The sequence below is a fragment of the Sphaeramia orbicularis genome, chromosome 16 (assembly GCF_902148855.1).
Source record: "Sphaeramia orbicularis chromosome 16, fSphaOr1.1, whole genome shotgun sequence".
Taxonomy (NCBI): Eukaryota; Metazoa; Chordata; class Actinopteri; order Kurtiformes; family Apogonidae; genus Sphaeramia; species Sphaeramia orbicularis.
The window spans coordinates 13,332,668-13,404,756 of NC_043972.1; the positions used below are offsets into that span (position 1 = coordinate 13,332,668).

At 41.6% G+C, this 72,089-nt stretch overlaps 2 protein-coding genes across 3 annotated transcripts; one reads left to right on the plus strand and one right to left on the minus strand.

Moving 5' to 3' along the window:
- Window positions 1–401: 401 nt before the first annotated feature.
- Window positions 402–6,672, minus strand: LOC115435179 (prostaglandin reductase 3). Its single transcript, XM_030157424.1, has 2 exons — window positions 6,142–6,672; window positions 402–2,482 (listed from the first exon to the last, which is right to left on the minus strand). The coding sequence occupies exons 1-2, from the start codon at window positions 6,423–6,425 to the stop codon at window positions 1,552–1,554; spliced, it is 1,215 nt and encodes a 404-aa protein (XP_030013284.1). The 5' UTR covers window positions 6,426–6,672; the 3' UTR covers window positions 402–1,551.
- Window positions 5,495–58,580, plus strand: LOC115435176 (teashirt homolog 1). Of its 2 annotated transcripts, none has more exons than XM_030157418.1 (3): window positions 5,495–5,980; window positions 7,793–8,354; window positions 53,763–58,580. In XM_030157418.1, exons 2-3 carry the CDS (start codon window positions 8,315–8,317, stop codon window positions 57,287–57,289), a joined length of 3,567 nt encoding a protein of 1,188 aa, XP_030013278.1. In that variant the 5' UTR covers window positions 5,495–5,980; window positions 7,793–8,314; the 3' UTR covers window positions 57,290–58,580. The 2 variants fall into 2 exon arrangements, with proteins under 2 accessions (XP_030013278.1, XP_030013277.1); XM_030157417.1 differs by lacking the exon at window positions 5,495–5,980 and adding an exon at window positions 7,202–7,598.
- Window positions 58,581–72,089: the final 13,509 nt, after the last annotated feature.

The window sequence follows — 72,089 nt, forward strand, 5'->3', positions numbered from 1 at the left end:
CCAGGGCATGTGAATGAAAAGATTGATTGTGTGAATGCAGTTTCTGTCAGCCACAAACAGGCAATGAAATCCCAAGCACACCTGCAGCAGAATTCACTTTTGACAAGCACATACCAATGTAAGCCCCTATTAGAAAAACAATGAAGTATATCATCAAATATTTATGGGAGATAAAGTGCTGGAGAGCGCTAAAAGGCAGCACGCCGCGGCACCGGGTCGGAATTATTTCACGTGTGTAGGTGGACTGGAAATGTTTCCGAAGTAGAAGAGCTACTGTTTTGGACCGTTTCATCTAAATATATGTGTGGTTTGGTTTCAGAAGGTTCAAGGTGTGTATGCGTTAATAATGACCACGCTCATTCTGGACCAGTTCATCCACAGAATTAATGTAAACAGCAGCATACGGATGGAAATATACTTTTATTTATTAACTTAAATCAGTCACAAAAATAAAGAACTTCATCTGATTACATTTACAGATTTATTTTCTACAACAGCGCATTAGGATCATGGAAGAAAATAAGAACACCTGTCACTATGAGAACAAAGTCGGAAAATATTGAGATAAAACCCCAAATTTTATGAGAATGAAGTCGTACTTTTATGAAACCTCATAATTTAACGAAAATAACGCTGTACTTTTATGAGATTAAAGTTGCAATATTTTGAAAATAAATTCTCAATAGTGCAATTTAAAAGTCATCATTTATAAATCTTCAGCCTGAATCCTTGTTGTTGACAGAGTTTCCAGTTACAGCGAACGCAACAAACGAAGCATCAACTTTCACTTCTGTTGGAGCGGACGACTAATGCTAATGTGTTGATGGTGGGCGGGGCTAATAGACTCAGTATTTGGCCCATGTGCATAAACCCCAAAAGAAAGTTGAACCTCACAAATTGTTCCAAGTTCTACATTATCAGACCAGCGGGTACGACGTTTTTCTGGTAAAATTATGGCTTTATTCTGGAAATATTACAACTTTAATCTCATAAAAGTAAGACATTATTTTCATAAAAATTCAGATTTTTTTTTTTTTAAATTACGACTTATTTCTCATAAAATGACCAGTTTTATCTCTATATTTTACGACTTTATTCTCATAAAAATCGCCGGTTTTATCTCTATATTTTACGACTTTATTCGCATAAAAATTACCAGTTTTATCTCTATGTTTTACGACTTTAGTCTCATAAAAATTGTCGGTTTTACCTCTGTATTTTACAACTTTATTCTCATAAAATTGCCGGTTTTATCTCTATATTTTACGACTTTATTTTCATAAAATTACCGGTTTTATCTCTATATCTTAGGACTTTATTCTCATAAAAAATTGCCGGTTTTATCTCTATATTTTACGACTTTATTTTCATAAAATTAGCGGTTTTATCTCTGTATTTTACAACTTTATTCTCATAAAAATTGCCAGTTTTATCTCTATATTTTACTACTATATTCTCGTAGTGACAGTGTTTTTATTTTCTTACTTGTTCCTAAAACGCCATCGTAGTTTTCCATTTTTTTCATTTACAATCTGTTAAAGTCGAGTTTGATCACAGTTTGCTGCCGCTGACAGGGGGCGGGGCCACCTCCACCACCACCTTCCCCAGGTTCTTCCCAGCGTACATGTAGTCTACGGCCCGGAACACCGCCTCCAGGCCTTGGAACCGCCCCCCCTCAGCCAAATCCCCACAGTCCACCTCACACGCCAGTGTCCCCTTGGCCAACATCTGCATCATGGCGCCCAGAGCCTCCCTGTAGTCGCTGACGAAGTGTGGCAGGAAGAAGCCCCTGACGCTGGCTGACTTCTGCAGCAGCTTCACTGGCAGAGTCCCGCCTCTGAAGGGCGGGATCCCCGACTCGCTCTGGTACCCGGAGATGAAGCCGATGACAATCAGCCTGCCCTTATTGGCCAGACAGTTCAGCGCCAGCTCCAGGATGCCGCCTCCCACCGACTCGTAGACCACGTCAACGCCCTTTGGGTACTCCGCCCTCAGGGTCCGGCCCAGGTCTTCGGTCTTGTAGTTGATTGGTCTGTCGCACCCAATGGACTTGAGGAAGCCTGCCTTCTCGTCGGACGAGCAGGTTCCGATCACGTGACACCCCGCCATTTTGGCGAACTGCACAGCGAACTGTCCGGTTCCTCCCGCGGCCGCCGTGACCAGGACGTTCTCACCCTGGGTCAGGTCTCCCAGGCGTTTGAGGGCGATGTAGGCCGTGGCGCCACTGACCAGCAGGGTGAGGAACTCGGGCTTCACCGACGGGACACGCACCGCCACTTTCGTTGGCACCACCGTGTACTCTGCAAAGGCGCCGCTGCCGAAGTAGGCCACCGTGTCCCCGACGGTGAAACGGGCGCTGGCACTGAGGCCGACGCCCACCACTTCGCCGATGCCCTCGAAGCCGGCATCGAACGGCGGCTTCACCGTGGGGTCATAACGTCCCGCAGCGTAATTAATGTCAGACGCGTTGATTCCCACGAAACTGGAAAACAGAAGACATGAGCATGAGAACGGAAGGAGGCGATTCGACACAACTTTATTTATAAAACACTTTAAGAACAAAGAGCGGGAACTGATGCTGCCTTCAGGTGCACTCGGGAAAATGAACCTTTCCACTTGTGAATTTGAAATGTTCAAGTGCTTTTGTTGTAGTAGTGAAATGAAAAATGTCTCAAACATAATTTATGGTGACGTGATACTTTGGTAAAACAGTCTTGGATGCATTCATTCATCTGATGCTGTATTTGTTGGTATTTTATTTTATTTTTATTTTTTTAAATTGTGTGCACTCTAAATGTACAAAATCATCAGCTAATGGCAGCAGAATGGTAATAAAAGCATTGTTTATCATTAACGATCAATCCCTTGTTGCTCTCTGCCATGTTGAAGAGGTCAAAGGTCAAATTCATCTCAGCAGCTCGAATATCAACATTTTTTCCCAGTTCTCCAGTGGAAAATACAATGTGAGGGGGCATTCGTGTGCAGTTTTCAAGTTTGTAACTAGTATTTATCATAATTCCCGTAGCACGTGAAGGCAGCATAAGTGCAGTCCATCAGTAAATAAAAACAGAACTATAAATCAAACTATACGAGACAATAAAAACAGTCAAACTAGAGCAGAAACTACATCCATAAAACACATAAATGTACGATATCCAAGGCGTTAGCGTAAAACACAGGTTTCCAAAAAGTGGCGTCTGAAGGTCAGGACGTGGTCTTCCTCCTGCAGACGCGTCTACATGGGCACGAACGCTTGGGTTTGTTTTGGCAATGATTCCCTTTTCAGTTGAAGAGAACAGTCGTGCTCTGACAGGAAAGGCTTGTATCGCAAAACACACTGCATGATGTCATGATTCATGGTCTTCAGAGACACACACACACAACCAACCGCACTTTTACAGTCGGAGGTAGTTCCTCCTCAACGCGCTCGTTTCCTTACTTTGGTAACAGAAACAAATATGTGACAAAGGGCCGTCTAAATAAATCATTTCCCGTCTTTTGGAGCGCCACACATGCTGCGCCTCATTACTGCAGATGACACACGTGGACTTTGTGCTTGAAGATAATGCTTGTGTGATTTACACACAGGAAATGATCATATAACAAAACAGTTTGATGGCAGTAATTTACACGTATGCAATCACTTTCCACTGGCAGAGAAACGTTATCATCAAAGGGTCCAAGTATTCTAACGCAGGTGAAAAATGAACCGTGTGTTGAAATAGCAACGGTCTGAAATAGAAAATAAAAAATAAGAAATATCAGTTTATCATCAGGTCCAAACATATACATGTCAGAGTAGATTAAATGTGTATGTATGTGTGTGTGTGTGTGTGTGTGCGTGTGTGTGTGTGATGGACAAACTGGATTATTAAAAATACGACATTAAATATTTATGGTCTAAAGTAGGAGTCAAACATACGGCCCGGGGCCCAAAACCAGCCCGCTAAAATGTTCCAATCCGACCCACAGGATGAATTTTAAAAATGGAAAAATGACACTGAAGGTTTTAACAGTGAAGGATGTCAAAGTGGATTATAAAAATATTTACATTTACAAACTATTCTCACAATAAAATGGGAAAAACCACAACAAATACAAACAACAGGAAATGTTTTAAGAAAAAAAAAGTTTAATTTTAACAAAATAATAGATTGACAATGAACTGTGAGTCGTGTTAATAATAAACTGAGACATAATATTCTTTAAATTGTACTTAATTTTCTTCACTCATGTCAGGTTTACGTTGGTTGTTGATGTTATTCATATTTTCAAAATGCAATCTGACTTTTTTCACATTAAAACAAAGTGAATATTTGGATTATTAGGTATGTAGAAGTTATTACACCTATTATTGGACTGGTCTGGCCCACTTTAGACCACATTATACTGTATGTGGAACCTCAACTAGACTGAGTTTGACCCCCCAGGACTAAAGCCATTTAAATTAAGCTAATTATGACATTTGAGATTTTCATCTTTGGTAACTCTACATGTCCAGTTTGTAATCTGATTACCTCTGTTTATTTGGTTATTTAGATTTTTACTTTGACAGACTCTCAATACCAGACAAGGGGGGGGGGGCAGAGGGGTGTGTTCTGTGTGTAATGTAGGTGTAGTGTACAAGTTTGGTTGTAAAATGTTGACTTTGTTTAGTTGTTGCAAATTGAAAATCAATAAAAGTTGATTAGAAAAAATTAAATGAAGCAAATTAATGTATTTAGATTTTTAAAAAATATATAGAAATGAAAAGGAAATAGTTTACTTTCTAATCGTACAATGACTGAATGAATGACTGTGTGTTTTTGTGTATTTATTACTGTGGTGTTTGTGTCTGTTGTTTTTTTACTGTGCACTGACTGACACTTTTTTTAATTTCGTTGTACGTGTTGCAATTACAGTAAAAGACTATTCTCTTCTCTTCTAATGCAGGTGTGAGTGTTTCCAGTCCAAACCTTCTTTTCTGTTTCAGTGGAACGTGAACAGGTATTAACTGTAACACACAGCTCGTATTTCTAATATTCAGGCTGAAGGAAAACAGATTAAATGATGGAAGGAGTAAAAAAAACCTGCCCGTGGAGCTGAACGCAGCTTCGTCACTGCAGTCATGATGCTTTGAGTTATCTGTGTGACGCTCACATCCCATTTGCACTTGTATATTTCAGCAGGATTGCACTGATACGGTGCAACACGGCACTGGCAATTCTCAATTTGTACCAGAATCACACAAAGCGAACGTGTGTTTTACTGGGAGGTGGATCAGAGAGGTGGGATGGTCCAGGTTATTCAGAGGTCAAAGGTCTGGGGTCATGAGCACTGAGCACACACATATACATATATACACACATATACACACATGCCTGTAGGAGGTTTTACACAAGTTGGAATACAAACTGGATTTTATTGCTGGTAAATATTGTGTTGGTCCCTGAGGTGAGTTGATATGAGCTAATTTAACATTTTACAACAGATCAGAGCTGAGAAGGATGTGTTTAACTAGAAAAATGAGGATTAAACCGACACCTCCAGATGGAAACGACCACACAAAGAAAAGATAAAAGAGAAGGTGGAAGATGATGAGTTAGTAACTAGTGCTCAGGTTCATATTTGTCCGTTTGTGTCCCATCAGCTGCAGTGGTCTGAGCCCAGGTGGGTTTAAAGGAGCTTTGACTGGAGCTCTGACTGTGGATCTGCTGCTGATGTGATTTACACAAATTATGCAGCAGTTTCCATCCTCCTTCATCTGCTTCTCCATCATCTCCAGCTCTGGATGCCAGGCTGAGCGCGTGCTGTTTGCAGGTTGGTGACGTAGGACACGAGAGAGAGAGAGGGAGAGAGAGAGAGGGGGAGATGCTGAGATGGATTGATAGACAAATGCAGTGAGGGCGGAACTTGGAATTACAGCCCCGCGCGCATTCCTCATCTTTTCCGTCTCGTGATGCTGCCGCTGATCGCAGGTGCCGGACATGGGTAAACCGAGGTAAGCCGAGCCCTTTTTTCAACTTCTACACATTATTGTGACACATCTCCGTCATGTGCGGCTCCACAGACAGACCAGAACCCGCTCTGGGTCATCTGTCGTAAATTCCGAACGCGCACGGACCGAACCGGACCAGTTCCAGCTCAAACACAACTACTTACCGATTTCTGACGAGCAGCTCCGCGTCTCCCGGCGTCGGAACCGCGACGGTTTGCACAGAAACGGCCTCTCGGAACCTGGGGCTGAGCCTGGTCACGACCAGCTTCCTGGTCGAGCTCGGTATGGAGGATCCGGTGAAATCCATGAAGTGCGCGGAGTAGGACGTGTCTATGATGAGGCGCCGCGGAACCAGCGCAACTCCACAAAGTGCGTCGGTGGCCGCGCGCGCCCCCCGGACGAACCGGACCGCCCCCCGTTCGAGTCCCAGCAACAGCCGAGCGGACATGGGCCCGGACCGAGCCAAAGTTCACGGACAAGTTACGGTGCGTTCACGGCCGCGGGAGCCCGTCCGCCGTTTTTAGCCTGCGCGAGAGGCTCCTGTGCGAAGCAGGCCGAGCCGAGCCGAGCGCAGCCGGACCACACGCGCTCCCCCGATCCAAAACAAAGGCCGGTCGGTTCGGTGGTGTAAAGGCCGGTTCGCGGGCAGAGCTCGTGGGCCAGGAGCGGCGGTGGGTCTGCGCGCGGCGCTGTGGCGGATCCGCAGCTCCACATGGTCCCTCCCCTTCCCGGACACACACTCACTTCCTCCTAAGGTGAAACAAATCAATCCTCCTCTCCCACACGACCCTCCCACCGAACGGCACCGAGCCCGGGTCCGCGCACACGAACCCGACACGACCCCAGGAGCGTGTCCCGGATCCCGGTCCGGTTCCGTTCGACCCGCATGTTCACCTGCACGCGCCGGTGTCAGGGTTCACCCCCCCTCCGGTTCACACTGAACTGGTTTCACCCACTGTCACCTGACCCACAGCCGCTGGTTCTGGTCTAAACGTGGTCCAGAACCTGCGGAACCGGGTCAGGGGGGCGGTTTTACGGTAGAGGATGAAATCCAAGTTTCCCAGAAGCCTCAGCTGATCCGGAACAGCTGAGCGCGTTCCGTGTTTGTGTGAGTTGGCTTTAGTTGAGCTAAGTTCCGAAAGGATCCGATCCTTTGTCGGAGGTTTGGGATTTTTCGCGCAGAGGCAGAAGGAGAGAGAGAGAGAGGGAGAGAGAGAGAGAGAGGGGGAAAACAAGACAATTAAAAAGATTGACAGGTAGCTCCTCTGTCAGGGGTGACGCTCGTGGAGAGGGGAGGAGTAAAAATGTAGCAGGAAAAGCCACTCGATGCGTCTGTCTATCAGTTGAGACTGTCTGAAACAGCTCCTGGATCCACCGCCTGGACAGTTTTTTCTGTTTGGAACACCAAGGATCAGTCCCTGGAGTCCCCCCCCCTCCTCCATTTTTTGCGTTTTAAAGAGACAAATATTTGAGTCCATGTCGATGTGATCTGTTGTTGGCGAACCCTGGATGCGCCTGCGTCTGTTTGTGACCCTCTGCTTCCACCGCATCAACAGCCCGACTGGGACCGACGCACAATGAGATGAGCCAAGCCGGGAAGCCGTTCCCCGACTCCTAACGCGTAAGTATCGGAGGAAAGCGGGGCCGAGGTGCGTGTGTGTGTGTGTCCCCGGTGGGTCCCCCCCCTCCCCCCCGGTGGCGGGTCTCCGGCGGACCGTGGACGCAGATCCGGGCTGAGGCGGCGCTGGTGACGGGACTGACATGAACCATCTAACGCCTGTGTGTGTCTGTGTCTGTCTGCTTTCTCTGTTTCAGGTCTGTGGCTCCAGAGCAGAAGGAAATACCAGGATACGGTACTTGTCAGAAGTGTGCGCTGCGCTCACACGGGACTTATTTTTGTGTTTTCCACCGCAGTTGATTTATTTTTGAGTTTTGTTGTGCGTAAAAAGCGCAGCACGCCGCCGCCGCCGACCCCTGCGAACAGCTCTGGAGATTAGGAGGCTTTTTTTTTCTTCCAGGGGGGAGTGAAGTGAAAAACTTGGGTTTCGAGGTGCTTCTTCTTCTTCTTCTTCCTTTTTTTCTATCCGGCCATGACACAGACCCGGGAAGATGATCCGTGATGGACGGGAAGGTGTCCGGATCCGGCTGAATCCGTCCGTCATTTCGCAGCTTTTTGAGTCCGATCCAGCCATTAAGTGTAAAAACCACGAGCCGCTTTGAAGAGCAGACTGACACCAGAGCCTCTGTCCCCGAACTACGGGATGCTTTTTCCAAACTGATAGACTTGATTTGTTCGTAATTCCTGCATGAGAAGCTCCGTGGAAAGTGACGGTCACTATGCCGAGGAGAAAGCAGCAAGAGCCGCGGCGATCCGCAGGTATACCCGCCCTCAGCCGACCCTCCATCCACGAGCCTCCGCGCTTTTACCCCTCACACACATACACACACATTCACGCACACATCACACACACACACACACACACACACACACACACACACACTCTTCTTCTCTTCTTCTGCATGTTTTCATTTCTTTTCCAACTCGATCTAAATTTAATTTGTTGTTGCGCGCATTTCACCCTGACCCACAATTGTTTTACAAGTGGTGCGTAATTAACCCAAATGACGCACATATCTGCGCTAAATGCAACTTTCAGGATTTTTTTCCCCTCACTTTGTCAGTAAAGTTCTCCCATGTTATGGTGAGATACAAAGTAAATGGCGTGTTTTAGGGATAAAAGGAGCTTTTGAGGTTCAGGAGTGAGTAATGATGAATAATTGACTGAGAGAGAAAGGGGGAGAAAAAGCACCAGAGCCGGTTTTTTCCTTCCTCTGTATTTTATTAGAGCTTTGCCATTGTTGATTTGATGCGTGATTGATCGTCTGTCATGTGGCAGACTTTGATCTATTCATCCCTGATAAACGTCAATAAATCCCTCCATGAAGACAGGAGCCATGCCGGTGGTAGATTCACACCACTGCTGCTGTCGAAGAACCAGCTCAGAAAAGTTGGGAATTCTGGAAAATCCCAGTGTTTTATTTAAAGGAGGGTAGAGTGTGTGTGTGAAAAAGAAAAAAAAAGGACAAATCCAACCAAAGTGTGGTGTTAAAACCAGGTGTGTGAGTCCACTTTTACTCTTTATTCTTAGAAGTACATGTTGTTTTTTTTCCTCTAAATTCTCACCCAGTAATGGAATCAATGTCCACAGCTGGAGGGTCCTGGATATTTACTGGAGGGTCCTGGATATTTACTCAGATCCACTGATAAAACCAGGTGTTGGCAGAGGACAGACAACTTTGAGTGGTAGTGGTTTGGATCTGGACCCCCACCCCTCACCCCCCCACTCCCTCACCCCCCCCTTCTTTCCCCTCTCGTCTCCCTGCAGCCTTTAAACAAATGTAAATGAGTGACAGGGGTTTCTACCTCTGTGCTAATGAGGCCGAGGCTTTGAAGTCAGGCATTAACAACTGGAGTGAACAAAAGACAGTAACAGAATTTTAAAGAGATTCTGAAATATGAGGTGCAAAGCGGGTCGAACAGGAGGGCCAGCCGACGAACACTTTGAACTCAGCAGGTTTTATCATCTTCAGCAGGAGCTGCTGAAGATGATGGTGATGATGATGATGATGAGGGTGGAGGAGGATGAAGGAGAGTAGGATGGAGAGCATTCAACCGGTAGCAAAAAAAAAAAAAAAAAAAAAAAAAACAGAATCAGAGGTTTTACGCTGAGGCCTGAGTATGTGTGTGGGGTTTGGAGTGTGTGTTGTTGTGTGTGTATGTCCCCTTAGGTTTGTGCATGAAAACATGACATCTCTGTGACCCCTCCCTCCCTCCTCTCTTGTCCCACACACACACTTTTCTCTCTCTCTCTCTCTTTCTCACAAAAACACACACATTGATCCTCAGTCCTCCACGGGGCTGATGGTCAATCACCGTTTGGCACATGGGACGATTTCTATGTTTGTCTGATCATGATAGTTGGTTAGAAACACCCCCCCCACTCTGTGTTAGTAACCACACACACACACACACACACACACACACACACACACACACACTGGTGGTCGCTGTGGGGAGGCCTGGAGCTCCGCTGGGAGCTGCTGCTGACCTGTGGAGTGTCCATGAGCTGCTGCTGCTGCTCCAGGTTCCACTCGTCACTGAAATCCCAGTTAATTCAGATCCACACTCACCTCTGAACATCCGCTGGACTCACACCCTTTGATTTCAGCTCCACTTTCTGTATGTTTAGGCTGAAGGTTGGATAAAAAAAAAAAACACAGAGAAATGATTTTATTTCTGTTACAACTGCAGGATTTTTTTATGATTGTTGTTTTATAAAATTATCCACAAAATTAGAAGACATTTTATTTGTTTTTTTTCCCTCCAAATGTAATATTTAGTCCAGTTTAATTTTAGTATTTTGATTTCTAAAATAATTTTCCATCACGTATTTTATGCGTTTCGGAGTGTTTTGGAGCTTGTGTGAAAAATCCATTTTTCTAAAAACTACAAACTTTCACTAAACTTAGTATTATTTTTTGTAATTTAGGAATTTGTGTGAAGGAATGTAAATGTAAAAAATAAATCAGCTGAGCAGGGACTTATATTCTACGTCAGGGTGTGTGTAAAACTGTAAAACTATTTGAGCTTCGTCTTTAAACGACTGCATTAAAATGTGTCGAGGTCAAGAGGAAACGCAGCCACGACCAACACATGAGACGCTGGTTCGGTGTTTCATCCACCGCAGCTTTGCCACAGATAAGATAGTCGCTCTTATTTCAGTTGAGCACCAGTGTTAATTATGAGGAAGACGACGTGTGTGTGTATGTGTGTGTGTGTGTTGGTGCATATGGGTGGGTGGGGGGTGGGGGGGGGTAAGGTTGCTTCCCGTTGGCTTCATTAGAGAGAGCCCTAATTATCTGTAGAGCTGATGGATTTGTGACAGGCCCTAACGATTAATGCTGACAAATTCAGTAAGGTGTCAAGTCCGCAGCTGCCTTGATGTAATCAAGTTGATATTATACAGTCCCCATCGCCCCCAGTGCACTACCAACTCAATTTGCCTGTGCAGGTGACAAATGGACTTTGCTACCTGACTAATCACGTCAGGAGACAATGCCAGTTAATGACCTCAGTGAGCCCCCGCTGCCCCCACCCCTACCACTCTTATAACCTTGTATTAAGCACTAAGCTGCACTGCAACACACACACACACACACACACACACGCTTTCCTCTGTGAATTTTTCTACATTTGCATTCCTTTGTTTTTCTTGACGTCATTTTAATCCAACTCTTCGTCCCATTTTCTTCAACTTTTTCTCTGGTTTTCAGGGTTCGTACGGTGCTTGAAATCCTTGAAAATGCTCAGATTTCAATGTTGTGTTTTTAAGGTCTGGAAAGTGCTTGAATTATAACTGTGATGCGAAATATTTATTTATATATTTATTTTTCATATTAGCTCTGTCAGATCAGATGTCCAGCCAAAGCTACTTACACAGAGGTGACACATTTAGAAAAATAAACCTTTGCTATAAAGTAAATTCCAGGTGTTCTCAGGTTGACTCCAGGTACAGATTTATCTTGAGTACTTAGAAAATCGCTATATAAAACTGATGCATTATTATTATTATTATTATTATTATTATTATTAATTATAATAATAATGATAATTTTTGTGTCTTTGGTGCCAGTTTGAAGAACACCAAGTGGTTTCTGTTTCTTTTTTTTTTTGGATAAAACTTCATGTTTTCCTTTAACTTTTTGCTATAATGAAACATAATTTTAGGTGTTTATACATAATACAATGTACAACATTGTGATAAAAAGTAAAAAAAAACCCAACAACAGGTAATTCATATTATCTGTATTCCTGTAGATATAGATTTGACTCCAGTGTTAAGGGGCTGAGGGTTGAAAAATGTGAAAATGACCCTTAAAAGTGCTTGAATTTGACCTTGAAAAATGTGTACGAACCCTGTATGTTCAAACTGGAAATATTTTGACTGTTCTCAAAGGTCAGTTTTTTGTATTTGTTTGTTGTTAATGACTCAGGCGGCTCAGGCCTGTTTTGAACCACTCCGCATTAATCCTGTGAACCGTTTCTTCTAAAATGTGACGTTCTGTTGAAGTTCGGATGCTTTTGCATGCGTTCGTACCCTGGTTGTAAATCAGCTCCACATCATAACATGGTCCACATATAGTCTGGCTCAACATGGTCCCAGCTCAGGGCTGAAGGCCTCGGCTTTATTCCGAGCTGGAGAATCACAGTGCCCAGGGATTAATGATGGTGCATGCCCGGGGAGGCTTCGATTACACAGCGACCTTTGTGCTCTTACTTGACGATGCTGTTATGTGATATTCTGCCTCCAAATAATCACTATGCTCAGATTTATGTGGCCCCCCCACCCTTATGTCTGCACCAGCGTCCTGAGTAGGAAAGCGCTAAATTGCCTGAAGGTGTGTGTTTCACTTTGAATGTTGCCGAATTGGAATAACACCCCCCCACACACACACACCCCCCTGTCCTGAAAATTAAAACAGTCTTGTATTGATTAAAAGTTGATTTTCTGCAGCAGAACCAGTGTCTGGGCTCCAGAGGCTCAGAGACACCACAGCCTCCAGAAGTTTATGTTTGAATGAGGTGAAGTGTGTGTTCAGTTCGGGGGAGGGGTGGGGGTGGGGGGCGCACCGGGGGCAGTAACAGAATGTGAGTGTGTTTGTAGCTTAGTCGTGACCGGTGTTAGTTTTCCTGGAGTGAATAACTTGCATGGGTGTACGGGTACGACGCCGCGTGAGTCCTCCTCTGTAGGCCTGGGTCCGTTCTGCACCTATTGATCCGCTTGTATTCCACCCCCACCCCACCCCTTCCACCCCCCCACCTCAGTCGTACTGTACATTTCCTGGGTGTTACCTCAGCGTGTGCGTTTCGCGGTCGGACTCCACTGGAGGTTACGCTAATTGGATCGTGGCCGTCGTCGTTAGCAGGTGGCATCGATCGGCCTCATCGATGGCCACTCGTGCTGTGGCGTCGCCCGCTCACACTAACGCTTCCATTTCCAAGTGGGATTTGTGGAGGTCAAAGGTCAAAGGTGCCTGTTTGTGTGTCTGCGTCGAATACTTACACGCATTAGCTGCGTTTATTATCGTTGTAAAACGCACTCATTACACAAAGACAATCCTCCCCGTGAACAAAACAGTCACAAGATCTGCCTTAAAGGGCTTTTTGTGCTGATGTGAATATGTGACGCTGTATGAAATGGGTAATATTCTAAGGTTTTAGCGGCGTTTGATGAGCGTTTCCTGTTCACACAGATACGGTTCTATTTGACATCAGAGCCGCCATGCCCCTCCTCGTTTCCTTCTCTTCCTTTGTGATTCTTTCCGGGGCATTCTCCACTAAAGCTGCCCTTGGGGCATTTGTGCTGCCATCACTAGCAGAGTGTTGCCCTTTCTGCACTTTCGACGCACACGCAGCACAAACACAGACAGACAGACTGACAGACAGACAGACAAACACACACCTACACCTAATGCTTAAATGCAGCCAGCGTGTCTCTGTGGGAGGTCATAATGGAGGTGGCTTAGTATGATGGGAAATCATATCATTAAAGCAGCCAGATGTGCTTTGTTGCCTGCCTCGCAGCACATAAAAACAGCAGCAAGTCATGGGATCCAAAAAAAGAGAAAATCCAAGTCTGAGAAAATCAAGTCTGAAACAGATAGAAAGCAGCCCTCTGGGACTGGGCTGACAGGCAGTCTTACTCCTGACTGCCATAGAAAAACAATTTCCCCCCAAATAAAGAATTTTTGTTCTCATTTTTCAATGTTGCTGCAGCATAACAAACAGTTTTTTTTTTTAACTTATGTGAAATTCTGATTGGACTCTGTGCTTTGATAACGGGCGTGCTGATGCCGTTATCAGCTCTTTGTTAAGTGTGTTTAATTACTATGTAATATTTGTGTTGTGCTGAGTAATTACATTTGGTTAAGGCTCCACACTGGGGATGTACGGCATAAAAGCTCATTAATGGAAATTTGTTGATACGTTCTGTTTTTATTTTTTATTTTTTCTCTCTGGCACGTAATTTGAGATATGAGGAAGATAAGAGGGGAAGCGTTCAAGAGAAGTAGTCGTGAAACATTTAGGGGAAAAAAATGACATCTCAAATTTTCTTAAGTAAAGTATTCCATTTACCCAGGGTAAATTTGCTCTCTTGATCAGTGCCGTTCCTCCTCGAGAGGCTATGAGAAAGTCTGTTAGAACCAAATTTAACATGTTACTTCTATCAATAAAAGATGAGCAATTACAGAATATTTTGTCTAATAAGTATTTGAATTCCTCAGCGCAGGAGTGGAAGCATGTAGCTTACCCACTCATTACATCAGTTAGCAGGGGGAGTGAGAGGCAGCGCTTTGATGCTAACAAACAAACAAGACAAACGAGATGGGCCCACTACAGAAGAGCACAAGCCCCATCCAGGGACACCCAACCCTGCCCCCCCCCCCTCGTCTCCTCCTCATCCCTGTCTCTTTTTCTACCTCTCATCTCTCTTTTCATTTCTCGACACTCCCTCTGCCTTTATTTCTTGCTTATTTCTTGCTCTCTAGCATGTTGCTCATCTTACGTCCCCCTTTCTTCTGAATAAATACTCGTTTTTTGCCACTCAAAAGCAAAGAGAAAAGAGAACGACATGCTGCTGCTGCTGCTGCTGCTGCTGGGGGGTGGGGGGGGGGTAAATGAAAAACGGGGATGAAAAATGTTTTTCTTTCTTTTCTAAGCTGAGAATCTTTTTTTTCTTTCTGTCGGTTGTAACTCATCAGACAAAGTTGGGTGGAGATCGTCAGGGAAATGAAAAGCTGAAAGGGGAACAAATGAGCAGAGGAGTCAAAGAGTTTGCTGTGCATTCTGGGTAGTTTTTCACTAAATCACGGCTCATTTTACTCCAGGTTCTGACGTATTTTCACTGTCCTTCTCACAATCGATTGAACTTGGAGGTGAGAAGTACAAGTGGAGGATGTTTAACACCCACATTTGGTCCAAAAACAGCATCAGAGAAAGTGGGGGTAGGGGCGGGGGTGGTGCAGGGAGGGGTTGTAGGATGTGCAGGGGTGGGGGGGCGGCGTTTAGGATGGGTATTAGAGCTGACAGATGAACAGGACGATGGACAAATTCTCCTGCAACAGCTGTGACTGTCGCCATTATCCTGACAGGTGTCAATTAAGAATTACTGCCCGGCCGGCCGCTTCCCCCCACCCGATACGCACACACATGCCCCCCACCCCCCACCCCTTACCACCCCATCCCTGGTCCAGCTGTCGGTGTGTGAGAGAAATAACACTTTACCCTTGTCGGTCTTCAGCCCCAGTTGGTTCTCACTGATCAATAACTCGGTGTATTGGTGATCGAAGTGATGGGTCTGTTGGGGTGGGGAGGTGTCGGTAGGCATCCTCTGTCCATTTAAAACTGTACAAACTGGGGTGTTCTATCCCAGCATCAACTAAAGCAATACCCTGTTGATTTAACCAGAGAATAAGACAATGTCACATTGAACTCAAAACCCTTCAGTTCATCCATGAGTGTGTGTTTCATAATAATTATAAAAATAATATAAGATTATATATACTCTATTGATGTACAACAGCACAGACAATACGCATTTAATACAAAAGAAAAATAAAAAAGATAAAAAATATATTAACAATTAGAAGGACGTCTTTACAGCAAAGTTTGTCAAAATGTCGGAGTTTCTGCGAACTCATACTGTAACGGCCTGAAATAGATTTAAGAAGGACTTTTCAGATAATTTTGGATTTACTATTTATTTTATACAACCTTGTATGGACTGTGCTGGACTGTATAATTTTGAAAATACTCAATAGAAAGAATATTAAAAAAAAGATTTAAAAAATTCTAAAAATGACAAAAAATAGCAATAATAATGATAAATAAAGTAAGTGATGTTTACAGATATACAAAGTCTGTTCAGAGCAGGATGTAATTCAAGCCAAGCCTCTGCTGTACAATCTAATAATAATAATAATAATATATATATAATAATAATGATAATGGCTTAGTTTTCTCCAGTCCAAGCGCTTCCATTGGGTCCGTGCATTCACCTTCCGTCTGCAGGTCCGTGTTCAGCCTTTGGCTAAAATAAGGCCTGTTTTATTCACATTGTAAAGTGGGGAGTTGAGGTCATTGAGTGAGAAAATGAACAGTTGCCATTGCCCATCTCCAAGGCTGGCTTCCAGGAAACCCGCTGGCTGACAAACACATTTAGGGGTCGGCTGCTTTTACAGCTCAGAAGAAAAAAAACCCCACAAAAAAACAAGAAAAAAACGTAATTAAGCTGCGTTTTTTAACATTTGCCATATTCGGTTCATTTTCAGGGGTTTAGTGGCATGTAGTGTAATTCTACCAGAGTTAAATAATAGCAGATTGTGTGTGTGTGTGTGTGTGTGTGTGTGTGTGTGAGAGATCCACTGTGGCTTTCACCAATAGAGAGGTCGACTTCTCTTCTCCCTTTTATTTTAACTTTATTCCATATAATTTACCGTTGTGTGCATTTTAAACTTTTTACATTCTCACGTGCCATGCTGTTGACACTGTCGTTATTACTCGGCTTCTGTAAAAAAAAAAAAAAAAAATGCAGTTTCCATCGCTGGCGCAGAATAAACATGAGAAGCTTCAATGGGTGGAAGGAGGAAGCGAAAAAAAAAAACAGCAACGAAAACCAAAACGCAACATGAGAGCGAGTGCACGAGGCTCCCCAGGAATACACAGATGGATTTGCATGTTCACTTGGGAGTTACACTTTTGGATTTCCTCCCTAGAAATCATTTGCCACAGAAAATAACCGGGGAAGATAATATCAGTGTTATTTCGCTACTCCTGCTCTATTTGCATATCTCTTGTTTTAAATAAGGCAACCCCTCGGAGTACAATTCGGTTTGTTTTTCAGAGCTTCGTACTGCATCGTTTCTTTTTTTTTTTTTTTCCCTCATAACAAACGTAACCTCTGTCCTCTTCCTCCTCCTCCTCCTCCTCTTTTCTCCTCCATTCTTTCTGCAGGCCTACCTCCTCTTTCTGCTCTGAGCCATTATCAAACCTGAGAATATTTTCCATCCTCATGCAAATCACCCACCGTGCTTCTCTTATCATTCGTGCTTTTGCCCCCCTCCACCCCCCCACCCCAAACGGTTGTGTGTAATCAAAGTAAACGGCAGCTAAAGCTAAAAGGGAAACGCTCTTTGTGGAGATGGATGGAGGGATTAAATATTAACCGGATGCAGCTGACTTAAGGCGAGTGTTTTACATAGCTGCTCTCGCCGCCGATGCCGCGCATTGATCCCTTCGCCCCGGCGCCTTTTTACTTGTTTGGCTGCCTGCCGTTAATTTTTCACCATCATCTCACCAGCCAGACCTTTAGAAGGAAGAGGCAGACCAGTGAACGCCTCACACACATCCCCCCCTCACCCCCACCCACCCACCCCCGCCCTAACGGGCAGGTGAGATGGATGATAGCAATTTGAAATTTTGTTTGTGCGTGTGATCATGGAGATTGTTTTTGGTATTACCATGCTGTAACAATCCCAGTGATTAATTGCGAGGAATGCTTTTCTGGGACTGGAAGGAACGGGGTGAAACGGGCGGTTGCAGGTTCTCCACCTCCCTCCACCTCCCTCCTGGTGAATGTGGTGTTTATCAGCTGACCTTGGAGTCCAACACTGACGCCTTCACACACATCCAGCACGACAACAACACACTCCCAGGATCTGCCTCCACACACTGCCCCTCTTGTCATATCATTTCCTTCATTTCCTCATGCCTCTTTCTTCCTCCCTCCAGCTGTGATTAAAAGAGAAAATCAAACCCGCTCAAACCAACTTTGGGCTAAAACGGAGACTAAACAAAAACAAAATGTCTACAGTGGCTTCAGTATGTTTGCAGATGGACATTAGTGCTGTGAATGTGTGTTTTCAATGTGTTTGTTGTCTACATGTGTATAGCAATATCCTGTGGGTCACAGTGGCAGCTTGTTAACAGGGGGGGCTCATACCAGCACTGCCCCCCCCCGTGCTCTAACCACACACAGACATGCACAGTTGTTGCACCAGCGCCGTTGCCTGCATTGTGAGGCCTTCTGGCATTTCTGCAGCCGTGCAGGTCTGCAGACATGGCCGCCACTCATCACTCAACCCTAATGATGCCTTGTTTTCCTGCCCCCCCCCCCCCCCCATGTGCATACTCCCCACCCTGGCCTGAGTGCACATCTGACGGGGTCGTAGGCAGGTCATGACCCCCAGGTGGCTGCAGCGTGGACCGTGGCTGCTCCTCTGCTTGTTTCTGTTCCTTCTGTGAACATTTGGCAGATTGAATATTTATTTGTGCATAAGTCGATGATATTTCTATTTCTAATGCTAATGATAATCTATAACGCCCCGCAGAAATCTGTCAGCGTGAACTGAGAGTAACACAGAAGATAATAACAATAATAATAATAATAAAAGTATTTGGTTAAATCCACTTAAAAACTGCATTGCGATTAAATGCCATGTTAAAGTTCACAACAAACATGTAATGAATATTTATCAGACAGTCTGAGAATAAATTAGACATTTCAGTAAATACCTTTTTTGTATGTGATTTAGTTTTTTTATCGAAGAGTTTTTACAACACTAACACAAGAAAAACGTGAAGAATACAAACCACCATTTAATTAAAAACTGAAGTCAAAACCAAGGAAAATAGGCACATACCACGATTGACAGATTGACTGTGAAATAAAACAGCGTAGAAAAAATTCGTAGTCCACCCCTTGTTTTCTTCAGTTTCTTGTTCATTTTAATGCCTGGTCCAACTAAAGGTCCATTTGTTTGGACAAATATAATGATACCAACAAAAATAGCTCATAGTTTAATTTCAATGCTGACATCTATCCATTTAACATGTTTAATAACCAAAATCACTTCAGTTCTTCCATCAGTATCCATGTCATTGTACTGACAAAAACAGGACTTTTATTCATTCCATGTTTTCTTTTCTGTCTGTTTTAGTCACATGACACACACAGGAGTTAGGACTGGATTGCATAACCACTGTTTTTTATGACTTTGGATGGAATAATAATTTTTTCCGTGACTGTATCTCAGATGGTGACGATCAACTGGTGACACGATGCATGATATATTTATTTTATTTATTTAACCTGTCCTGTTCAGGTGCTTGTCCTCCAGTATCAGTGTTCTGGTGCCATGATCTGCCTGACAGTTTGGAGCCTTAGAGCCATTCATCCTATTGGTTGAATTGAATTCTTTTATTACTGTTCAGACGTTACTGATGGAAGAACAGGACAAGGATAATACACAAAAAACAAGTTTTTCCATGAGTGTTTGCTCCTCCTTATAATCGTTCTAGAATGGGTCTGATCTTTAGTCCAAACTGTACTTTGTGTTCTAACTGTTCTGTGGGAACAGTCCTTCATATGTTCTGGGAATGTTCTAGAATACGGACCTTATGGACTCATGTTTACAGTGTTAGGAGTCAAATATTGATGTTTACAGTGTTAGGAGTCAAATACTTATGTTTACAGTGTTCAGAGTCAAATACTCATGTTTACAGTAATCTCAGATCCACATCTGTGTCTTTAAAGTGATGATACTGATTTGAACTTTAAATGAATTTATCGGAGAATTGTTTTTTGTGGATTTAAAACTATGAAAAAATAACAACCTTAGAGTTATGGTTTAATGAAGACATTAACTCTATTAAACATTGGTTATTGAATGTACAGCACATGCTAATTCAGAGTCCAACAGTCAGACTGAACCAACTGTCACTGAACGGTCACATTTTATGGTAAATATTAATGAAATGTTGAAAAAACAGTTATGTATTTTTCCTTTGCGTTTTATTTCAGTAAATACATGTATTTTCTGTTTTTCCCCTTCTCACCAACATTCTCAGGTTTTAGGCTTTTTTTTCTGCTCTGTGTGTCTTTCTGCCTCTCGCTCTTTGCTCTCCTTTAGTCAAAGTAGCCCTGGTCCCCATAGCAACACTAGTGAACTCTTACTCATTAGTGTGTGTGTGTGTGTGTGTGTGTGTGCAGCTCAGTGAACGGCCCCAGTCCTGCTCCTCATTCCTCTGATTGTAAACCAACATATTGGTCTCTCCTCATCCTCATTTCACCGACGAAGCGGCCGTCAACATATTGGCTCATTTGCTTTATTAAATAAGTGTTTGTCCTGTCGTGGAGGCTGGGTTTGTAAACGTGTGTGTGGATTGAGAGGCGACACTGGGAAAGGTCCCTCCGTCACGCCTGACTCACGCTCGCCTTTTTTCTCCCCCTTTTTTTTTTTTTTTTTTTTTTTTTTTTGGCCGTTAAATCTCCAGAGCGCTGATAACAGGTCAGCCGTTGAGAGAGAGAAATGAGAGGGAGGAGGGCTGTAAAGAGACACAGAGAGAGAGGGAGAGTTTGGAAAGGCCGGCGATCGAGCGAGGAAGCAAAAGAACAAGGATATGATTCTGGAGTAAGAAAGTGTGTGTGCAGGAGGGAGGGAAAGGGAAAGGCAGATTGGGCTTCTTTATGCTGGCTCACCCGTTGCGTGGGCGGTGCGTGTAGTGGAAGGGTCAGTGGGATGCTGTGATAGGCTAATCTGCCAGGAAGGGAGGGTTAGGGCAGGCCTCGAGGGAGCTGCTCATTGGCTGGACTAATTTGGCCTCTGAAATAAAATCTCATTGCGTCTTTGTTTTCATTTTTTTTTTCTCCATGGTGAAGATTGATAGTGCGGGTATTTGCTTTGAAATCTCTTTTGGAGTGTGAATATTTATCTGCCTGCATCTATACAGTATGTGTGTGTGTGTGTGTGTGTGTGTGTGTGTGTGGCATACTTTTCTTAGTTCATCCCAGTTCCTGTGGGAGTGTGTGTGTGTATGCACAATGTTTCCAGAGCTGTGTGTACTTGTCCTCCAGTCAGACACATGGATGACAGATGACCCAGTGGGAGACACCAGCCATCCTGCCCAACCGGAATCTCACCCCCCCTCTCCCTTTTCACCTGCCCCCCCCCCCCCCCCCCTTCTTGCCTACTAAAAAGTGCGTACTTTGTTTACTTCCTCGGCTTTTAGCCATAAATCTTGAATCCAGCTCCGATGTGGCGTCGGCCCTTTTTTTTTCCCCTCAGGTTACGGCGTCGTACACGATCAGAACGGCTGCGTCACCGCGTGCATGTGCAGAACGAACCGGCCCATTGCATGGACAGCGGAGGGGGGTGGAGGTGGGAACTTACAGGACCAGAAGAAACCTAAATCCTCATATAAAAAGGCCGTGCACTCAGGCCCAGGAAGGAGGGAGGGAGGGAGGACGAGAGAGGAAAACACAGAGAGAGAGAGAGAGGAGGGAAAAAAGTTGATTTCCTTTTTCAGCAGAGCCATACATCACAGGGCCTCCCAGCTGCAGTGTCACAAGCTGACAGAATGACATGTGTCATTTATCAAAGGGGCCAGGCGGGGGCCTTGGGAAACGTGCACCACAAAGCCTGAGAGAGTTCATTCCAACGCTCACCCCTCCCTCCCTCCCTCCCTCCCTCCGTGCCCCCCCCCCCCCCCTCCCTCATTTCCACTCCTTTAGCCCGCCCCCGCCGTTCACTCTCCTCCTCGTTTTCTCTCCTCACCCCCCCACTCCGCCCCCCCCCCTCCTCCTCCACCACCTCCACCCTCCCTACTCATTTTGCCTGGTGCCAAAAAAAGAGCCCTGTAATGTTTTCTGTCTTCCTGTGCTCACACTGAGCTGCCGTGTGCGTACCTGGGATTGTGTATGGGGGGGTCAGAGGGGGGGGGTGCGGTTCCACCAGACACTGTCACTGGTTAAACCTTAAAGTCACCCCATAAAGGCCCAAACATCCACTGACGATTAAAACCATCTAAACTGTTTAATACCTGTTGATCCACTTATCCTATCAATCCATGTCAACAATTGGCGTAAAATACTATTCTTCATCTTTTCATGGTCATCAGATATGACCATATTTGGACGTTCAGAGGCTCTGTAGTTACCTTCGAAACACCGTCATCTTCTACAACACTGATTCACCAGTAAAACCCATGGAGTTGGATCAGTGACAGTGGATAAAATGAACAAAATTGACCAAAAAAAAGCCTTCAAAATAATAAATACTGTGGAATAATAAGCAAAAAAAAAAAGACTAAAATAAAGGAAAACAAAAAAAGCAACAAAATGAACAAAAAGAGCCAAAGTAATTTATAAAATGAACAAAAATTAATAATCATTGAAATAATAAGTAACTTTAACAAAATAAGCCACAAACTGAACAAAATTGATGAAAAAAAATAATAAAATTGGAAACAAAATGTCATCTTCTACAACACTGATTCACCAGTAAAACCCATGGAGTTGGATCAATGACAGTGGAAAAAAATGAACAAAAATGAATTTAAAAAAAACCCAAAACAACCCTACAAAATAATAAATAATGTGGAAAAAATAAGCAATAAATGTGCTAAAATTAAATAAAAATGAACAAAGAAAGTTACAAAATGAACAAAAACAAAAATGAATTTAAAAAAATTAAAAATAAATCAACAAAATAATACTTAACATTAACAAAATAAGCCACAAACTGAACAAAATTGAAGAAAAAAAGAATCAAATAGGGAACAAAATGTCATCTTCTCCAACATTGATTCCCCAGTAAAACCACTGGAGTTGGATCAATGCCAGTGGATGGACACACTGGGTTTATGTTCAGTTAATGACAGATTGGACCGAAAAAGACACTGTTTATTCAGTTTTCTCTGTTTTTAATATAATAAGCCTGAACTTTAATTCAGAGGATAACATTATTTTATCATAATAAATGATGATAAATTACTTAAGAAATGTTAAATAAAGAGAAATATTCATTTTGGAACTGGCACAATAGTGGATCTGGGTCTTTAAGGGTTAAACTTAGTCTGATGTCGAACTAAAATAACACTTTAAGTCCAAACATTTCATAGTTATTAGTCACAAACAAACTCAAAACAAAATTATTCCAACTTTATTGACAACAGTGTATGAACAACATGAACTGTCTTAATATAAATCAGTGTAGTTTTAATAATATTCTGTCCTTTGTTAAACGTTTAGTGTATTTGTAGATCCACTGTATCTGTACGTACATGTTTAGTGATCAACAGGCAGAATATTATTAAAATTGCTTTTATTTTCTTATTATTTCAGTTTGTTCATGTTATACATATTTTTCCATCAGATTCTGTCACTGATTAAACCTTAAAGTTAAACTTAAACTCGATCTAAACCTTTCATACAGGAAATAAGTTCAGTTATTAGTCCTAAACAAACCGTTGGTCCACATCAGAGGTTTGTTAAATCCTAATCGAAGCCTTTTTTCTTCTTCCTGACTCTTCTGCTTTTCCCGTCACACGTCACCGTCTGTAAATCATTCTACTTTTGGATTTGTTTTCATTTGGTCGTTGCGTTTCCTGGATACGTTCGCTCTAACACACACACGTCCACTCTTCAGAGCTGCTACTGAGGCGTTGTTTGACGGGTAGATTACCGCCCCCCCCCACTGCCCGGGCCCCAGTCGGAGGTCTGCGAGGTCACGGTGCTCGACGCTCCAGGCCTGTTTAAGAACACATTACCTTTAGAACCGCCTGTGCATAGAACGCCTGCACTAACTGATGTGTCTGGTCCAATCAGGGGCCGCGTCAGTCCGACAGTGGAGCACAGCTACAACTTTTTTAGTGTGAAAGTGCGATCTGACCGCGTGCACGGCGTCTCCAGCCTCCTCTCATCCATCATTGGCTCACCTTTCATCCACTCCCACCCCCTCACGCTCCCCCCGCGTCGGCCCCTTCTAGGGTTAACTCCATCACGGACACTTCCAGAATCAATAAACTATCTCACCTGGACGCCCTTTAAGTCCAGGCGTGTCTTTAACGCCCTGAATTGCGTCTTTAAGGCTGTTTAGTCTCAGTAGAGCAGACCCCCCCCTCCTGGGTTTATTCACCTTAGTGTTGGGTCTAAAATAATATCATAGAATTCAAGAGTTAGTTCTGTGTCATTTATAGGGGTGTTAGAAAATATCGGTTCTGCAATATATCGCGACATTTCATTTCACAATACTGTATCGACATTAAAAAATTCTGTATCGATATTTTTAGGTATTTATTCAAATGCAGATATGGCAGAGGGTCGTTTTTGTTTTTTGTTTGTCTTTATTGTTTATATCTTATTTGTTATTATATAACACTGTTTTATTAAATAGTGGTTATTTGAGGCATCCTAAAAGCACTTTTTACTGTCTGAGAAGCAGATGGTTGTTCCTTCGTTGGGACTGAACTAAAATACTATTCTGATGTTAGTTCTGAAATAACAGAATATGAACATTTGAACAGGATCTTAAACTGTAATGTCTGTAAAGCAGAATTTCAGTTTGAACACAGGAACATTTTGTGATGTAGCATTAGATCCTGTTGGGATCACATAAAAATGTGTTTAGTATTTGTGCAGATTTCTGGTGTAATTAAGTTCTTCCAAGTTCTTTTTTTTTTTTTAAAAAGAAACAAACTAAAAAAAATTGCCATTTTAACAGTATCATGATATATAGTGATATATCGTATCGTGATCCGAGTATTGTGATTTTTATCGTATCTCCAGATTCTTGCTGATACACAGCCCTAGTTATTTATCAGCCTTCACAACAAACAGACATAGTTTTAAAGATGATTAAGTAGATGATTTAAATGAGAATGCAGACGAATTTAATAATTTCCGTTGGATTGATTTAGATGGTATGGGGGTGGGGAGTCCAACTCATTTTGTTCCAGGTTCCACATTCAGCCCAGTTTGATCTCCAGTACCAGTATCAGTACCAGTACAATAACAGCATAATAACCACAAATAATGACAACTTTTTCTGTGTTTTAGTGCAATAAAAAAAGAAAATATTTACATTTACAAACGATCTATTCTCAAAAAAACATGCGAATAACCAGAAAAAAACAGAAATGTATAAGAAAAATATTTGCAGTTTTAACAATATTATGCCTCAGTCTATCATCTGTACATGTGCATTAAACGCATTTGGTAACAGGTATAAAATACTGTTAAAAATGTGGAGTTTGGAAGTAAAATACGAACCATTTCTCATTTGCTGAGGTTATTATTCTTCTTGGTAGTTCTTCTTGGTTCAACTGGACTAGTTTTACTCTTTTGAAACTAAACTCATCCAGTTGAACCCAGAAGAACTAACAAGAAAAATGGAGTTTTTATATTATTTACAGGTTCTTCTGTTATTATTTTACTTTAGATCATATTAGTCTGAATATGGAACCTGATCTAAAATGAGTGCGACAGTCTTGATCGTTAATATCTTCAATGTAATTTTTGCATTTCACTAATTCATCCCCTTTGCTGGATTGGACCCTCATGCAGGCTGGTTTTGACCCCCTGTGCCGCATGTTTGACACCCCTGGTTTAGATCTGAACCTGACCCACCAAAGAGTCCAGTCCTTCCCATGAAAGGCAACAATGACACCAAAGATATGAACAATCAAAGGTGTTAAAATCATGTTAGGTCAGGTTCCACATTCAGAACAATATGATCTGAAGCGGATCAGAACCAGTGAAATAATAATAATATAAATAAAGACAAATACAAACCTGTCTATTTATTTCAGTGCAAATAATGAATACAATGTACAAACTGTCCTTCCACAAAAAAATCTGAATATCCTGAACAAAAAGAACAAAGTTGGAGTAAAATATTTTAAACTCTTCCCATGAAATAATGATGACTGTGATTTATTAGTCTAAAGTGTAACTGGACTCAGTATTTAATTATTACACAAGGTCAAGGGTGATTATATAGGAATAAAAAAAAAAAGGAATATATCAGAAAACAAAAATATTCCAACTTTATCAGCAGCAGTGTATGCACAACCAGAAGGTGTATTTGTACCAATATTAGTCTGTTATTAAATATTGTGTATTTGTAGATCCACTGTATCCACTGAGGCTGAATATTGGTAAAATGACACTTATTTTACTTAAAAAAATTCAGTTTGTTCCCATTTTTTAAAGGATAGTTTGTAGATGTAAACATTTTCCTCATGTACTTTAACATTTTCAGACTAAAACATAAATAAAAGTTTGTATTTGTTATTATTTACAGGTTTTTCTGTTCTTATTTGACTGGTTCTGATCCAAATGTTTGATCTGAATGTGGAACCTGAACTTACATGAGTCGGACCTCTCTGATGTAGATTCAGGGTATTGGACGTGCTTGTACAGTTTTCATACGGTGTTTCTTTCCAGTCCAGCTCGGTGCGTTCTAATAACAAACTAAACAGTGTGTTTTTTTCGTTCTTCTGGTGCAGAATCCAGCCTGGTCCTGGTAGATCAGAAGAGCCGTGCAAAAACTCTGGGTAAAAGTCTGTGTTCAATAATTAAAAATCCAACTGCGGGCAACACACAGCGGTGAGCAGAGCGAGGCAGAGTGAGGGGGGAGTGGATGGGCGGGGGGGGGCAGAAAAAGAAGATGTGGGGGAGCCCTCCTGACAGTCTAATGTTTCCTTGCTTTGTCTGTGGGGGTTAAAAGACGTGGTACATCATTAAGAGGAATATTCAGTGGCGGTGTCACTGAGGAGTGACCCCCCAACAGGTCATGGATAGTTCAGGCCTTAGCCCCTCCCACTCCCTCGCTCCCTCCCTTGAGCGTGGGAGTTCAGCGTCGGCCATCTTGACAGGTTTGTTTTTCATTTTAAGGTCTTTTTCAGTCGATGTTTTGATTTCTATGTGCAGACAAGTTCAGTGTAAACTTTTTTTTCTCTTTTTTTCTTTTTTCTTTTAAATTATACATTTACATTAACATGTACTTCGACATAATCACACAGACACAATACAAAAAAAACCTAATTATACAACAAACTTACAGACCTGCTAAACACAAAAAAGAGAGAGAAAAAACAAAACAAAAAACAACAAAAGTCTAAACTTTAACCCAGAAACACCCAGAACAACTTCTGTGGTCGTTCCCAAACACATTTAATTGTAGATTTCACCTTATTTTTTTTTTTAGATTAGATTAGATTTAGTGATTTATACTGAACATGCTATGAAATTTAACATATATGTGAACAAGTAAAACAGAAATAATAACATGAAAGTCAACAATCAAGACAATTTTAGAAAGAAAAACAGCCCAATACTTTTATTTACATGAACGAAAAGGGGTGGGGAGAAGTGCAACTTATTTAATCCCACCCCTTCTCCATAAAATGTTAATAATATACATTTGTTGCCCTTTTCCTTTTACATTTATATATATATATATATATATATATATATATATATATATATATATATATGTATATGTGTATATATATATATATATATATATATATATACTCATACATATGTTTATATACACACAACATACAGATACACATATAATCTTTAAGTGATTTATCTATTTATTATAATATCCTTTGTATTTTGCATTTTTTTCAGTGAAAGTCATATTTTTCTATGCTTAATTCACTGATATAGATGTACATTGAAGCTCAGGTTAAAGTTGAGGGTTACTGTATCAGAAACAGCGAAAACTGAAGAAAAAGGTGATTTTCTCAGCAAATCTGTCAGTAACTGAACATAAAACAACCTTATTTTGTTCATTTTTTATTCATTTTGTTCATTTTAATTATTTTATTCGTTTTTGTTCATTGTGTTGCCTATTATTTTTCCTTCAGTTTTGTTCAGTTTGCAGCTTATTTTATTCATGTTACTTGTTATTTTCTTGATTTTTTTTTTTTTTTTTAATTCATTTGTGTTCATTTTATTGATCATTTTGGCTGTTTTTGATCATTTTGTTGCTTATTTTTATTCATTTTTACTTCATTTTAGTCCATTTTTGCTTACATTTTTATGTTATTTATTATTTTGTACATTCTTTTAAATCCATTTTCTCCATTTCATTTATTATTGAACATAAACCCAGTGTGTCCATCCACTGTCATTGATACAACTCTATGGGTTTTACTGGTGAATAAGTGTTATCGAAGATGACGGTGTTTCCACGGTAACTACGGAGCCTCTGAACGTCCAAATGGGTCATATCTGATGACCATGAAAAGATGAAGAACTGTATTTTACACCAATTATTGACATGAGTTGATAGGATTAATGGGTCAACAGGTATGAAACAGTTTAGATCAGTGGATGGTTTTGGCTTTTGAGCGTTATCTGCTAGTTTTTCCAGTATTTCGCTCATTTTCTCCTCGCTTTAGATGGATTTCTTCACTTGTATGACACATTTCACTTTTTCTGGATTTTTTTTCCCTCCTTTTCCAAGTATTTTGCACATTTTATTCTCATTTTACATGTTTTTGTACAGTTTATCCTATGAATAATTGAGATAAAGCTGTATTTTACACCAATTATTGACATGGATTGATAAGATTGGTGGATCTATAACTGTTTAGATCAGTAGATGGTTCTGGTCGCTCATGGATGTTTGGGTCTTTATTGCGTTAATGATGAAACTACAACCTTAAAACTGATTCTGAGGCACCTGGGCCCCTCTGGGGGTGGGGTCATTCTGAGTCGATGCTGAATGTATGGGTGTTGATAAAGATGCTTCAAACTCTCCCCTTACATTCACTCAGTTCTGTGGATCCACTCTGTTAGTGTACATAAAGGTGGTGGTGGTGGTGGGGTGTGGATAGGGATTGGGGGGGTGGAAAGACAGCCCCCTTTTGCATTTGTCTTCATAAGCCTCATTTATTTTTGCAGCCAGATGTGAGCTGACACCCATCACTCAGTGACCCCCCACACACACACACACACACACACACACACACCACCTCTCCTATCAGCGCCCTTGAGCCCCCTCCACCCATACTCCCACTAGGTGGTCAGGCGAGCACCCCCCCACCCCTCACGCCCTCCCCACCCCACCTCCCCCCAGTATCAGCATTACAGAAGATGGATGTGTCTTTAAAGCAGAGATTGATTGTGGATATCAGAGTTATGGCGCCATTCATCACAGACCATATTATTCAGACGAGCCGGATTGAACAAGGAGGTGGGACTCCTGAGCCCTTGGGTGGGTTCTGGGGGGGTGGGGTGGGGGGCAGCATGGGGGAAGTTTAATAGATTGTAGATGAGACTGTGTCACTGGGTGTATATATGTGTGTGTGTGTGTGCAGATGAATTATATGCTTATGCTTGTGCAGTCATACCTTCATAAGTCCGACCCACTGGGGAGTTGTGGCATGTGTTTGACTGGAGAAGAAAGAAAGAAAGTGTGTGTGTGTGTGTGTCACTGTCTGCATTGATCTCCAGTGATGTGATCCTCCTCCAGAGTCCTTTCTCATCGGACTCTGATTTACGGCTTCATTAGGATCCTTGCCCCCCCCCCCCATTCTTTTCGTACCCCGGTCACTCTTAGACGACACACAGGAACACAAACCACTGAAGGACTTTTTCATCCCAACACTTTGTATAGTTTGTTTCTGTTCTGTTTGTCATCTTTTGGAATAATCTGCTATTATTCATCAAGGCTTTGCACCTCATTGTGGCCTGAGAGCACTGTGGTGGTTTTTGGAGGTGCTCCTCTACCCCCCCACACACACACCCCTACCCCCACACCCCCTACACACCCCCAGGCAGCCCCACTCGGCTGAAAAGAGCCCTCATTGTGTGTGTCGTCTTTTATGGCGCTGTCTGAAAGAGAGGGATGCACTCCAGTCGGCATTCAAATGCACGTGGTAAAGCAGCCAGCAGAGCAGGACAAACACCACAGGTTGTAAACGCTTTGAAAAGGCCCGTGCACGTGCGCTGTGTAGGGCCGAGCGTGCACGAGGACGTTCCACCGCGTCAGTGCGAATGCGTTCAGGTTCTTCTTGACTGAAAGGTTTTCACTCTCTTTGCCTCCACTTTTTTCTCCTCTGATGCTGTTCACCACTTACTTACACCCCCCCACCCCCCCGTCCACCTGTCTTCTGTAGTTGCCTGAAATGACTTTCTTCTTCCTCCACTAAGAAAAGAACCTCTAAGTTTTTTGGCTCCTCGTGTTTTTAAAATCCTTCCACCATTATCAGGAGTCAAGTCATGCAGAAATGTAAAAATAAGAAGGTAATCACACTTTGTGCTGGTGCTTTTGTCGTCAGTCCGTGATGGAAATGGGTCTAAATATGAGATTAGAACCTGCCGGTGACTGATGCTATTAGGCAGATATGCCATAGACTTTACTATCTCCCATGAAGGATTAGCGCAAATTATACTCGGAGACAGGCTTGATTTCTCCTCTGCCTGGCTGGATGTGGGCATTTGAGGCACTCTAAGTTGACAGCGTCTGTCTCTGCTTAGTTCTCTGAGACAGGTTGTGTGACAGCTGATGCCAGGCGAGGGCTTAAAAAGTGTGTGTGTGTGGGTGTCTATTTGTGTGTCGGACGATGCTCGCTGTGTGTGTGTGTGTGTGTGTGTGAGTTCTAAACTGACAGGCGAGTACGTTTGAATGTGATTGCACGTCAATGACTTTTTTTCTTTTTTCAGAAAACAGGTTCTCTTTGAGTAGGGTGACAATTGGGAACGGCTAATTTTAAGCCTGGTGGCGTCCTCTTTAATTCTACACACTCTTATCTGGAATTATTGTAAATGATTTGACTGTCTGCGACTGTCCAGGTGAAGCTGTTTATTGGTTCAGCGGTCGATCGGCCATGAGCTACTGCGAAGGAGCTGTGTCCAGCAGCGGCGTCTTCATTAGAACACTGTGAAGGATCTGGTTCTTACACAGGAAAAATCTAAATGTTCCCAAGTGTATTTTTCTCCTCTTCTGTCCAAATATCTCATCACACTTAAAACTAGAAAAGCACTCGGACAGCACAGACCTCTGCCAAGGCAGATCAGCCCCCCTCCCCCCCGATCACCACCAAAATTTTATCATTTGTTCCTTGTGATAGTCAAGGTTACAACAGTTTGGATTTTTCATTATTGTTTCGTTTTATTTAGTTTTCACTTTTTTTTTCTTTAATTCAGTTAGTTTTAATTTGTTTCTAGAGCAGGTTTGCTAGTTTTTATTAGTTTTCGTTATTTTCTAAATGCTTAGTTTTAGTTTAGTTTTAGTTTAGTTTTAGTTTTTTTAAAATATTTTTTCATATTCAAATAAATCCCAGACAGGACTCTGCTGCTTTCTCCCAACTTTAGTCTCCATGTTTCCAGGTAGAGTGGGGACCAGAAGATGACTGGAAACCACAAGTGACAGACCGTGAAGTGTCGTATGGTTAAGCTAAAATTGTTAGCTAAAATTGTTAGCGCAAAATAAATCGATTTCGTATCAATGAAATGAAACAATTGACAAAGACGAAAACAAAGGGAATTTTATCTATAATTTTTATCCGTTGTAGTTAGTTTTGTAAACACACAATACAGTTTTAGTTAGTTATTGTTTTTTTCTTTTAATTATAGTTTTTATTTATTTCAGTTAACGAAAATGTTTTTACAATTCTAGTTTTCGTCATTTCGTTTGTTTTTGTTAACGATAATAACCTTGGTGCCAGTATCAGCATTTCCTGAAAATTTCATGAAAATCCGTCCATAACTTTTTGAGTTATATTGCTGACAGACAGACAAACAGACCAACCCAGATGAAAACATAACCTCCTCAGCAGAGGTAATCGGACAGAATCACCTAAAGAGGAACTTTTCAGTGAGATATAAGAACTGATTTATAGACAGTAGATCTGGAAAATCTGATTTCAACAAATCTGACCAAGATAATTTTCACTTCTTCCAGTGGCAGATTTGTTTTTTGCTTAATTCACAATTCTTTTTTTTTGGCTTAATTCAAGCACAGAAATCTCCCAATGGAACAAGTGAAAATGATCTTGGTTGGTGAGATTTAGATTTTTTCAAGTGTACCAAGATATAAAAGATTCAATTAGAAGTGTTAGATCATTTATTTTGTTTTAAGAGTTAGTTTTTTTTATTTTCAGTGTTCATACATCTGTACACATGTTTATTTATATATTTAATCTGAATTCAACACATCTTGTCCAGTATAGTTCTCTTGCTCCGTGGACAGATATTTCACTTATTTCAAGGACCTCTATCCTCAGATTTAGTGTTTATCTTTTTTAGACACCACCTTTTTGCAGTGCAGTTTCTTCAAACATCTTCTCTGATGAAAATACTCAGATTAATTTCATTTAGTTTTTCAAGTTTGTTCAGTTTTGAGAAATTTTGCTTTTTGAATTTTTACTAAAAATGTGCCTTTCCTTATAGCAATCCATATGTTGATAATTTATAATATGGAAATGGTTAGAGATATTAATATACCCTATATGTACAAAAGTATGTGGACACATCATGTTTACGGCTGTAACATGTCCTGTTCATGAGGACTGGACACAGAAACATCAATATTTAATTAAAGTTTAATGGTAGATTTTTCTTCCTCAGTCAGATGTGATGAAAGTAGTTGGAAATTATTATTTACAGTCAGAGCAGGAAAAATATTAGACACATTTAGATGAAGAACATTTCCAATCAGAGTCATGGATTAAAATGTTGATATAAATTCAGTCCAAACCATCTGTTGGTCATTTTAGAAACAAAGATAATAATTTAACCCAAATTAACCAATGCACTGATATTTATCCCATTATATAAAACTATATTCTGACTTTAGTCATTATTGTTTTGGATCCCAGAACCCTGTTAGAACAGAAACACCTGGATTGAACATGTCCACATACTTTTGTCCATATCAGTCTAGTTCCTATTGATCACTGATAAAAGTCATATATGGACTGCGACTGGATGAGTTGAGTTCTCCTCTATTGAAAGTCTCGCCCACTTCTACAGTTAGACTGATGTGCATCCAGACTACAGGACTGGAACATAGAGACAGAACCTGAACAACCTCACACATTCAACTGGTTCTGATCCACATAGAACAGACGCTGGTTCTATTCTGGTTTGTTCTGAGTCCAGGTGTTCAGATGTTTCTGTCTGAACACACACACACACACACACACACAAAACACAGGTTGTGTAGGTTTGTGCTTTTATCTGATCCGTCCACCTGTCTCCGAAAGCTCTGTCAGGACACCACCCTGATGTAATTCATCAGTAGGGCTGTAAGAAAATATCGGTTCTGCAATGTATCGCGATATTTCATTTCACAATACTGTATCGATATTAAAACGTACTGTATAAATATTTTTTGGTATTTATTCAAATGCAGATATTGTGGAGGTTCATTTTTGGATTTTTGTTTTTCTTTTTTCTTTATTATTATTTAACAGTCTTTTATTAAATAATGGTAGTTCCTTTGTTGGATTGAACTAAAATAATGTTCTGATGTTAGTTCTGGAATAACAGAATATGAATATTTGAACAGGATCTTAAACTGTAATGTCTGTAAAACAGAATTTCAGTTTGAACACAGGAACATTTTGTGATATAGCATTAGATCCTGTTGTGATCAAATAAAAATGCGTTTAGTATTTGTGCAGATTTCTGCTGTAATTCAGTTCTTCAAGGAAATAATCATTAAAAAAAGATACAAGTGAAAAAAAATTGCCTTTTTAACAGTATTGTGATATATCGTGATCCAAGTATTGTGATTTGTATCGTATCACTAGGTTCTTGCCAATACACAGCCCTATTCATCAGGGTGTTGGTTCCGTCTCAGTGTTGGAACTCTGATGAGGGTAGAACAGGAGGAAGGTGTTGCAGAGGTTGGTTCACCTCTCAGGAATGTTGGAGGGAAACATGCAAATGCTGTGTTTGAGCCGCGCTGTCTCCGCTGCGATGGCTGATTTAGGAGGGTGACATGTCCTTTAATGCTGGGTAGTAAACTGGTGGGGACGATTTATGGGCTCAGGCCTCATCCCCCACCCCCCACCCCCCACACTGTCTCTGTTCTGTGGTTCTGTGACAACAATGCAAGTATTGGCCACCGCATTTAAACAGGAAATGAGGAACATTTGACTGTTTTAGTTCTTCATTGTTTTTGGATCATTTTTCTCTGTGGAGCGCCCCCTACAGTTTGGAAGTACATATTCACTGTGGTCAAACCCCCCAACCCCCAACCATGTGCATTTGTTTTCACTAGTCCAGTGTTTTTCAACCTTGGGGGTGGGACCCCACGTGGGGTCACCTGGAATTCAAATGGGGTCGCCTAAAATTTCTAGTAATTAATAAAAATAAAAACAAAAACTTACAAATAAAAAATATATGGTGAGTTGAGAGAGACAATCACAATCCATAAAAGACATGACAAACTGTGGTTATGAAACTGCAGCACTGTGGTTCTGTTTATGTGTCAAATGTTCATTGTGGTCGGTTTCAGATGCAGCAGCTCTTTCATAATTCATAGTTTGAGTTCTTGTTTGTTCAGTATTAATTGTCAACCTTGTAAATCCAAGATGGACTGAATGTACATATCCTGATCAAGGAGAATCCAGGTCTCCCTTTGTGCAGTAATCTACACCTGGCTTTACTGCCTTTGTCCATAATAATATACAATATATAGACTAAATGTCCTCTAAAGTTAACAATTATTTGTAACATAGGATAGCAAACTATTGCATGATCATCGTCCATCTGAGCTAAAGTTTCTCCATATTTCCTAAACGTGTTCCAAACAGAAGTGCGTAATGTTGGTTTTTCCATTCAATCTCAAATGTGCTGATTAGTTTCTTTCTTTTGGTAGATGTCAGTAGAAGTCCTTCCATGAACATGAACATAAATCTGTGTTGTTTTGAATCTAGAATGCTGGTTATCCCTCTATCTCCTACTAAATTCTAAATTGATGTGGTTTCCTGGTGTGTCCACACATACACAAACATTTGGTTTAAACTCTTCTTCTTCTCTTGTTCTAACATCCATCAACATCTGTTTGTTTTGGTCATGTGACTCTAGTTGGACTAAAAGGTCTTTCCATTGCAGTTTTGTGCAATATACCAATTTAACTATGAAAAACCACGTCTTGCAAGAACAAAAACTTTTCATCAAAAAACGAGATTTTTGGCAAAATTGTAATTTTTTCCATTAGACAAATTTTTATACTTAAGTTATAGTCACGCAATTTTAGGGTCAATGGAAAAGAGACTAATGAAGCTGGTGAGGAAAAGCTAATCCTTCTAGACATGGGTCGTATAATGAACTACAAACATCTGACAAAAACTGGATTCAACTGATTAAATTCTGTAGTAAAAACCCACTCCTGAAGCAGACAAAGGGTCATCTAGTAAACGAAGCAAACACACACCTATGGGACAAACAACAGGGATTACTAGTGAGTATGCTAACATCTGCGCTAGCTAGCAAACATCCGGGCATTGTTAATAAAAATGAGTTCATAAACCAATAAATACTGTTAAAACCAATAGAATCATCCAGAACAAAAAGTCACTGACATATACAGGGTCTAGAGCGCAGGTGTCAAACATGCGTCCTGGGGGCCAAAACTGGCCCGCCAAAGGTCCCAATCTGGCCCGTGGGATGAATTAGCAAAGTGTAGAGGAACACTGTCAAGGACGTCGATCTCGAAAAATAATAGCATAATAACTTAGAAATAATGACTCCAAATTTTCTTCTTGGTTTACTGTGAAAAAAATAATATGACATCCTGCCTGTAAATAATGGCAACACCAATTTTTTCTCTGATTTACTGCAAAGAACTTTAAATTCTGATATCCTTTAATAATAAAATGTCAATAACATGAACAAATATGAACAACCTCAAATGTCTAAAGAAAAATAAGTGCTATTTGAACAATATTCTGCCTGTTTTGTCTTGGTAGATCTGATCTGTGATGCACATGTAGAAATCATAAATTGAGGCAGAATATTGATCACAGTTTTTTATTATTATTTCTACTTATTTTTCCTCAGAAATTTCTGTTTTTTCAGGTTATTCACATCTTTTTTGTTTGGATAGTTTGTAAAATGTAAATGTTTTCATAATTTAATGTTATTTTTTGCATATAAAAAAATTGGAGTTGTCATTATTTATAGGCTATTATGTGATTATTTTACTGGTCCGGCCCACTGGAGATCAAATTGGGCTGAATGTGGAACCTGAAAGAAAATGAGTTTGACACCCCTGATCTAGAGGGTTTATCTGAACCAGACTGACAAGAACAACAGACCAACACCAAGTCTGGATCTGTTTAGATGCTCCTGTTTCTGTTCTCTTTGTCCATTCTGCTAAAGCGGGACCCAGGTAGACTCTGGTCTGGGTCCTGGTTTGGCCACTCCTCCATCCTCTGACCACACCCACCTCTTTCTTTTTGCCGGTTTGTGTTTGTGTTGTAGCTCCATAAACTGTACCTTTGGAAGGAGCAGAGCCTCCGTTCACCCCCCAAAAAACATTTACCCACCACTGTCACTCTGCTGCTGTTTAACGGAGGTAAAACCCACCCGTTCCTCCCATTTAAGGTGTTTTTATTCTGTTTAATGGAGGTAAAACTCCTCTGTTGTTCCCCTTTAAGGTGTTTTTATTCTGTACCAGTCCCCTTTAAGGTGTTTTCTTTCTGTACCAGTACCCCTTTAAGGTGTTTTCATTCTGATCCAGTCTGTGTTCTTATGTAACTGTAGCACTCGGCTCCTTCTTGGTTCAATATGTGGTCATTCCAGTTACTATCAGATCTCCTTCTCTTCCCCGCTTCGTTTGGGAGTTTTGATGCACGGCAGCGCTTTGCTCCGTCAGCAGGACTGAAGCGGGTCAAAGTGTACCCAGGTTCAGGTTCAGGATCCAGGCCAGACGTCTCTGATATGCTCTAGAATTTCAGCCTGACGAGAGCAGGTGAATATCAATGTGTTTCTGAACACAGTTGACCAGGAAATGCACCTTAGTGTTTGATATGGGAGCATTTATGCTCACATTTAAGAGTTTAAATCCTGCAACGTATGGAACTATTCTACTTCTATAACGTGGGTGTCAAATATACGGCCCATGGACCAAAACCGGGCCACCAAAGGGTCCAGTCTGGTCCGTGGGATGAATGTGTGAAATACCAAAGTTATACTGAAGATATTAACATCAGGTTCAGGTTCCACTTTCAGCCCCAAGTGGGTCAGACCAGTATATACTAACATAATAACCTTTAACTAATGACAAATATACAAATAATGTGTCTCTTTGTTTTAGTGGGTTTTTTTGTTTTTTTTTTTTTCAAGTAAAATTACATGAAAATATTTACATTTCCAAACTATCCTTTAACAAAACCTGAACAAATATGAACAATATGCAATTTTTAAAAGAAAAATCAGTGTAATTGTACCAATATTCTGTCTGGTATTAAATATTTTGTGTATTTGTAGATCCACAGTGATCTGTGCATCATAATGAACATGTGTAAATGATAAGGCAGAATATTGGTAAAATTACTCATTTTTCTTAATAAATTGCAAGTTGTTCACGTTATTCACATTTTTAAAGGATACTTTGTCGATATAAACATAAGGTACTTTGACTTTTTTCGTTCTAAAACTATAGAAATGTTTGCATTTGTCATTATTTATAGATTATTCAGTTATTATTTAACTGGTTCTGATCCACTTCAGATCATATTGGCCTCGGTTTGACACCTCTGTTCTACACACTGCAAGTTATTTGGTTCTTATCAAGATAAAAAATACTTAGATTTAGAAGTGTTAGATCAGAGCTCTCAAACTCATTTTCTTTCAGGTTCCGAATTCAGCCTGATTTGATCTCCAGTGGGCCGGACCAGTAAAATAATAACAGAATAACCTATAAATATTGACAACTCCAGATTTTTGTCTTTGTTTTAGTGCAAAAAAACCCCCATTAAATTATGAAATTACTTACTTTTATAAACTATCCAAACAAAGTAGATGTGAATAACCTGAAAAAATTAAACATTTCTTAAGAAAAATAAGTGCAATTTTAACAATATTCAGGCTCAACTTATCATTTCTACATGTGCATTATGGATCAGATCTACAAAAACACTAAATACTTATTAACAGGCAGAAAAGAGTTAAAAATGTGCTGAATTTTCTTTAGACATTTCAGGTTGTTCATATTTGTTCATGTTATTCACATTTTATTGTTACAGGATAGTTTGTAAATGTGAATATTTTCATAATTTAATGTTATTTTTTGCACTAAAGCAAAGACAAAAAATTTGAAGTAGTCATTATTTATAGGTATAGTTTAATGTTTTTTTTTTTTTTTTCACATCAAACCAAGAAGAAAATATGGAGGCATTCTTTTTTGCAGGTTATTCTTATTTTACTTGAGATCATATTGAACCTGAACTAAAATGAGTTCCACAGCCTTGACTGTGGAATTTTTGCTCTTTGCAAATTCATCCCAGGGGCTGGATTGGAACCTTTGGCGGGCTGGTTTTGGCCTCCGGGACGCATGTTTGACACCTGTGTGTTAGATAATTTTTCTTGTTTTCAGAGTTAATTTCTTGTTTTTTGTCTTCATACATCTGTAGACATGTTTATTTCTAGATTTAACATCTGAATTCCAAAACTCTTCTTCTCTTGCTGCATGGACATATCTTTCTCTTGTTTTCAGTACCTTTGTCCTCAGATTGAATGTTTTAATCTTGTTTTTAGACATCCTTTTTTTTTTTTTTTTTTTTTTACAGTGTACTGATGCAATGGGTGTTTTTTGAACCTGATGCATGTATAACTGGTGTATTTTAAGTAGCAGCAGTAGTACGAGTGTCTCCAAAGCCCAGTCGGCTGCTCCAGATCAGTCTCATCCTCTCCTCGACACACTTTGACTGATCAGTCCGAGGCCTACTTCTGCTTCTGCCAGCGTTCAACTCGATGTTGGTTTCTCTATTTATTTCCATGGCCCGTGTGTTTTTTCCCCATATAAAGACAGTCTATGTCCGACCGTGTCACACTGTGATGGATTGCATAGTCCTCTTCTCTCAGGAAGAGAAAAAGGGGGGGATGGTGGAAAGAAAGAAGGATAGAAGGAGGGAAAAACAGAGTGAGGGAGGGAGGGAGGGAGGAAGCGAAGTGGTGCGGTTCAGCAGTGAAGGACATGGCAGCTTAACGCCGGCCAAAAAGACTGTGCTGAACACCTGCTCCTGTCTCCAACGCCCCTTCAACCTCCTCATTACCTGTCAATCTATCACAAGGCAGCCAGATCAAATGTCTGCAGCAGCCAGGACTCGCACAGGGAGGGGGGGGGGGGGGGGAGGAGGGGGGGGGGGGGGGGTAAGGGAAAGAGAGGGACAGATTGCACGTCTGGGAGAGCAGAAAATGAAGGGGAAGTAAATGGAGCAGCTGTGTGTGCATATCGAAGATCTGTTGATAATTTGGACTCAACTTTGTTCAGAGTTTAATTCCAAACTTCTGGAAGTCGTTTGGCTTGTTGCTAAATTTAGATAAAACACCGATTGACAAACGCATGTCGCTCACATGTGGCGGCGGCGCAGATGCAGTTAAAGGGGAACGTACAGCTGATCAGACATTAATGTGAGCACAAACCCGGCGGCAGCGGTGGCGGTACCCGGTAAACCACAGTGTCGCAGAGCAATGGCGAGGTGAATCTGACAGCTGCAAGGGGGGCGGAGTCTGCAGGCTCACATTACAGCCACAACGCCACCACTGTTTATCTGACAGACACACTGTTGTTCATCTGTTTGTGTCTAAGTTTACACAACGTGGACACTTTTTGGTATCGCACTATTTATATAACGTAAACGTTAGACTGTGTGTATATGAGGCTCGTACAGTAAAAGGTTTATTCAGAAACATTTATGAACATTAAACCACAGTCGATGTATAATTAGAGCATCAAGGAACTGGGATGTCACTATGTCAGCTTTTTGGAGTCAGAAAGTGACCATATTTGGAGAAAAGGGGTGGAGCTACAGGAGGACAAAGCGGTCAGAGAGAAGCTAATGCTAAGTGCTAGCTCACTGACATTAAAACAGTGAACAAACTGTACAGCAAAGTCATTTTACATCATATTAGTGGAAACTCTTATTTTATTTAGTTTTATTTTATTTTATTTTTTTAGTTTATTATATGGACAGTGCACATTAATGAACATCTGCAGATGACAGTCGATGTAAATATGATGGATTATAGCTGACATGCTAGTTTGCATCTGTAGTTCGACGGCAGGAAACAAAAAAAACAGACATAGAACAACACAATAAAAGGTTCAGAGTTAAACATGATTAAGCACAACTACAGTGGAGCTGTCAATCAAAGCCCAACATGGTGGATGTCAAACCGTTTTAGAGGGAAGTTCAGTGTGAGTCAGTGGAACAAAGGGCTTTTTGTTGTAGCACCTAGTGGCTGTCAGTGGTATTACAAACGTGTATTGTATCGTTTTTCATTTTGTGGCTGACATCCTCGCCTGTTAAGCTCAACCCACCATAGGAAATGTGTCAGTGGTCACTTTTCCATTGGACATATGCGTAAAACTTTACCCATATTTACTAAATGTCCAAAAAACAGAAGTGCGTAATGTTGGTTTTTCCATTAAATAACAAATGCAATGATTTGTTGATTTATTATCGCGAGAAGTCATTCCATAAACATGGTGAGGAACATAAATATCATGTTGATTTTTACAGATATATTTATATTTGTCTCATAGCGCCCTCTAGGTCCTGGAAAATGCTCGTATTTCTGTGTTGTTTTGAATCTAGAATGCTGGTTCCCCCTCCATCTCCTACTAAATTCTAAACTGATGTGGTTTCCTGGTGTGTCCACACATACGCACACACGTTTGGGTTCAACTCTTCTTCTTCTCTTATTCTAACATCCATCAACATCTGTTTGTTTTGGTCATGTGACGCTAGTTGGACTCAAAGGTCTGTCCATTACAGTTTTGTGTCATGTACCAATTTAACTACGAAAAAACACCTCTTGAAAATGCAGAAACTTTTCATCAAAAAAACAAGAGTTTTGCCGAAATCGGCATTTTTTCCGTTAGACAAATTTTTATGCACAGGTTAAATTCCCACAATTTGAGGGAAAAGTGACGAGTGTTTGATTCAAGTATCGTATACTTGAAGAATTGACTGTACGTTTAATATTAAAACTGTCAGAAATAATATTAAATGTACAGTCAATTAGTCTTTTGATTGACAACCTGCAGTGACCAGTGAGCTGAGATGACACCGATCTTACATAATATTGTCTTTTCCATGTTGCTGTGGTGACATTAGCTTCTTTCCAGAACAGCTTTATACTGTGAATTACATCATACACAGGTTTGATCTAATTTCAGTTTTTGGGTAAAATGCTGCACACACAACCTGATTGTGTTTAACCTTCATGTTTGTATTTGTTCATTTCAAACACTTCTTAGACCAGTAAAACACCATCATAATAACCGGTAAATAATGACAAGTCCACGTTTTTCATAGTTTTATTGTAAAAAAGTAAAATCACAGGGAAATTTACAAACTATCCTTTAACAAATAATGTGAATAATCTAAACAACCATGAACAATATAAAATGTCTTCATATGAATCAGTGTAATTTTACCAATTTTCTGCCTGTTATTAAATGTGTGTATTTGTAGATCCACTGTATCTGTACGTTATAATGAACATATGGAAATAATAAACTGAGACAGAATATTGGAAAGTTCAGTTTGTTCATGTTATTCACATGTTTTTTAAGTTTATATTTTGTAGATGTGAACATTTTCATTATGTAAGTTTATTTTTTCCACACTAAAACATACAGAAACATTTGGAGTATTTATTATTTTCCTGTTCAGACCAACTTTAGATCATATTGGTCTGAATGTGGATCCTGAACTACAGTAAGTTTATTATTATTATTATTATTATTATTATTATTATTATTATTATTATTATTATTATTATTATTATTATTATTATTATTATTATTAGTATATCTTTATTTAGGTGGGATAGTGCACATTAATGAACACATGTATACATTTCAGTATAAACATGTAAATATGTCGGAGTTAGCGTCAGTGCTAATTTTTATCCGCAGTCCCCACTTAATAAATAAATAACAGTGTGTAATACAATCCATGACATCCATGGTTTACATTCTAATATATTATTATTATTATTATTATTATTATTATTATTATTATTATTATTATTATTATTATTATTTTTATTTTGCTTTCTAATAACAGACTAAACAGTATGTTTCTTCCTCTGGTGGCTGGTGCAGACTAACCTGGTCCTGCTAGAGAAATTAAAATAGCCCCTTTTTTTTTCCACTAACTTAAATCTAAATATGTGAGTTCTTATTTCTTTGTTCTGTTGTTCTGACCCGGTTAAGATCTGACTGAACTAAAGTCCATCTGACAGGTCCGATCTATAGGACAAACCGACTGGACGGTCCCAGCGTCTGTTCTTAGGATTAAAGCTCTCAAATTCTGGTGTTTTGTTTTTTGTTTTTTTTTTCAAATCTGTGAATTTCCCAGAATCCTCCAGTGTCTGCGTGTGCTTTAAAAGGCGGATGAATGTGAACTCATCAAGGTGCATTAGTGTCCACATGACCGGTCCCAGCTCGCTATTTCTGATCCCTTTCACTCACTCTCTCTCTCTCTCTCTCTCTCTCTCTCTCTCTCTCTCTCTCTCTCTCTCTCTCTCTCTCTCTCTCTCTCTCTCTCTCTCTCCGTGTGTCATTGTGGGTGTAGCTCTCTCGGCCCTCTCTCCTTCAGAGTGTGAGCTGTGGTGATTTACGGTAATTATCCATCGTTGGGTCATCTATCAGGCTGGTCGTTGCTAGGCGATGGAAGCAGCTGCTGCTGGCTGTTGTCTTGTCAGGGACAGTGTGTGTGTGTGTTGATGCCTGTGTGTGTTTTGTGGGATTTGGGTAAGGCGGTGTGCATGTGCATGTGATTGTGCGTCTGTGTGTGTGTACTTATGGGGGGTGGGGTGTTCAGGTGAAGTGGTCCATCCTGATGTGGGGATTTAAAAGCGCAGGTGGTGGTGAAGAAAGAAAGAACTGGCGGAGTCGATGGATGGAGGGAGGATTATGGGAGGGATGGGGACGCGGGTGAGGGTGGGGTCAGAGGTTGAAAGAGGCCAGGTGGGTTTGAGTGTGTGCGTTTGTGTGTTTGTGGCGGTGGTGGTGGTGGGGGGCGGCTTAAGAGGCACAGGTGTGTGTGTGTGATAGACAGGGGAGCAGGATGATAAATTTATCCAGGCAGATGGAAGTTGGAAGAAGTCGGGCCTTAGGGAGTAGTTTTAGTGGCTGTGAAATTGCAAGATTGAGTGTGTGTATGTGTGTGTGTAGGGGGGGAGGGGCTGGGGGTGGGGTGGGGTCTGTGTTCTATTGGCAGGTGATTGTCCCACAGATGGTTGCTGGTTCAGTTCCCTGCTGAGGGGCCTATTCCTCTTCATTTTGCCGTTGTAATCCTGCGTAACCCATTGTGTGTGTTGAAGCGGTGTCAGGTTTCAGGAGCCACACAGACACGGCTGGCTCCGCCCACAACCGCACGCAGGTTAACGCCCAGTGAAATGACAAGACAGTTAATGTAGAGTTAAGACTCAGGGTGGAGGGCACTTGAATAATCACATTAACACACACACACACACGGAGCTCATTTTAAACCTAACATTTTCACATTAAAACATCATCGATGCACATTACATTAAATATTTACAATAAAAATCTGTCGTTTGACTGTAATTTCCACTTTACACATGTCAGTGTGTGTTGGCGTTGTTGCAGTGACATAATGTGAAAATGATTCACCAAACGGGATATAAATAAAACCTGCGTAAATCACCTCGTCTCTGAGTCATGTCAGATAGACAGGTGGTGAAAGCATCTCCCATGATCCTTCAGTGCTTCATCACACATTATCTACTACTACAGCTTTTATTATTCTGTCTACAGAGGCACAAACGCAGACCGACGGTGGAACTGTTCCATCCACGTTTTACTCTGTTGTAGTTTAGTTCATTTTGTTAAAGCGTTGTCAGTGTATATGGATAGAAAGCTGATGTCCGTATGAGCAGCGCTAACTGTAAATCACACCTCCACTCTTGGGAGGAGGGAGAAAGGGGTGGAACTACTGGAGGCCAAAACGGTCAGAGAGAAGCTAATGCTAAGCGCTAGCTCACTGACTCAGTAAAACAGGAAACTATTAAACGGTGTCTAACAGTCATTTTACGTCATGTTGGTGGAAACGCTTTAGTTTTATTTTATATATTAGTTTTATTTTATGGACGGTGACATTAATGAATATCTGCAGACGACATCCGATGTAAATATGATGGATTATAGCTAACATGCTAATTTGCATCTGTAGTCTGATGGCAGGAAACAAAAAACATCTACTACTACATCTTTTATTATTATTATTATTGTTAGTTGTAGTAGTAGTTTATTCGGTCGTTAATTACTTTAAACAACAAACAAAAAACAACATATCCATTGTTCCATATCCATATTCTGTCTACAGAGGCACAAACACAGGCCAGCGGTGGAACTGTTCCATCCACGTTTTACTGTTTACTGTTGTAGTTCTGTTCCTTTTGTTAAAGCGTCGTCGATGTGTGCGACAGCTGGATATAAGGCCAACGTCCGTATGAGCAGCGCTAACTGTAAATACAACCTCCCTTCTCGGCGTTCCGGCCTAATTAGCGCCAGTCAGCGTTTTTCATTGCATTTAGGGGTGAAGATTAGGAACACCTCTCAATTAATCTGCAATCAGGCTGTTTGTTAATTAGCTAACCTGTTCTAAGTGGCCTTCAGGGCTCTTGTGTAATTAGCTAAGCTGCTGGGAAGCAGGCCTGTGTGTTGACACTGACCTGAAGCACACGCACACACACACACACATATATATTGTATAAGACTCAGACATCTTCAGTCATGGTCAAGAGGGACGAGAACCCTGAGCTTCCAGTGAATCACATACTCACAAAAACAAACACATGCTCAGTGTCGACTGTGTGTTCAGGGAAAACAAATGTTTAACCACACATGCAAACACACACACACACACACACACACACACACTTCCTACCGTACTTTATTAGTTGTGGCTGCGCTCACACAGATATACACATATTTGCACACAGTCATGCTCATAGTTTTACACCTCCACTGATTGTTCCTGCCTTCACTCTACAGGAAACCTGCATCCCTCAAAAGCATTCTTGGAAAAGGCAGACAGAAAAAAAACACACACTGTACTCCCCGTGCACGTACACTCTTTTGAACATTTCATCCTTTTCAAGTGCAACAACATCCCCACCAAAATGAACAGCTTCTCCATAGCTGTGTCGAAGCATTTTTTTCCTTGCTCACTTCAAAGCTATTTGTTTACTCTGCTGCCTCCTGACATTGTCTGTGGTAATTAAAGGAGCGCACTGAAATTTATGGTTTAATTATACAGGCCTTGTTATGCAGAGAAGGCCAGGATGGGCTGATATGCTCAATAAAAATAAATAAATTCCATACGGGTTTATTGAACCCATGTTTGCACGGAGGGTGCAATCGTTTCAGCCACTCAGGTGTGTGTGTGTGTGTGTGTGTGTGTGTGTGTATGCATATGTTTATTTATGTGTTGCCTCGCAGGACGGCGGTGGCAGCGGCGGCTCAGAGTGCAGTGTGAGTGGGTGAGAATGAAAATCTGAAAAAAGCCAGATGAATTGCAATCGATTGGCACTGGTTCAGTGTATTGATCCGTCAGCATGTTAAAGCCTGGTGTACTCCATGAAGAACACTCAGTCAGCCAGGGTGGCCCCCCCACACACACACCAACCCCCCCAGCAGACACATGGCTGGATATACTGTTATACTGTAAATGTCTCCCTGTGTTGTAACTGCATGCATGTGTAAAGAGCAGAGATGCAGCTCCAGATTCCATCAGTGTGTGTGTGTGTGTGTGTGTGTGTGTGTGTGTGTGTGTGTGTGTGTGTGTTTCGGTGTCGTGCATGCACAGTAATGGAGAGCGATCTTGGCTGTGGCCCACAAGCTGCTTCTCTGAACTGATCTTTGAGTTGAGTATAAATAGCGCTTGCTCTATAAATAAAACAGCAGCACCTTTCACACTCAGTCTCTCTCTCTCTCACACAAACACACACACACACACACACGCTTTTCAACCTGTCCACATAACACCTGCCCGTCAACCACATATCGGCCTGAGCCAGTTTAAATGGTTAACTATATGACCTTTGACCCCAACCTACTCTAAAACACTGTAGTTTATTTACAGTTTCAGGTCTGTCAGTGGAACATTTAAACTGTATTTAAACTGTATTTCTATTTTTCTTTACTCTTATTTATGCACCTTCATCCTACTGTAAAGACAGTTCATTTCCACATTTACAGTTTATTATTGCGCCGTTCAATTATCCAGATTTCTTTTTTTTTTTTTTAATTATACATTTACATAAACACGTACGTAGACATAAGGGACCACAGACACAATACAAAAAAAACAAATTATACAACATACAACCCAGAGACCTGTCAAACATGCACAAAAATTTAAAAAAGTTAATATAATGTATAATAACAACAAATATCTCCATTCAGAGGATATAGGAGACAGCAGGACACTCTTGTTGACAGTAGAGAAAAAAAGGATTCCATTGTTAATAAAACAAATTAATTTGTCCACGAACAGAAAACTTAATCTTTTCCAACTTTAAAAAGGAAACTAAAGCATGCACCCATTGTCCAATTATCCAGATTTCTGACCCACTTCTGTTACTTTGGCTCCAGACCTAGACATTCAACAGCTGACCCTGACCCACATGAGGTCATCGGCAAATTAAAAGTGAGTGCAAATATTTATCATCAAAACAGATGCAACCAATACAACAGCACTACTTTTATTTTGAAGGATCTGCTAAATTAATGTATTTTCACTCGTACTTTCCGCACTTAGCATCAGGCTCATGCACTGATTGATTTGTTGGTCAGCTGACCCCAAAAACAGAAAGACTGATTCAGAATGCAGAGTTTTAAACAATAAGTCAGAGACTAAGGAAAACAACTGAGATACGCAAAGCTGGATGTATTTATTGTTTTTCATGTAAAGTCAATGTGGAGCTGGTTTTGCACATTCATGAAAATGTTATAAAATAGAATAGAATAGAATAGAATGCCTTTATTGTCATCATACATATGTGCAACGAAATTCAAAGAGACAACTCTCTTGTGGTGTGAAAGTATAGCCGCTATTATGTGTTCAGTACCCATGTTACACTTGGAGCAGATTGGAGACTGGAACTTAGTGAATACTTATGAAATAGTTGTATTCTTTGCTCCACATGTTCATTGTATTGTTTCATTTCCTGTTTTTATACACATATACAGTATATTGATCTGCAGGTGGATTGGTATGGCCTTTAACGACTGTCAGAGTTTGAAAATGATAAACTGAGGCAGAATATTGTTAAAATTACACTTATCTGTCTTAAGGAATGCCAGTTTTTTTCATGACTTTTCATGTTATTCACATTTTTAAAGGATACTCTGTAAATGAAACATCTTAAGATAAAGTGTCATTTGAACAACATTCTGCTTGTTGTAGATCTACTGTGGTCTGTACGTTATAATGTACAATAAACTGAGACATAATGTTGTTAAAATTCACTTATTTTTCTTTAGACATTTAGGTTGTTTGTGTTATTCACATTTTTAAGGAAACTTTTCATGATGTTTTTGACTTTTTTCGCTGTTTTTTTTTTCATCATATTTGACTTTTTTGGTCCATCTGAGCTCATATTGACCTGAATGTGGAACCTGAACCAGAATGAGTTTGATACCTCTGATTTACACTAAACGGAGCCGGTGAACATGTCGAATGGACTATTTCAAATCATTTAGATGATTTTACACTCACCAACACATGGACCCACATTAGCATCCGTGTCCCCTACAACCAACAGCAAAATACACCAAATAAACATGTATTTTTCCAATATCAGCGCTAGGGAAGTGGATTATATGATACAAATCACAATACTAGGATCATGATACCATATATGTCTTATGTTGAACATGCTGCTGGTCGACTCATAATAACTGCCAATAACACAGAGTTTGAACAGTTCATGTTGTTGGCGCTGCACTTCTTCACATTCACACCACTTTCTACATCAGTCCATTATGTAGGTATGTGTCTGAAGAACAACGTGTCCCATCCGCCGCTGTCTGCTCAGCTCAACTCAGCCTAGGAGTGTTTTGAAATGGGGTGAAGGGGGGGTGGAGAGATAAATTGGTACAGCGAGCTGGAATGCTGCAGCAGTTATTTAAGGCCCTGTAGGTGCTGCCTAGGCCATATGCTCCCATTATTCCGCTTGGGAGGGGCCCATGTGGGCGTGAGAGGGAGGGGGTGGGGGGCGAGAGGAAGAGGGGGCGATTGAGGGGAGTGAAAGGAGAAAGGTAGTGTCGGAATTATTTTAAGGAGAGCCGTCCTTTCAGAGAACGGGCTAGTGGGATGAGAAGGAACGAAGGCTCCTAAAGTAAATGATCGCCTTCACCTTCAATATCCGGCTCTTTCACCGTCGTCTTTGCATAATTCATCTCGTCAAACGTTGAGATGTGACACAGTATAATTCATGAACTCCTGAACTTTTCTGCTTCTCTTTCGTTGTTGCTTCTCAATCACCTCCTGCGGATCTTCACCGCACATTCACTTTCTGTTGATTGATTTTCCCTGATCATAAATCCTAATAGTTCGGACGGTTCTGACGAATCGCTGGTGTTTTCTGCTCGGACTCAGACACAGCTTTGTTGTTGCTCCTCCTCATCTCTTGCTCTCCTTTCTCTCTGTCTCTTCTTCTTCTCCCCGTCTGTACCGTCTCTTGTCAGGCTGAAGCCTATGTTCCTGATCAGGGCATTGCTCTCATGTTAGCCGCTTCACGGGAAGCACATCCCAGCATTCCCTGTGACACGCCGGCAGCAGCATTACCATAATTGGCTTTTCTACATGACGGGACAGAGGAAATAATAATGTCATTTTATTTACAGCCCTCTTGTCCCGGTCCGAGAGCCATCACCCCCCCCCCCCCCCCCCCCCCCCCCCGACCCCCTTCCCTCCATCCCCCCTCCATCCTCCCCCTCCCCACAGCACTCCTTTTCCTTCTCTTCACATACACCAGCAGACTCTCCTCCCTCCTCCTCCTCTTCTCTATCTCATCTCCCTCACCGCCCCCCCCCCTCGCTGTGCAGGGTGCGAGTCTCGTTCTGCCACGGCGTGTAGGTCAAGCGATGGCTTTTTGATCAGCTCCTGTCCAAAGGCATCAGGGTTGAGAGGCACGTAATGGAGAGCAGGGTGACAAACAGAATCTGGGGAAGGAATAAGACTGCCAGTTTCCTATTAGGGGCCGGCCTAAACGGCCTCTGCCCCCCACCCCCACCCCCCCACCCTTCTCTGCTGTGAACCCACTCCTCCACTGCCTAAATCACATGAGTGAAGGGGCCTGTGATTGGACATTAGTGCCGCAAATGACTGCCGTGATTGCCCCCTCTTCCCAAACCCACATCAAATAAATAAAGAAATGTGTGTAAATAAATGGAGGGGGGGGGGTTGGAGAATCGGGGCTGTGGCGGGGGAGGCTGACTGGTTTCATCCCCTTCTTTTTTCCCTCTCTCTTCTTGTTTCATCGCCTTTCTGCCTTTCTTATCTGGTTTGTTTGGCTTTGACAGCGGCCAAATGGTGAAGCTCCGCGAGCCTGACAGAGAGTTTTATTGATTTAACAACCAGCAGACTCGCAGCGAAGAAAAGGGAGACGGCAAAAAAATGGGGTGGGGGGATGGAGGGGGGGTGGAGGGGGGGTGGAGGAGGGAGATAGCAAAGTTTTGAAAAGGAATGATATGTTTGTGCTCTCCTTGTTGCCAAAATGCTGACGTGTCCGCGGGTTGTATTTCATTTGGTATCATTTACAAAAATCAAGTCGTACACAAAGTGGAGCAGTGTGTGGGTGAGGATGTTTTAGAGATGATCTGGACTGGTGTCGTCCAGTTGTGAGGCCCAGGGTTGTGTTGATACAGGGCGTTCACCCACTCTTCATCATCATCCACTCAAACATCAGATCTGTTTCCCAGAAGCGGACTGCACACGCTCAGCTCTGGTCAAGGCTCAGAATGTTTAGTTCATCAAACCCATGTAATCAGGTCACAAATGTAACGTGTGTTGAACTGGACCTTTACAGAAGAACTGCAGGGTCGAACCAAGATTTAAAAAAGTTAGATTTACAAGTGTTTGATCATTTATCTGGTTTTAAGAGTTAACTGTTTATACATCTGTACACATGTTTATTTCTAGATTTAATCTGAATTCAACAAATCCTGTCCAGTGTAATTCTGTTGCTACATGGACACATATTTCACTTGTTTTTTGAACCTTTTTTTCTCAGATTTACTGTTTTTATCTTGTTTTTAGACACCCCCCTTTTTGCAGTGTGAAATACTGTGAGAGATACTTCACTCTTTTAATGCTCATATTTAATCATAAAAGGCTCTGAAGCCTTAAGTGTATTTGTTAGTCTGTGAAAAACACAACCTTGGTAACGCGCTTTACAGGCCGTCGAGTGTGTGTGTGAATCCATTTGTGTCCATTTATGTTTCAAAAGGCTCTTTAAAAAATCAAAGAGGCCATTTCTAAACCTCTCTGGTACTTAACATATTTTATATCCTTTTTATTAACAGCGTATTAACTCTATGTGCGTGAACTGGCGCTCGGTGGTACAAGGGGATGTTAATTGTTGCTTTTGGGTTGGTTTTGTTGGTGATCTGGTGGTGCTGGTGGCCAGCGTGATCGCTGCTGTTTGTGACAGTGAGTCTGTGGTGCTGTCCTGGCCGCACCACCGCCTGTCTTCTTGATGGCGGCACGTCCCCGAGCAAAAGTGACAGGCGCTTTGGCGCCCGTGCAGATGGCCCTGCTCACAGCCATCACCCGCTCGGCAAACCAAACCGCCAGGGACGGCACACCAGCCCCGCCCCTTTCCCATCCACCCTCACTGCTGGTGCTATTCTGCATATCGTCGCTGTCGGAAACCTCTTATGTCCATTTTCAGGAAACTGGAAAAACAATGTTTATTCTAAATAAATGAATGGAGTTCAGAGATGTACTCGCAAAACATTTCCAACCCTTTTCATTTGTTCAATATTTCTAAAACCATCAGGCCAATGTGAAGATGGACCAATAGAAACGTTTTATGACAAAAAAAAAAAAAAAAGACCAAAAATGGACTTTGGAAGTTTCCACCCGGCAGTGCTGTTGTGTTCATCCCAGACCCTCGTCTCAGTCACACGTCCTCCAGTGGGAGTGATGGAACAGACAGAGCTGATATGCAGCTGTCAGTGTGTTTCAGAGCCTCTGAAACCCAAGCCCACATGACTTATTTCAGTTAAACGTTTCATCACTAATATTGTACGTTTATGGCTTATGAAACCATCCACTTGCTGCCTGTGATTTTTACAGATGTCTGTCTCTGCCAGTCTTTTGTCTGTGTGCTTTTGATATCTCCCTCTTTGTTGTTTCCATGACAACATGGCAGGACAGGCACTGATTGACAGGGATCGTCAAAGGGTTCCCTGGCGACCTGCTCATCGTTCGAAGCCCCTCCTCACTGCAGTCTGTGTTTTGTCATTCACCCAGGGATATTTCTGATCTGCTGCTTCTCATTCCTGCTGTCTGTGTGTGTGTGTGTGTGTGTGTGTGTGTGTGTGTGTGTGTGTGTGTGTGTGTGTGTGTGTGTGTGTGTGTGTGTGTGTGTGTGTGTGTGTGTGTGTGAGTGTGTGTGAGTGTGTGTAAGTATTAAGCACCGCCAACTACTGGGGTTTAGCTCTTTTTTGGCTGCAGCGGACGGCAGTGACTCACATAGGTAATTCCTACTGTATGTTTGCACTGTTCGTGTGGGCTTGTCAGGAGCGGATCGCCGTTCTACAGGATGCCTTGTATATTAAATGGCTGATATGTATTGATAGCCTCCTGTTCTGGAAGCGGGTTAGCGAGGGGGAAGGTACTGTAACAGAAGACACTCTGCAGTTGTGTTGTAGAGAGTACAGCACATAATGCTAATCTGCTGTGTTAGGGATTTTCAGGAGTTTTAGAAACTGTCTCGGTCTCAGTCTGTCAGTGGGATTGAAGCGCAGCCAGGTTCTCCTGTAGTGCTCTCATTTCACTGAAATCCTGTCAGGCGTTAGGGGAGTATGTTGCTCATTTGGAGAAGGGTGTATCAGTAGCACACAGCGAACTGAGACTTATAGGCAATATTATGGTCGGTGGGTTCAGGTCTGCGCGTTAAGAGCAAACACATATGAGCTGCAGACTGCATAAAGTACACACACTGAGGAGGCATGGGGGGGACGGGGGTGCGGGGGGGGGCACTGAGGCTTACGCATTCACAAACACACACTTACTTAGCCGCTCACACACACACACACACACACACACATCATCACATAGTCACAGTCGACGGTAGCACCACCTCCCCCACCTCCTCCACCCATCCAGCTCCTCTCAGGCAGCAGTAAATGGTGCCAGTGTATATATATCAGGTATTATGTCCACTTAGATTATGATATGACAGGTTAGCGTGCCGTTTGAAGCTGACAGCACATCTGTTTCATCAGGAGAGACTGATACTGGCATCTAGGACACACATCTCACCATGCAGGAAGGAGATAAAGGAAGAAACTAGGGGGCCGTCTTTCCTGTCTCCCTCGCCCTCTCTCTTCTCGCTCTCTCTCTTGCTTCTTTCTGCGATTTCTCTTCAGCCCTCTCTCGCCCCCCCTCCAACCCCCTCCTCCCGCCCACAAAACCCACCACCTCCTGCTTACTTTTTCTTTCTCCCCCACGTCTTCTTTTCATTCACTTGTTCTCCCCCCAACTACCTTCTGTCTCTCCTACTTACTGATGCTTGCTGTGTCTTTCCCCGTTTGTGCACAACACACTCACACTCAGACTAGACCTCCATCTCATTTGCCTTTAGATGCTTTACTGTAAACCTGTTACATCCCAGCCTCGTTCAGCCCCCTTTCCTCCACGCCGTGATCTTTGATCATGTGCTTGCTTTCTTCTTTTAATCTGCCTTTTTGTTATGCGTTGTCCGTGCCGTTTTGGATCAGGGAAGTTTAGAGGGGGTTTGTAGAAGGGGTTTCAGATGTGTAACTTCGATCTGCCTCGCATTCCCTCCTTCAAAAATCACAATAGCAGCCGAGAGACATTGTTTTGTCAGCTCCTGGGTTTATTAGCTCAAATAGAAATAACCCTCAGCTCATCAGAGTGGGTTTATCTTCAAATACATTGGTGTGTTCAGTTGCATAACCTGAGTGTTTGCAGGGATAAACATCACACACTGTATGAGTGAGAATCAATAAAGCTCGAAGAAGAGAAAAAGAGAAAGGGGGAGTTGAACACGCAACCATACAGCTGGCTAACAAGGCCAAACAGCCAGTCATTTCCTGGGGAACATGAGGCATGTGTGGAGGAATAGGGAGTTGGGAAGGAAAAGGACAACTGTCAGAAGCTCCGTGATTTATTTTTCCCTTGGAGGCTTTTTTCACCACTGGCTTTCAGAGCCACATGTGTGTAAAATACACACAGACTCATGCATGCATGCATACGCACACACACATCCACACACTCACATCCAATGAGAATAAAAGCCTATATTTCCCATCATTGAGTATTCATTCCATGGTATTTTGACAGTGGTCCTGTTAGTGTGCTGTAAATGTTTAATTTCACTGAGCTGACCTCTTTTCTCCTCTCTCCTCTTTTTTGTCTTTTGTGTCCTCCTCTCTGTCTCTGCTGCAGCGTACATGCCCGAGGATGAGCTTAAGGCAGCCGATCACGATGAGGAAGAGCACCTGCAGGACGATGGCCTCTCTTTAGACGGCCAGGACACAGAGTTCCTGTGCAACGAGGAAGAGGAGGACGTCGATGGAGGCCAGCCACCCAGTTACAGAGACTCTCCACTCAGCAATGGCACTAACCCTGATGCTGGATACGGGTCTCCGCTGAGCGACGCCAGTGACCGACTTACAGACTTCAAGAGCACCTCTTCCAGGGATGGCCAAGAGAGGGAAGGCGCCGCCCTGCCCTTCCGTCCCAACAACGGCCTTTCCTTCCAGGACAGCCTGGCCCAGATGAAAGCCGTCTATGCAAACCTCATCTCAGATGCCTCTTGGTCCAGCATCACAATGGACATCATGAAATCTAAATCTGCTGCAGCCGGTAGTGTCAACAGTGCCCACACGGCTAAAGAGCCTGCTTCTACTGCCTCCGCCTCCACGACTACCACTATAAACAAGAGCAGTGCAGTCAGCGTGGCTAGCAGTCACCACAACGGCAGGAGTTCCAGCACCACTGTCAACCACACGGGAAGTGCAAGTGGCAATACTAATGGCATAGCAGTTAGCTCTGTTAGCACCCACAGCGCCACCAGCAGCAGTGGGAGCAGCAGTGGTGCAGCTAGTAACGGTAGCGGCGTAGCCTATGACTGGCACCAGGCGGCACTGGCCAAAACTCTTCAGCAGACGCCGTACCACCTTTTACCGGAGCCCAGCCTTTTCAGCACAGTGCAGCTCTACCGGCAAAACAACAAGCTGTATGGCTCAGTCTTCACTGGTGCAAGCAAGTTTCGCTGCAAAGACTGCAGCGCGGCCTACGACACGCTGGTGGGTTTGACAGTCCACATGAACGAGACCGGCCACTATCGAGACGACAACAAGGACAAAGAGGAGGATCAGGGGAAGCGCTGGTCCAAGCCACGCAAGCGCTCCCTGATGGAGATGGAGGGGAAGGAGGACGCCCAGAAAGTGCTGAAGTGCATGTACTGTGGCCACTCATTTGAGTCTCTGCAAGATCTCAGTGTTCATATGATCAAGACCAAGCATTACCAAAAAGTGCCTCTCAAAGAACCAGTGCCAGCCTTGGCTACTAAACTGGTGCCCACTTCAGCTAAAAAACGAGCTATTCAAGATGCTATAATGTCCCCGTGCTCCCCAGACTCTGTCCACACTGCTAGTGGCGGTGGCGGCGTATCCCTCGGTGATGCTGGGAAAGATTCAAAAGCCGCAGCTAACCCCTACGTTACGCCAAACAACCGCTACGGTTACCAAAATGGTGCCAGCTACACATGGCAGTTTGAAGCTCGAAAAGCGCAGATACTCAAATGCATGGAGTGTGGAAGCTCCCATGATACATTACAACAGCTAACTGCCCACATGATGGTTACAGGTCACTTTCTGAAGGTCACAAATTCTGCATCCAAGAAGGGCAAACAGCTGGTGTTTGATCCAGTGGTAGAGGAGAAGATTCAGTCGATTCCTCTGCCGCCAACCACCACTAGACTTCCTGTTCCCAGTACTGTAAAGTCCCAGCCGGTGTCTCCTGCCCTGTCTTCTGGGTCTGAGGAAAAGCGAGAACCAGCAGATGATGAAAAGATTGAAGGAGCCGAACCAGTGGAGAAGAAGATCAAGGAGGAGAAAGATGACTCAGGTGACAAATCTGAAACCGATACAACATCTTATAAGTATCTTAGAGAGGAAGACCTGGAGGAGACACCCAAAGAGGGTTTAGATATTCTTAAATCCCTTGAGAACACAGTATCCAGTGCCATTAGCAAGGCTCAAACGGGCACCCCGACGTGGGGGGGGTATCCCAGCATCCACGCAGCTTACCAGCTGCAGGGCGCCATGAAGAGCTCCACTACTGTCCTCCCACCGACCATCCAGAGCGTCCAAATTCAGCCAATGTTTAACAGTGGGCTTCGAGGCCTGGTGAGTGACCCCAACTCAGTCATCCACTCGCCTCGAAGCCCCTCCTCCCCCACCCCACTCAGGAGCAACGTCACTGCCATGGAGGAGCTAGTGGAGAAGGTGACAGGGAAAGCTGCCACTGTGAAGAAAGAAAAGGAGGAGAAACTGGTGAGTCTGGAACGATGCCGGCCGCCGTCGTTAGGAAAGTCTCCTTCTCCTGCACTGAGAGAGCAACGAGAGCAACTGGCGTCTCCAAACGACCTCTCTGCCGGTAAACCATCTGGCATGAGAAGTAGCAGCCCGGGAAGTGTCGATTCAGAGCTGATCTGCAAGAAAGAGCCCAAAGAGAGCCTCGTCGACGGCCACAGCAACCATTCCAAGAACAGCTCCGAGGCATGTCAGTCCCCGGTAACTAATGGCAACAGTCTTGGGATTATCACCGATCACTCACCAGAAAGTCCTTTCATCAACCCTCTCAGTGCACTCCAGTCAATCATGAACACACATCTGGGTAAGGCCTCCAAACCTGTGAGTCCAGCTGCAGACCCTCTATCTATGCTTTACAAAATCAGCAACAGCATGATGGATAAGCCAGCTTTCAACCCAAATCCTCAGGGCAAGCCAGCTGAGCCCATCAGCCACTATCCGTTCTACGAGAGCAACGACCAGCCCATCGATCTGAGTAAAAATAAGTCCAACACCAACAGCAACAATAACAATAACAGCAACGCAGTCTTGACAAACAGCGTCAACGGTAACAAACCTCTCATTTCCTTATCTGAGTCCGTGTCTTCTCCTCTGAGGGAAAATGCCCTGATGGACATTTCCGACATGGTAAAGAACCTCACTGGACGACTCACGCCCAAATCCTCAACGCCCTCGTCCATCTCAGAGAAGTCGGATGCCGACGGCAGCGCTTTCGAGGACGCCCTGGAGGACCTGTCCCCGGTGCAGAAGAGGAAAGGGAGGCAGTCGAACTGGAACCCCCAGCACCTCCTCATCCTCCAGGCGCAGTTTGCATCGAGCCTGAGGGAAACTCCAGAGGGCAGATATGCAATGACTGACCTGGGCCCTCAGGAAAGGGTCCACATTTGTAAGTTCACGGGCCTGTCTATGACCACCATATCCCACTGGCTGGCTAATGTCAAGTACCAGCTGAGACGGACTGGGGGCACCAAGTTTCTGAAGAATATGGACTCGTGCCAGCCTGTGTTCCTCTGTGGTGACTGTGCCTCCCAGTTCAGGACTCCCTCCTCCTACATAAGCCACCTGGAGTCTCACCTGGGCTTCAGTTTGAAGGACCTGTCCAAACTGTCAGCTGAGCACCTACGGGAGCAGCAGGCTGCCTCAAAGGTGATCACAGACAAAATGACATTCGGCAGCCCCCTGTCAGCCTTGTCCACGCCGGACGATGACACGAGCTCCGTGTACCAGTGCAGACTTTGCAATCGGACATTCGTCAGCAAGCATGCAGTCAAACTGCACCTCAGCAAGACCCACGGCAAATCACCAGAGGACCACCTGGTGTTTGTCTCTGCTTTGGAGAAACTGGATAAGCTAGACAAGATGGAGAAGGTTTAAACCGGGTCTGAGGCTGAGGTAGAGACTGACCGCTGTGGAACTGACTAGAATTTCATTGCACTAAAATGACATTGTTCACAATTACTGCACTGGGCCGAACTGAGCCACCAGAAAAAAATCAGTCTTATTATTTTTTGTTGTGATAACTGCCTGACTGGACCATGTCTTTTCATGTTGATTTGTTTTTGTTTTGCCAAGCTTTTTTACACTTATTTTGTAATATATTTATATGCTATTTGTCTGATCTGTGCATGTATTTTAGTGAATCAAGGTTAAACACAAGATTTTAATCTTTTCATGGCAAAAATACAACTACTGCTTCAACGGTATCTAAAGTGGTGAGTGGAAAGAGAATTGAGGGAAGAGAAAATTGTATAATACTTGATATGAAGAAGGTAAAAATAAATGTATACACCAAAAGAATGAAAGAATACCTAAAAGACTGAAGTAGCACCTTAGACGGTTCAATTCAGAATTTGTAAAGAGAACATGTTTTGAAATATTGTGCATTTGTCAGAATCAGATTGATTTGAGAAGATCACAGATTATTTTTCCCCTCTGCTCCTTTTGGGTTTTTGTCACTGCAATGTTTTTATCGATGAATGGCCTGCTCATAAACCTGTCAGTGTATTAGAAAAAAGAACACGTGAGCATTTGGAAAAACTGAAATGCTGCTTCTGGTTCCGAGTCAATCAGTGAAAATGAATGGCCGTCAGTATGCAAGTTTGCTCAAAAAAACTTTTCCTTGTTGTGAAGTATCACCTTATAGCAATTTTCCAGTTGTATGGTTTGTTACAACTCTCTCTTTCTAATTTGTGTCGCTTTATTCAACTGTAAAGAGAACAGTCCGTTACATGTAAATGATTACCAGTGAAATGTCAGTACTCCATTTGACATATCGTACCATTTGAAACAGCTCAACATTCTTTGTATCTTAAGGTGTGTGCATTCTCTAACTTTTATATTGTCATTTTATATACAAAAATGATAAAAAATAAAAACAGATGATGTATATAGATATATGCTGTAGAGCTACAAAATGTCCTTTTTTAAAGAAAATACAAATTTAGCTTCTTTGGCTTGGTTTACAGAAATGATTTTAATTATACTTGCATCCAATTTGATGCATGATATGGTGTGGAAAATAAATAAGCGATGCACAATGACTATACATTTCAATGTTTTATCAACAATGTTGTAAAAAAAAAACAAAAAAACTTTTTAGCACCAATTAGTTTGTTTCATTTCTTTCTCAATTGTAAAATAAACCCCAAAGCAGTTGTTAACAGTCCTACGGTTGTGCTTGTGTGTTCATTTGTCACAGACTCTAGAGCTGGGTTTCCATGAGTCTCAGAAATGCGAAAACTGGTAATGGAAACACCGAAATGTCACAAAGATCGCAAAAATGTTTTTACACTCTCATGAGCAAGGTTATTATTGTTTACAAAAACTAATTAAATGACAAAAACTAGAATTGAAAAAACATTTTCGTTAACTGAAATAAATAAAAACTAAAATAAAAAACGATAACTAACTGAAACTGTATTGTGTGTTTACAAAACTAACAAACGCATAAAAATTATGGATAAAATTCCCTTAGTTTTCGTCTTTGTCAATGTTGGATTGATTCGAACTCGATTTATTTAGCTCTAGCAGTTTTAGCTAGTGGCACCATACAACACTTCACGGTCCGTCACTTGTGGTTTCCAGTCGTCTTCTGGTCCCCACTCTACCTGGAAACATGGAGACTAAAGTTGGGAGAAAGCAGCAGAGTCCTGTCTGGGATTTATTTGAATATGACGGACAAGAAGAGAAAAGATACGGCAAAACTAAACTAAAACTAAGCATTTAGAAAAAAACAATGAAAACTAATAAAAACTAGCAAACCATGCTCTGAAAATGAATTAAAATGAGCCGAATAAGAGAAAAAAAAGTAAAAACTAAGTAAAACTAAACTATAATGAAAAATCCGAAACTATTAGAACCTTGGTCATGAGGGGGTTTTGGAGTCGTTTGGATATAGAAGTATAGTGTACCAGTGTACTGTAAACCCATGGAGTTGATTTGTTCCTGTTCATATGGTCCCGATGGTTTAGTCCTGTTCATGTGGTCCCGGTGGTTCTGCTCAGTTCAGTGGTCTCCCCTATGATCCTGTACTCAGAACAGGTGGTTCTAGTCGGTTCTGTCCAATAGACACTGGCTTTAATGGAGGAACTGCTTCCCCAGGGCAGGACCAGTCTGGGGACACCAGAGGGTCCAGAACATCACACAGTTCAGTAAACGGTACCCGGGTCACTGGGAAATTCTGGATCCATAACTGGTCGGTGAATTCCTGTTGTCCAATTGTGTCCCATAAATCCATAGTGCGTGTCCATAAATGTGGACTTTTCCTTGGTCTGGTTCTGCGTTCCCTTCTTCTGTAGTTGAAGACAGTCAGTGCAATAGCAGGAGAATAACCCTAACCCTAACCCTAACCCTAACCCACACTACAGTGGCAACACCCAGGAGGTTCAGATCCAACTGAGTCAAACATCTGCCTTAAACCAGAACCAGAACACAACTAGACAGGACTGGACCACAATTAATGCTGCATTCCACAGTCCTGGGAGGTAGAATATATCTGACTTGAAGTTAACGCCATCCTACCTCAGAGTATCCCAGGTGATCCATGTTGAACAGAAACAACAAATACGGAGATCACAGACCTGAGCTCCTGTTTGCTTTGACACTGCAGAGGCATTTGGACTGTCGACACTACAGTGTTGTGATGGGAGAGGTGAAATGACAAAGGAGATAATTTTACGTTGTGAAGTTTCTCATTGTAAACTTGTACACTGTGCGGCGCCATTGTTGTGTTGACGTCACATTGTAGTTTGCGCTGAGGTCGGGGTACTTTGATCTAGCCCCACTAGGACTTCCGGCTCAGACAGGCGTTCCAATGCATTTGACTGAGTTCGATGTCAGAAACCTCCACCTCCCAGCGCTCTGGAATGCAGCAGAACACATGTGGACAGACAGGACTGTACTAGAATCACACATCAGAAGAAAACACTCTTTAATGGAAACACCTACAAGTAGAAACTGCAGAAATATGGCTTTTATTTTGTATAAAACTGTCATGAAAACCCAGCTTATAAACTTTACACTGCAGCACTCGGATCTGAATCCTAAAGTGTTCTGCCATAGTTTGTGTTTGGCTTCTGTCAACTCGTGCAGTGAGGGGGTGAAAGCCAACACGTCCTCCTCACGATGTGCAGAACTCGTAAAACAGACCGGCTTTTATTTTTGGGAAATTAAAGAGAGAAGAAAAGTCATTTGTGTCATACTTAAAACTGATGACTGAGCCGCATCATACTGCCAATGATTATTAAAATGATGAAGATGACGGGGATGATAAGCCTGTGAGGGTTCCTATTGTGCTGTGAGGAACCCATGCTAGACTTGTGACTGGCCTTCGGAGGGTCTGTTCTCAAAGAATCAGTGTTACATTAATGACGGCAGTGTGCTTTGGCCTGTCTTCTGGGAACAGCCTCAGATGGGTGTCTGTTCTGCTTCATAAAGTCTCCTGACTGAACACGCTGAGCGAAGTCAGAATAAACACTAGTACTGTGATGATGCATGAGCAGCGGTCTGTCCTCTGGACCGATCAACGGGGACACGACGACACAACACCCTGGTTTAGGAACAGTGTTGTACAAGTTACATCCAAACTGTAATCCGTTACAGATTACATGTTACTGTTATTTGAACCCTTAAAGAGCTAAATGTCCATCTTTAACCTTTAAAAACCCAAACGTCCGCCTTTAACCCTTAAAGACTCAAACGTTCACCTTTAACCCTTAAAGACCCAAACATTCACCTCTAACCCTTAAAGACCCAACTGTCCACCTTTAACCCTTAAATACCCAAACGTCCACCTTTAACCTTTAAACCACCTTTAACCCATAAAGACCCAAACGTCCACCTTTAACCCTTAAACCACCTTTAACCCTTAAAGACCCAAACGTTCACCTTTAACCCATAACGACCCAAACATCCACCTTTAACCCTTAAAGACCCAAATGTCCAACTTTAACCCATAAAGACCCAAACGTCCACCTTTAACCCTGAAAGACCCAAACGTCCTCCTTTAACCCTTAAAGACCCAAACGTCCTCCTTTAACCTAAACCATCTACTGATCTAAACTTTTTAATTCCTGTTGATCCATTAATCCTATCAATCCATGTCAGTAATTGGTGTAAAATACAGTTCTTCATCTTTTCATGGTCATCAGATATGACCACAATTGGACGTTCAGAGGCTCCGTAGTTACCGCGGAAACACCGTCATCTTCTACAACATGGAGTTGGATCAATGACAGTGGATGGACACACTGGGTTTATGTTCAGTTATTGATATTTTTACTGAAAGAAGTCACTTTTTCATCAGTTTTCTCTGTTTTTGACATAATCTGACCTTTAATGTACATTTACATGATCAGTGAATTAAAGATAGAAAAATACATGATTTTCACTGGAAAAATGCAAAATACAGAGAATAACATTAGAATAAATGATGAAAAATCCCTTCAGAGAGGTTAAATATAGAGAAAAAATCACTTGGGACCTGAGACAAAAGTAGCTCTGGGTTTAATGGGTTAAAATATATTAATAATATTACTGTCTCAGAATTGTAATGCATTACATGACTCCTGTATTACTTTTGACTTACATACAGACTCTTGTCATAAATGGGGCGTGCATAGTAGAACCCATCCCCCCAAAAATCCAATACCCCCCCCACTCCCAAATTTGACATGTTCAAACAGGGGGCGTGGCTCCAAAGACACCAGTAGATAAATCTGCAATTAATAAAGCATTGTAACCAGTCCTTGAAACGTTAGCTTACCTCGTCGTTGCTGATCACAGGGGTCATGCTAACTAGTGTCTTTAAAGCAGGGTTAGGGTTCGTATTGAGCATACATCCGTGTGGACAATGGACGGTCTTCACCCATTGGCTGAACACCAACAGGAAATAGAACTTTACTGACGCATTTTTTTTTTTCATTTGATTAAATTATGGGTGAAAAGTGTGTCATAACACAAGCACTATTGAACATGTACCAAGGAAAATATGACTGAGAATTGATCAGTAATGCCTTACACTACTGCATTACAGCAAAAAAGTAATCTATTACTGTAATGGAGGGGAAGGGGACAAATGGCAGTTGAATTTGATAGACATATCACTCTTCAATCATTTCGATGGGCCGGTTAACCCTTTCATGCATACTGGTCACTACAGTGGACAGTTATTCTACAGCTATTCTCTTGTATATTCATGGGTTTTGTTGATTTAGCTTCATATCATCCAACACAGCACCATCACATAAACTGCAATTCATACCATTACTGTAACTTTGCTGTTCTTGATAAACCTGATCTGTACTAACAGGTTTTAGTGTAAATAAATTGTTATTAGACTGTAATTTAAAAGTTTTCTCAAATTAAAAAAAAAATTTTTTTTGCATATTTTCTCCATGAAGTGAGTAATAACTAGTATTAGAGTATGTTAAAATGTTAGAAAATATCAGATTAGCAGCATGAAAAATGTTTTTATTTCCTAGTTTTCCACTTTCTGATGATGGGTTTTAAATACACGTTTTGGGTTTTTTTTTTTTGCTTCAAAAATTAAACATATGGTGTCCAGCTGAGTGGACATTTTTGTAACTCCATGAAAAACAGGTTCATAAATAAAATTCAATCACATTGTTTTTTATGCCTAAAGAGGAATAAAACACTCAGGAAAAAAAATCTCAACTAAGGTTCTCATAATTCATGCATGAAAGGGTTAAAATGATTTGATGGTGTTTTTTTCATTCCTGTCCATTCCACATGTAACCCAGGCAAAAATGTGAATATATTACAAATAAATAAATAGAAGTTCATGGAGTTATTTACAGTTAAAAGGGTTAAAAAGCATAACTATGTTAAATGTTGCATAAATATGTTAAAATACTATTTCATTTATTGTGCAATATGTTTAAACCATTCAAAAGTACCTGGACATGAGTTTAAAAAAAAACAAAAAAACATTTGTAATGCACAGTGGAGTCGATGGAGTTCATTTTGTTTTATTTTGAAAGGTGAAAGGAAGTGCAGTGTCTGTATACAACTGTTCCTGGTCAATATTTGTATTAATTTACGCTTGTGAAACCGGAAGTGAATATACTGATAAGTGTTAGCTTAACATCGAGAGAAAAACGACGAGAGGAAAAGTAAAAACATGTTGCTGTTGTTTTTTTTTAAGTATGTAAACAAGTTTGACACTGTTAAATCAGCAGTCGGAGACAGATACTTGTACTACTTTCTTTGGAGTGCTATGGACGTTTTCAGCCCGAAGATAGTCCTGAAGCTAAGTACTTTTTTCCGACTACAGTGTAACTCTTTAGCTCAACGTGTGTTAGCATTAGCATTCACTGGCTAAAGTGAATGTGCTTCTGTGGACTAGAATGGCTAATCCAGTTTTCTATAAAGACTGTTTCTCATAATTCCGGCTTGGAATATGAACTTTGGTCGTGTTTGGAGAGCTTAGAGACTGCGAGAAGTTAACCTTTGGAGTACTATTTTTACGGACACCATGCGCGTGGTGTTGAGCGGGACCAGAGGATGTGACCGCCATTTTGGGACACTGTGTGGCCGCCATCTTGGGACACAGCTGCGCCTTGGCGGTTGGCCCTTTCCTATATGGACTTTATGTTCCAGATCTCATCTACGCATGCGTATTGTAATCTGTCAGAATCTGTCTCATCTACGCATGTGCATTGCATATCTGTCAGAATATGTCACAATGGTGGCTAGTATGAAGCGGAAGAAACAAACAGGCAGGAGTATATTCATGTGAATAGTAGCGATAAGTGCACATTCATTATATTCTTTCATATTATAACTTTTAATAATTAAAATATTTTGAAGCAAGCAACCATACAGCCTGTCATATAAGCATTCAGTGGAAGTCAGGGACGGGGCAGCTGTCAGTCAGGGAATTTCCTGGGCTCTTCCGATTCAATCAGGATCTGTAACTCTGCAGCACGGGATTGGTGAAACAGGTCATTTACTTTATGTTCATTAAAATGTCCTCAGAGTAAGCCAGAAATCACATATATTCTACAGAAAGGATAAGTGAATAGCTTGCTTTAATGCAGTCTTTGCTTATTAATCAAGTTTTTGCCAACAGTCCATTTGCAAATATATTGTGTATTTTTTCACCCACTAGGTTAAACGAAACTTTAAATTTATTTATTACAAACATAGTTCTTCTAATAAAGGAAGCCATGCACATTAGACGTTCTAGAATATTTGTTAATTACTGCTAAATGACCTGTTTCACCAATCCCATGCTGCAGAGTTACAGATCCTGATTGAATCGGGAGAGCCTAGGGAATTCCCTGACTGACAACTGCCCCGTCCCTGACTTGCGCTGAATGCTTATATGACAGGCTGTATGGTTGCTTGCTTCAAAATATTTTAATTATTAAAAATTATAATGTGAAAGAATACAACGAATGTGCACTTACCGCTACTATTCGCATGAATATATTCCTGCCTGTTCGTTTCTTCCGCTTCGTACTAGCCACCATTCTGACATATTCTGACAGATATGCAATGCACATGCGTAGATGAGACAGATTCTGACAGATTACAATGCACATGCATAAATGAGATCTGGAACATAACAGCTGTATACGAAGGGGCCAACCGCTGCGCCTTCCTTCAACACCTGAACTTGGAGTAGACATCTACACTTTGAAACACTAATCCAGGTACCGCAAACCTATTTTTCTTTTGGCTAGTAAGAGTGAAAGAGCCATTAAGTTTTGGGCCTCACTGATTACAATCATCATTCAGGCCTGCATCTTTAAAGTTTAAAGTAGTAAGGCGGCTAGTGTGAGTGTGAGAGTGAATGGTGTGTGGGCCCACCACAATATTAAGGCTAAAGGACATTTTATTACTGTGAGCATAAGCATGGTTCTGATGGTTTGATCACTGTTACCTGTTAACATAAATTTACTAATTCAGGAAAATGAAAGTTCATTACATTTATTTATGTTTGGTCATTTACTTATTGGTAGAGTGTTAAGTGTGAATGAATGTGATGTGATTATTGCTTAAAGGGTGAATACTGTACGTGGGTATACATAGTCCTTAAGAACAGTAAGAAATTAGATTTCTATATATTTAAGTATCTAAGGAGTTCATTCAGAACTCAGGGGCCCTTACCTTAATACACTGAGTAAAGGTGGGCTACACACCGGTGACACATTTTTTTTTATTTTTGTGTTAGAGCGTTTAATTAATTGGTTGTAATCGGGGTGTGAAGGGGATTTTAAGCAATATAGTAAAAAATGCTCTAGCAAAACATCTCCTACCCTACCTTTTAATGTAAAAATATAAAAGCTTAAACTTGTCCTTTCCTGTGTCTCAAGAGGTTAAATAATTGCCTGTTAAAGTTTTTTTTCTTTCTTTTTTTTTTTTTTTTCAGACTTTTTTTATTACACTCATCACATTATTTTGTCTGGAATGCCCTTTGCAGTGGAGGACTTTTTTTTTTTTAGTAAAGCTGAAACTCTTGTCCACTACAGAGGACAAAAATGCATTGCTGGGTCTCAGGTGGTTCAGTTATCTCAGATGGTGATGATCAGCTGGTAGCGTGATGCATAATTTATTTATTTTAAACCTGTCCTGTTCAGGTGTTTGTTCTCCAGTATAAATGTTGTAGTGCTGTGAGCTGCCTGAGTGTTTTGATCATAGAGGGTTTTGAGCCTTAGATCCATTCATCCTATTGGTCAGATTGAATTCTTTCATTACTGTACAGATGTTAGTGATGGGAGAACAGGACAAGGACATACACAAACAAACAAACAAACAACAGAACAGTAACAACAACAGAAGAACAGCAGTGAATTTGAAGAACAGAATAGTCTGATATCACAGTAACCAGAAGAAAACAACACATGAAACAAACAAAAAAAGAAGCAAAAATAGCAACAGAAGAACATTAGTGACTTGAAAGGAAAAAAAAATTGTCAAAGGCAGAAAAACCCAAAGGAAACAACAGTCAAGTGTAGGTGTAAAACCAGAGTCATGGATTAAAAAAAACTACATGAATTTTGAGAGAAATTCAGTCCAAACCATCTGAGTCATGTTAGAAGCAAAGATAATAATTTAAACCAAACTAAATGCAGTGATATTTATCCCATAATATAAAACAATACTCTGACATTACTCCTTATTGTTTTGGATCCCAGACCCTTGTTAGAAAAGAAACACCTGGATTCAACGGGTCCACAGACTGTTGGACACAGAGTGGATGAGTTAGACCACAGGTGTCAAACATGTGGCCCCTGGACCAAAACCGGCCCACTCAGGGGTCCAAGCCAGAACCATGGGATTAATGTGTGAAATGCAATAATAGTCGCTTTTCCATCGAACATCTGTGCAAACCTTTACAGATATTTACTAAATGTCCAGAAAACCGAAGCGCATAATGTCGGTTTTTCCATTAAATCACAAATGCAATGATTTGTTTATTGTGAGATGACACAAGTCATTCCATAAACATGGCAACGAACATCAATATGTTGTTTATTTACAGACATATTCATTATTATTATGTATTACCCCTCTATCTCCTAAATTATAAAATGATTGGGTTTCCTGGTGTGTCCACACATACCGTGCTATGTTTCTTTTAAAACTCTTCTCTTTTTGTAATGTCTGTCAACCCTCATTTTTTTATTAGCTTACCGGCTGACAGGCCGTAAGCTATTGTCGTCATGCGGTGTGTGGCGTCATCGTCTGTAGTCCGTTACAAAAATTTCAATCGTCTTCTTCTCTGAAACTACAATTCCGATTGACTTCAAACTTGGTATACAGCTTCTCTATAATGATGGCAACAAAAGTTAGTGAAATTATTTGGATCCGGATCTGATTCTGGATTTGGTGCGACTTTGAAAAATTTCCCCATTATAAGAGATAGGAAGTGGATCGATGCAATAGCTCAGTAAATATAAATGATATCCAGTGTAAATTTCTACAGTCCAGCCCTGATGGGGAGATGACCAAAACATAATGTCCACATGCTGATCAGGATCTTCTTCTGGATTCGGGAACTCACAGAATATTTAACATGGGCTCTTATGGGGAAAAAATTTCAATTGTCTTCTTCTCCCAAACTACAGTTCTGATTGACTTCAAACTTGGTATACAGCTTCTTTATGATGATGTCAACACAAGGTATTGAAATTATTTCGATCCAGATCTGATTCTCGATTTGGTGTGACTTTGACAAATTTTCCCATTATAAGAGATAGGAAATGGATTGATCCAATAAATCAGTAAGTATCAGTGATATAAAGTTGGAATTTGAATTTTGTACAGATCTGATTGGAATATGACCAAAACATGGGCTATTTCTGTAATATAATAAATACATGTAACTGGGTGATAATAAATGGCATCTGGATACATTTCCCAAAGCTTTTAATTTGGCCAGTAAGCTACAGGGCCATTGGTCCTATTTTCATGTAACTCTAGTTGTGGAAAAAGTTCTTTCCATTGTAGTTTTTCGTGATATACCCTTTGCACGACGCCCAAAAACCCACCTCTTGCCAGCACAAAAACTTTTAATCACAAAACGAGAGTTTTTGCAAAATTGTCATTTTTCCATTAGATTAATTTTTATGCGCAAATTATATTCGCGCAATTTGAGGGTCAATGGAAGAGAGACTAATTACACTTAAGATATTAGCAATCAAAGATGTTAAAATAATTCTAGTTCTGGTTCCATATACAGACCAATCTGATCTAAAGTGGATCAGATCCAGTAAAATACTATCATAATAACCTATACATACTGACGACTACAAACTTTTCTCTTGGTTTTAGTGTAAAAAAAAAAAATAATAAAATTGTGAAAATATTTACATTTACTGACTAATTTTTTCCCACAAAAATATGAATAATCTGAACAAATATGAACAGCATGAAACGTCTTAAGAAAAATAAGAGTAATTTCAACAGCATTGTACTTAATGTTAAACTAAATGTTCTGTGCCGTAGTAGATCCACTGTCATCTGTACGTTGGACTGAACCAGTTGAGACATACTATTCATTCATTCATTCATTCATTATCTGAACCTGCTTTATCCTCACTAGGGTCATGGGGGTCGCTTGGAACCTATCCCAGCTACTTACGGGCAAAGGCGGGGTACACCCTGGACATTTCGCCAGTTCATCGCAGGGCTGACGTATAAAGACAGTCACTCTCACATTCACACCTATGTGCAATTTAGATTAACCAATTAACCTATCAGTGCATGTCTTTGGATTGTGGGAGGAAGCCGGAGTACCCGGAGAGAACCCACGCAGACACGGGGAGAACATGCAAACTCCACACAGAAAGGTCCCACCCCCCATTGACTGGTGTTGGAATCGAACCCAGGACCTTCTTGCTGTGAGGCATGATTGTTAACCACTGCACCACCATGTCGCCCTGAGACATACTAATATTGTTAAAATTGCACTTATTTTTCTAAGACATTTCTGCTTTTTTGCAGTTGTTCGTGTTATTCAGATTTTTTTTAATTTTTCTGGTCCGGTCCATTTGAGCTAATACTGGGCTGAATGTGAGGCCTGGGCTGAACCTCAGATCCAGATGGTTCTACAGGTCAGTATCTCTGTGTAGATAAAGGCTTTTCTTTGTGGTTTTTAGTGGACATAATGAAAGACTCTGCGACTGTTGAACTAATTAGAGTTCTTCCAGCAGTCGATGCTGCAGGTTTACATTCTGTCAGAGCAGGTGTGGGCGTGTTGGTGTCTATACGTACGTCTGCCTACGTTTATGCTACAGAAGTGGTTTAACATTAAACCCCACTGAGGCTCAAAGTGATTCAGTACACTGCAAAAATCTAAATCTGACAAAGTGTATTTGTCTCAAAATATTTGTAGTCCAAATCACACTTAAAATAAGACAGAATCACTTAAAGAGTAGCTTAACTTTTCAGTGAGATATAAGAACTGAGTTTTAGACAATAGATCTGGAAATCTGATTTCAAGAAATCTTACGAAGATAATTTTCACTTGTTCCGTTGGCAGATTTTTTGTTTGCATTGAGCAAAAAATCTTGAATTAAGCAAAAAAAAATCTTGAATTTAAGCAAAAAAAATCTTGAATTAAGCAAAAAAAAAAAAATGTTGAATTAAGCAAAAAATAAAAATGTTGAATTAAGCAAAAAATATCTGCTGATGGAACAAGTGAAAATTATCTTGGTAAGATTTGTTGAAATCAGATTTTCCAGATCTATTGTCTATAAATCAGTTCTTATATCTCACTGAAAAGTTCCTCTTTAGGTGATTCTGTCTTCTTTTAAGCGTGATGAGATATTTGGACTAGAGATGAGACAAACACACTCGGTAAGATGTAGATTTTTGCAGTGTATGTACGGTGACCTTTGGATGACCCCAGCCCGGCCTGGCAGTGGTTTTCTTTGCGCAGACGGCCCTGCAGGTAAAGCGTCTGTATCAGGGGTTGGATCTCTCCTCTGAACCCTCATGTCTCCAGTTTCTGATGGAGTATTTACAGTACCAGGCTTTGTACGGATGAAGCCATGCTGCAGTGTTATGACTTCCATTCCTCACACTCACAACGTGTCTCGTGTCAGCTGAGTCAGTCACACACACTCACTCTGCTGTTCTATTAGCATGAGTGTCTTTGTGCAATTACACACCTCCTCGATCCGGCTGCACCTCGCTGTGTTGATACATGGATTCAGTGACAAAGGAAACACAGACAGAGGGCAGATTAGCCTGGCTGAAGATGCAGCTTCCACGGAAAGGGGCTGCTGGAGTTGGGTTATAAAACAAACAAGGCAGATAAACAAGCAACATTTGGAGGAGATAGTGTTCCCTGCACACCAGAAATAAAAAACACCTTGTAGGTTTAATACCCCACAGCTAAACCTGTAATTTTACTGTGCCGTCAGATAGCTGCTGAGCCGATAGAGACTCTTTCCTGCTTTGTTAGAGATCAGTGCACTGTTTCCTGTGCGTATTCTATGTAAATTACATGCGATAATCGCCACGCACGGCACAATGCTGGTTCCCGCGGTGCAAACGGAAACCGAGGGTAGATAAACGCAGGCTGGGCAGATTTGCATAGCCTTTGTGTTTTGGGCGCTGCTGAACGTGAGCCCTGAGGATTGGTAGGGATTTCCTAAAGGTTTTGTATAAGTAAATGCCTGCTTCCTCTCAGGGCTGAGACCATTATGTACAGCAGACAGGGGTGGGTGTGGAGACGGGGCGCAAACGGAATAACAACAGTACCTGGGCTGGATGGAACCTCCATGAGGCGCATCTGCATCTGTGGTGATAGAACAGGCCCGGATCAGCCTGTGTGTCATTAGCCTTGGAGCAGAACTGTCTACAGTTCCATTCACACTGCAGGTAAATGTGGCACAAATCTGATTTTTGTGTCCATATGTGACCTGTATCTGATCTGTTAAAGACAGTTTGAACAGCACTAATCTACGGTGGCTGACAGGGATCAAACACATTCCAACGGTCCAATGCGTCTCAGTTCGAGTAAACAGCTGCAAGTACAGAAACGATACAAATTCACAAACTCAAACACAGTCTGAACCAGGTACAGAAAGAGGAATGTGGTGCAAATGAAAAAATGCACAAAAAGACACAAAAACAAATGCATAATCATCAAATGTTCTACAAATAAAGAAACGGTTCAAACCAAGAAAACATCTGTAAATGAAAAACGCTGCAGAACCAGTTAGTCCAACAGAAGTGCTCCAAACCTGTAGGGGGCAGCGTTTACAGACAACAGACTAGTGTACAATAGAATCTAAACAAAGTCACATGACCGCGCTACGCTGTAACTTCAGTTTGTTCCACTGTCAGTCAGCTGTTCTCCGTCTCTCTCTCCATCCTGTGTCTGTTCTGCTGACAGCGACCCCTACAGGTTTGGAGTACTTCTGCTGGACTGACTGGTTCTGCAGCAGTTTTCCTTAGCACATGTTTTTGTTTCTTTTTGTGCATTTTTTCATTTGCACCATGTTCCTCTTTTTGTACCTGGTTTAGACTGTTTGATTTATTACCTCCGCGAAGGAGGTTATGTTTTGACGGCGTTGGTTTGTTTGTCTGTCTGTTTGTGTGCAAGATAACTCAAAAAGTTATGGACGGATTTGGATGAAAATTTCAGGAAATGTTGATACTGGCACAAGGAACAAATTATTAAATTTTGGTGGTGATCGGGGGTGGTGGGGGGACCACGGGAGCCCACTGATCTGCCTTGGCGGAGGTCTGCGCTCTCCGAGTGCTTTTCTAGAAAAGACAGCACAGACCTCCGCCAAGGCAGATCAGTGGGCCCCCGTGGCCCCCTTCACCTCCCCACTACCCCCGATCACCACCAAAATTTAATAAATTGTTCCTTGTGCCAGTATCAACATTTCCTGAAATTTTCATCCAAATCCGGGGCACTGATCTACCTTGGCGGAGGTCTGCGCTCTCCGAGTGCTTCTATTTGAATTTGAATCGTTTCTAGTTGTAGTGTGTTTGGCCCTTGTCGGCCACCGTACTTGTCCGACCCAGACTGCTTTCATATGTGGTCCTAAATCTGATATGGCTCTGATATTTTCCATATTTTCCACACATCATGTCTCAAGCTGTAAGATGAGGATCTGACATAGACACATCAATATTAATAATCAATAGGATATGTATGCCATAATATAAAACTATATTCTGACCT

Coding starts and splice junctions, on each gene's coding strand:
- LOC115435179 (XM_030157424.1), bottom strand. CDS start 6,425: ATGTCCGCTCGGCTGTTGCTGGGACTCGAACGGGGGGCGGTCCGGTTC. Junction 2,483..6,141: donor GAGCTGCTCGTCAGAAATCG/GTAAGTAGTTGT, acceptor TCTGTTTTCCAG/TTTCGTGGGAATCAACGCGT.
- LOC115435176 (XM_030157418.1), top strand. CDS start 8,315: ATGCCGAGGAGAAAGCAGCAAGAGCCGCGGCGATCCGCAG. Junction 8,355..53,762: donor AGAGCCGCGGCGATCCGCAG/GTATACCCGCCC, acceptor TCTCTGCTGCAG/CGTACATGCCCGAGGATGAG.